Raw genomic sequence first — 72,089 nt, 5'->3', positions numbered from 1 at the left:
TTTCACAAAACATTAATTTTCTACCTTAACAAAACCAAGCCGGTTACAACTATAGCCAAAAACAAAGCCAAGGCAGAAAACTGCCTGCCTCTGTATGGTGGCGCCATGTATGTGTTAAGGTAAAGAAGGCGCCGTAGCACACTAGGTTTAGCTTGAAGACCTGGTCTTGTGATGTCATAGCAGATGTCACGAAAACACGATTTGCCAGAAGAATCAAAATTTTAACCGAAATTGAATTTCTCAGTCAATGAAGCATTGCTGCTTCCCGACAATCGCTCAAAGCAATATAGAACACCAAACATTTCGAATAAAACAAACTTGTAATGTGCATGTCCCCTTTAGATATTTTAGGGCATATTGGTAATATTAAACGAATCGAGAGGTTGTCAACGGCATTCTGGGGACACTTCTGGAAGGTCCTCGCTAAAAGAATTCGTTTTATTGATTTGTAGGCATTGCTAGGCTAACAATGGCTTGGTCAAGGATAGGTAAGAAAGCGTAAAATCGACAACATATATGATCGTTCACGCACGGGTACGGAAGTGTTCCCAAGGTGCTTGGACTCAGTTCAAAAGCCCGTTTCTTGAAAACGAACACATCGCGCTCTATACCCAACAACTTCGTCGCAACCACCGGACTAAGAAAGAAAACAAACAGAACATGACTTAGCACCAACGTCGTGATTAGAGGACACAGTCAGGAAAAAGTGAAGGGGCGTACAATAAAGAAGTTCGGGTAATACAATCCATCCCCCGTTGGCATGCCGAATATATAGGTACGTGCAGGTGTCGCTGTGAAATGTTTATTTAAATGATTGTTTACTCTTTTTTTCCAGATGTTCCAGTAACTTTGCTGTATTAGAAAGCAGTGTTTCTTTTGTATATCTTATGTGGTTCTTTTGGCAAAGAAAACTAAATTTTAGTCAAATATTTCTTGTGGACTCACTTTTTTGCGAGTAGAAATAAGCACACAAATTCAAATGGTTTCTCGATACGACCGTATTTTTTATAAAGAAGCCACACTGCATTTCTATGTACGCTCTCTACTACGATGTGGCACGCTCAGTGCATGGCAAGCAGCACAAGCCCCCATATTTAATGATAGACAGGAAGTGTTTTTAAGTATCGCTGTTTTGATCAACAGGTACCGGAGCGACAGTTTGAGGAAAATAACCGCTGAGAGAAATTTCGTAAGTGTATCACACGTTCTTGTTTCCTTTAAGTCCTAAGGAAATGTTACACCTATCTGCCTGTGTTATTTTATGTTTTGTGGATCCCTTTACTGCACCCGGTACATAAAATATGAAGGGTTTGTCTCGCTGGCAACATTCACGGAGGCAACGTTTTTTAACCATTATCATCGTCTGCCAGTCCTTTCTCCCTTTCTGATTTTTTTGAGTGTACGTTTAAAAGTATCTTATCTTGTCTGCATAAACTGTCACGCCAATACTATCGCGCACCTTGTTGGTTTCCCGCAACCGACCACTCCTACGGGGCAATCACAAGTGCACCAGTTTTGCTTCATCTTCCTCCCATATCAAGCGTCGGAAACCGCCGGCACGTAAAATACAATACGAGCACAGAGTTCCTCTTACGGTCTTATCAAGTATAAGAAGCTACCAGTTATGCGATCTGACTTCAGTTCTTCAGAAGTACGCATCGCATAGCCCTAACCGTGCGCTCCCTGTATATCCTGTCATGCGTCGAGTTTCTTTGGCGCAACTGACTACCACTCCTACGGGGCAGGCACAAGTGGGGCCGTTTTGCTTCATCATCACCCCATAGCAAGCAGCGGAAATCACCTGCACGTAAGTTACAGGACCAACATGGAGTGCCTCTTAAGGCGACATCAAGAGTAAGGAGGCACCTGTGATGGGACCTCACCGCAGCTTGGCAGCAGTGCGCATTGGATAGTCCCCAACCGTGCGTTCTTTGCATATCCTTGCACGCGTCGAGTTTCTTTCGCGCAACTGCCTACCACTCCTACGACAGATTCCACACGCGGACGCGTGTTGCTTGATCGTTGCCCTGTAGCAAGCAGCAGAAATCACCGTCACGTAACACACAGGACGAGCATGGAGTGCCTGTTACTGCGATATCAAGAACAAGATAACACCGCCGATGGTACCCAACTACAGTTCGCAGCATTGAGTTTCGCACAGACCCCAACCGTGGGCTCCCTGCATATGCTGACACGCATCGACCTTAGCGGAACTGACTACCACTCCAACGGAAGCAAGCGCAAGTGGACCCATTTTGCTTCATCATCGTCCCCTAGCAAGGAGCGGAACGAACCGCCACATAACATACAGGATGAGCATGGCGCGACTCTTATGGTGACATCAAGCATAAGAGACATCGCTACATACAGGATAAGAAGACACCGCCTATGGGACCTGATCTCGGTATGGCAGTATTTAGCATCGAACAGTCCCAACTGTGTGCTCTTCACAGGTGAGAGGCACTGCCATAAACTGTCCTATTCCCTGCTGCTGAACCTGGCAATATTGAAGTTCTGTTGTATTTTAGTGTTCTTCCATTGCGGGTTTAGTTTTTATAGATTCTATTTTACTTTGTTACCAATGGTATGAGTGAGAAGGAGGCAAAATATCTTTACAAGAGAATTGATGATTTAAAACAGGAACTAAAAATTGGACCTCCGCACACTCAAGGAGAGCGCGAAATTTTGCACCGACGCTTACGATGGTGTGAATGAGATCCGAAGAGAAATTAAGAATTTCGAAAGAAAGCTCAGAATCTGTCCAGACAACAATGTTTTACAGGCAGAAAGCGTAAACATCAATGAGAAAATAAATGAACTATACCCGTGGACAATGTGTATACAGAGAAATACAGAATGTGCCAGTGGAGGGGGACGCATATGATGTCATCACAGGAATCGGAGCCCTTGTTTTGGAGCGCATTGTGGACGCCCAAATCGACTTTGCAACCGCGTTCCCGCGTTCGCGACTTGAGAAAATTTGTCATCGTTCGTTTATTGCAGCGTTCATGAGCGTATAAAGTGCTAAATATGGAGAAAGAAACAAATCACCACAAAAGATCTCCACTATGTTGGCGATAGCACGGCTGTCTACGTAAACTTGATTCTGACCTGCACAAAGAAGATGCGTGCAACAAGGGCGCAGTTAAAAAATCACGTTCTATGTTTCTGTGATGCTCTTGTGAATGAATGTTTGCGCGAAAAGATGAAGATTGAGCGACGGTCAGAATTGTGCTCATGTGTGATGTTGACAAAATAACTCGATAGACGACTTCAGGGACTAAACCAGGAAGCTATCGGCTAAAGTGAAACTTCCAAAAGTGATTGCGGTAAGAGAACTACATAAATATCAACGGACACTTTGGAACCCGGAGAGGACTCTGTTTCACGCTTGAGTTTCACTGTTCGATGTTATAGTCAATAGCCACTTTGTATGTTTGAGGTGTTTTGTGGACCACCCAGCGGGCATTTTAAGTGCGGTAATGTTACCGTAATGAGGCCAGATATTCCTGATTTCGAGTTCATCGAACATTGTCTGATATAGGCACTAGTGCAAGGCTGCAATAATCAAAAAGTAAATCTGATACTACAACGTGTAGAAAGACTTCGAAGTCTTTGCTTAAAAACATAGTAGAGGCCTTTTTACTTATGACAGTTGTTCTTTCCAAAAAGATTTATTACTTTAAAGCGCCTGCCACACAAATGTATTTTCTTGAGGGGGAAGGGAAACAGATGTTCTATCCCAAACACAGCTGTGCTCACAGAACGCAATAAATGTGTTAGGCGCGTTATGGCAGTATATATCGAAGTAAACGGGCAGAGCAGGTTGCACAGCATACCTCGCTATTGGGGCAATCTGGCTGGTGATTCCTGCATCCTTGTAGATTCCGAGGAACATGTGCGATGGCGTTGTCTTCGGGGTTGATGTCGATATACCATCCAGTATCTGGTAGGGAAAGATTGAGAGGAACAAAAGTTTTAGCAGTACTGTGTTTATACTTTTACACATAAAATATTTGTTTTTTGGCATATGCGCTTTTATGTATGCCGAGCGAATTCCTGGGATACACTGAGCGGCACGAGGAATGTTAAGAAGTGCTTTCGGTGTTTCGTCTTTTGGATGCAACAATGACGACTGTGTTAGCTGTATGACCTCGTCGTAACCGGTTTCTTATCTTTAGTATGTCTGTTCACAGCCGGAACTTTCGTAACTGGGGAGACGGTCACCCTTGGTGTTCCCAATTACACCAATTCGTGGAAGACCTTATCTACTAATCATGATGTAGACACAAGGAAAATCTTTTGAGTGCTTAAGTAAATGTTGTGCTATAGAAGGTGACACCAGTCTTAACAATGTCCTGAACAAGTTGGGGCTTACGTGGTTACAAAGACTTTCCAAGGCTTCCACTGTCAAAAAACGTGAGTCACTTCTAGAAATGAGACATACAGGCCAGCATATAACTCTCACTTCAGCGCAGTGTTTAAATTTTTGGTATCTTTTAAAGTTAGCTTCTCTTAAAAGCCAACTGCAACGAAAATTTACCTGCCACCAATTCTGCTTCAACGTGTGGTATGCACCACTACAGTCTCTTGCGACCTATTTTTAAACTACACAAACGGAATATTTTTTTTCGTTCAAAAACACGCCACTTCAGCCGAAGCACCGCCTAGCGAATTGTCGCCACAACCTGGTGCCCCTTCGGCGAAGTTCCAGATGTGACGCGCAGTGAGGACTCCCGTGCGAGCGGCCGTCGCCTCTCCTCAGTAGCCCTTGTACGCGCGGCCTCACGCGAGTGAGCAGTGAAATTCGCTGAAAGGGGTGCTATCTTTCGTCAAGTCCGTGAGTGGCTCTGCAATGCGTGGGAAGTTTCCGACGAAGCGCCGGTAGTATGCACACAGCCCGAGAAATCTTCGCACGCCCTTCTTGTCTTTCGGCCTTGGGAAGTTCGCAATGGCTGAAGTTTTTGCTGGGTGAGCTAGGACTCCCGCGGCGTTGACGACGTGGCCCAAGAACTTGAGTTGCCCGTATGCGAAACGGCACTTTTCAGGCTTCAGCGTCAACCCCGACGTACGAATGGCATCGAGTACAGACTCCAACCTTGCAAGGTGTTCGTCGAGGTGTTCGTCGTATATGAGGCAGGTGTGCCACTAAGGCCAGCAAGCATAGTGTTCATGACTCTTTGAAACGTCACTGGTGCTGTGCACAGCCCAAACGGCATCACCTTGAACTCGTATATGCCGTCTGGGGTTTTAAATGCAGTCTTTTCTCGGTCTCTCTCGCCCACTTCAATTTTCCAGTAGCCGGTCTTCAGGTCCATCGATGTTGAGTACTTCGCGTGGCAGAGGTGGTCGAGGGCGTCGTCGATTCGGGGGAGGGGGTACACGTCCTTTTTCATGATTTTGTTCAGTCGCCGGTAGTCAACACAAAACCTTAATGTGCCGTCTCTTTTCTTTACGAGTACGACGGGCGCAGCCCAGGGGCTTTTCGATGGCTGTATAATATCGTCCCTGAGCATGTCGTCGACTTGAGTCCGGATGGCTTCCCGTTCGTGTGAAGAGACGCGGTACGGTGACTGTCTGGTAGGTCGGCCTCCGTCTTCGGTTATTATTCGGTGCTTCGCTAGAGGGGTCTGACGTAGTTTTGCGCTCGACGAAAAACATTCGCTATAGCGACGCAGCAAAGCCAATAATTTGTTCCGTTGTTCTTGCGGTAGCGCCGGATTCACGTCGAAGGGCTGCGGGAACTTCAAGGTTTCTACGGGTGTGCGTTCAAAGTCGGCGACCGCGATCACGTCACTTGCTTCTTGCGTTTCGTCGAGGAATGCGATTGCCGCGCCCTTGTTTAAATGCTGGTACTCCTCGGTGAAATTAGTAACCAAAATGTGGGATTGGTGTTCCTTGAAGCGCGCAATGCCCCTAGCGACCGACACACCACGGTTGAGAAGCACCCTTTGATCAGTGTCTACGATAGCGTCGACGTCAGGAGCAGCATCTTCACAGTAGACTGCGACCATCAAGCTTGCGCGGGGTGGCAGGGTGACATGATCATCGGCAATCCTTACAGCAGCACGTCGTTCGGGGTGCGGTTCCGGCGTCATGGAGTGATTGGGGGAAAAAGTTATTGACTTGGTCTGCAGATGGATTATTGCACAGTTGTCCATCAAAAAGTCCATTCCAAGAATTACGTCGCGGGAGCAGTTAGGCAGAATGACGAACGCCGCAGGGTACGTTGTGCCGTCTATGGTCACGCGCGATGTGCACGTTCCACTTGGCGTCACGAGGTGGCCTCCTGCTGTGCGTATGAGCGGACCATCCCATCTGGTCATAACTTTCTTAAGTTTAGACGCAAATGGTCCGCTCATTACCGAATAGTCAGCTCCTGTGTCTACGAGGGCGACTACGTCAAAGCCGTCGATGGACACCTTGACGTCAGATGCAGTCTTCCTCGAGTTCCGGGTTCGTCGGGGCGTCGTATCTCTGCTTGTACTTGTTGACGGTCGGGCACTGTGCATCGTCGTTGTCGTCGTCTTCTCAACGGACGTCTCGATCAGATCGGGTACGCGTCGAGCCGTGTAGCTGTCGTCGTGTTCAGGAGTCTCGTCAGGGCTAGGTCGGGTCGTCGGAAGGAGGGCATGTCGTGAATAACTGTCTTCGGCGCGTCCTTGTGTCGTTGGAGGGTTTCCAGTTTTTCGCCGTAGAGCAACTTCACCTCCAGAAGTTGCTGCTTTTAGTTTCCCCCGCGTGGGCTGGGGGGGGGACCTCCCACGTACGAAATCAGCATTGCTACGGCGGTTAGGCGACTGGTATGGGTAGGGCGACGGCGATCGGTGTGAGCGGGCTGGTCCTCGGTTGGTGTTGGACAGGTATTCGTCGATCTCAGTAGGACGCTGGCCGGGTCGGGGGCGTGGGGCGTCGACGGAGAAACCACGCAGTCCGAGTCTCCTGTACGGGCAGCGACGATAGATGTGATCGGCCTCTCCGCAATGGTAGCACAGCGGACGATGATCTGGCGTTCGCCAAACGTCAGTCTTCCTCGGCGTCTGGGTTTGGGCTGTGTACGGCGGTACGGTCGATGGCGGCGACAGTGGGGACGGCGGCGAGAGTGGACGGCGGTACGGTGGAGCTTCTTGTAGACGGGTTGGAGCAGGGCGGGGTCGACGAACAGCCGTGGAGTAGGTCATCGCCTGTGGCTCGCGGGGTGCCTCGGATGGCATAGAAGTGCCCAAAGCGTGTTGAACCTCTTCGCGTATGACGTCAGTCAGGGAAGCCACTTGTGGTTGCGGCGTCGTCGGAAAAAGCTTCCGAAGCTCCTCCCTGACCACTGCTCGGATGGTCTCACGCAGTGCGTCGGAGCTTGTAGCCCCGGCACCGATCGTCTCAGAAACCAGCACGTTGACCGGGCGATCGTACTGCCTCGTTCGAACTTCCAGTGTCTTTTCCATCGCGGCCGCCTCAGACGCGAATTCGGCCACCGTCTTGGGAGGATTGCGGACAAGACAAGCAAAATGCTTCTGCTTTACCCCTCGCATGAGAAACCTTCGTTTCTTTTCTTCTGTCATCTCCGGATCCGCACGTCGAAACAACCTCTTCATCTCCTCAAGAAAGATCACTACCCCTTTGTTGGGGTGCCGCGTTCGAGTTTCAAGTAAAAGCGCGGCGCGTTCTTTTCTGACCACGGTAGTGAAGGTCTTACGGAACTCGCTTTTGAACTGAGCGCAGTTTGTCAAGGAGTTCTCATGGTTCTCGAACCAAGTGCGAGCCGAATGTTTCAAGTAAAAGAAAATGAGCCGGAACGTTTCTGCGTTGTCCCACCTGTTGAATTTCCGGATGCACTCCAGTTTCTCCAACCATTCTTCTAGGTCTTCTGCGGGGGTTCCTCGGAATGATGGCGGTTCCCGTGGCTGCTCCAGAACGACAGGAGGATTGGCTTGGTTGAGCATGGTGCTGGTTGTGACGTCTTTCTTCTTCGTATTCTCCGGTAGTAGACCTTTCTCGGTTGGTAAATCTTGCAGGAGGAGGCTGGCTCTTGTTGGACTGGCTTGGCGGCTTCCAGAGGTTGTACTGGACATGAAGGGTGCGGACCCAGCACCTCCACCAGATGTCACGTAGACAAGGACGATGCAGTTGTCTTGAATGAGAAACACGTTTATTGGAGCGAACTTGTGCTCCCCTAACAACTCAAACGAATACAGAGGCGGCGAAGCAACGGTCAACAAAGTGACTTGCACAGGCAAGTGTCGTCGAATCGAATGCTCCGGCGTCCGCACTGCAGGCTTTTTATCTTTCGGCGCGCGTGCTTCTCGAAACGCCCGTTCACATCGAGAACATAGTAGATCCAAGAAGATTATTCTGGGCTGGTCACGTTAAATCGGAATGCTCTCCCTATCACAACAGATAACACACATGCGGCACAGAAATAAAGAATGGAACACGCGCTTCCCTTGGCGCAGAGATAACACAGACCGGCGCAGCCGGGCGGTAAAGGAAAACACAAATAAACAAACCCAATGTATGGTTCGTGGCAATACGTACCCAGGTAATGTTATGCGCTTACTGGCCTCTTGAACGGCTATAAAAACTGGTTTTTGGTCGAGGGTGCAGATGAATTGATGGAGAGCTGCTCATTTCTGTTTGATGCCTCTACAATTTCATTGAAGTATGGTGGTTAAGCTAGCTTGACACCGTGTCCCTGGCATCTGGGAGGGGGGAGGAGAGAACTGCATCGGTGTTACGGGCGTAAGGGAGAGCTCTTCCGCGGCCGCGAGTCACGGTTTTACTGGGGCGTTCGGTGCGAGGTGTGCTGTGGTCATAGGTGTGCTCGGGGGAAGATGTGGTCGGGTTGTGAATGGTGAGTTCATTTCGGAGGGAACATTGATCAGCCTGTAGAGATTGGAGTTCTTGTTGAAGGCTCTGATTTTCTAGGCGGATGAGTTGCATTTCTTGAGTTAAATTATTCCACTAAGCTGACTTGTGAGCCGGGAGAGCATATCATGAATTTGGGAAAGGGCCATTGATTCTGATTCTTTGTGCGGAGCAGCGGAGAAAAGGTGATGATGGCCGTGGAGGAGGTACCAATGCGTCTGACAGTGCCCGTTTGTTCGACGGAATGGACAGACAACACGAGATGCGGGGTGCTGCCGCCAAGGATCAAAAATACGCTGTACGCGGTCCGGGGAGAGGGAGAGGCGGCCGTTCAACCTGTGATAGCTTCGTCCACCGTCTGGTCAATGTGGTGCAGGATTTCGATTTTTGTGAATCTTGTGGGCACGCCACGAATCACTCGTTTGATAGAGTCGTCAGGTGGAAGCCCATACAGTTTAACTGGGTATTGCTTCTTGTTGAAGGTGAGTTGTTTACCTTGGCTGAGCAACCTTGCTGCCTCCGCTGACTGGGAGATGAGGTGATGTTTGTCAACATACTGTTTCCGGACGTTCAGGTAAGCAGACACTGAGGACACTAGGTAGTTGGGAAACATTATAGTCTGTAATTTCTCGATAAGCTTGTTATGGGGAACATGCTCGAAGGCTTTACTGAAATCTAAAATTAGCTATAGTGAGCTAGTGGGTCGCATGCCCATTCCTATTTTCCCTAGTGTGCGCTAAAAGTGGTGTCAGTATGATTATTACGAGGCAATCTTTCGAATGAACCAAACTTGCGTTTTGTCTGTATGGCCCCCTTAATTAAGAGTGGTTGGGGTATAAAAACTTGTCTTAATGAGAGGCGAGCACATGGGTGGTTATAGATTTGGACATTGCAACAATATGTTGTGCGTGCTAGAACATTGGAGCGTGAGGTGAACGGGTTTTTAAAATAAAATTACTCAAACGGCGCTGTCAAAGTGTCAGGCCCGGAAACAACTAGTTTTAAAAGTTTGACTGGAAACAAATAAAAGTAAAGTTGCCTCGTCACCACCTTGTTGTCAAATGCATGCAATACCTTCTATATTCAGACTCTTTTACGCCAGTGGTTCTAGAACGGGCGTAAAGAGATGACAGGGGTTCCGCGAACGCGTTTCCGGGGTTCGTGAAGCTCTCATCAAAATCCTCCCTCCTCATTCTTCTCTCTTGCCAGCAATATCTTGATGGCGATGAAAACAGGTGGCTTCGCTGCATGACTTCAACGTTAATTAGAGCGGAAACTCTTCTGCTCTCCATCTTTTAAGGTCACTCAGGGCGTGGCCTTGACCTTCAGCCGCCGATGCGAAGGCCTGGACTTTTAGGGGCGAAGACACTGCGGCTGGGGATGTTAGCACCTCCTGTCGCCGTCATCGTAATCGCCGTTCGTATAATGTAGTCACGAAACTAAAACACCGTGAGACTCGTTTACGCCTCGCGCTTGAGCGCGTCGCAGCGTGTACTAAAAATACACCGGGACACTAGTTTACGCCTCGCACTGGAGAGCTTCGTGCTTCAAGGACAAGAGACTTTTAAGCCAAGCTGTATACGTGTACCCCCCAACGGTTTCATCTCAGTTGGCAAAAACGCCACGGCGCCAAGAATTCACATATACACAGCATGTTTTGTCCCTCTCTAGGTCCCTCACCAGGTATTGGAGAGGTTTTAACGCTGCGCTCGCTTAGTTGGTCGCCCTGTGCCAGCTTTGTCGTCTGTGCAAGCGCTTCAGCGCAAGCGGGACGCGTGACTAAAATAGGGATTAGCTCGCTAGGCACATTTGTGATAAAGTTACAGCCAAAAGCCGAAATGCAAACAAGCAGTCACCGTACGCTCGAACAGCTTCCATTAATGGCGGACGCGCTTAGAAGGAGCCGCGCGAGGCGATTTGCAAACTAGCCAGCTAAGCGTCAGCAGAGAAACTCTGTTTTTCTTGGCCAGCTGAGCTTCAAAGAAGCCACTTTTCGTAGCTATACAGTTGAGCATAGCAGTTGCTTACCTTTTCAACGGACAGACTTTGATGAACCTCATCAGTAAGTCAGTGTGTCAGCTAATTCCTCCAGAACCGCGCGTATAAACAGCAAAACTGAAAACGCTGGAACAGCAACGCGATAACACGAGTATGGCCTTTTGTGGAAGTCAGCTAGGTTGCTTCTGTTTGTGTGTGACTCAGTGCGAGCAGCCCCCTTCGCGCCAAAAAATGAGAACGTTTCTATCTGTAAAACTATGGGTGTTAAAGGGTAACTAAAGAGGAAGCTCGAAAGGTTTTAATAGGCTCTAAAATTGCAAATGTGCTGGTGACGACGGCATAACCCTCGATCTTTTGCAGAATGGAGGAAATACTGTGCTGGAAAAGTTAGCTGTACCATTTTCGAAATGCTTGAAGACTCAAAAAGTGCCAATAGCCTGAAAAAACGCCAACATTGTTCTGATCCCTAAGAAGGGGGATCACAAGGTCTTCAAAAATCACAAACCCATCAGCCTACACTAAGTTGTTAACAAAATGCTTACCAAAGCTTTAATTAGCCGCATAGGCGTCGGCCTTTATTCCCGTCAGCCGAGAGAACAGGCTGAATTTAGGAAAAGGCCCATGGGCACACGCATGTCGTCCGCTAAGTGATAGAAAAATCCGCGGAGTGCACTAAACCCCTTTAATTGGCATTTATAGATTACGAGAAAGTGTTTGATTCCGTACTCACCGCAGCTGACTTAGAAGCACTAAAGGACCAGGGAATGAAGAAAAACAAAGTAAGACACATATAAGGGATGCCCGGGCAGGATAACCCTCGAGAAGCAAAACGATAAATTTCCGATCCGAATGGGAGTAAGACTGGGAGATACCATCTCTCCAAAACTGTTTACAGCACGTCTGGAGGGGCTAGTTATAAAGCTTGACTGGGATTAAGGAGAAGCGGATAAGGATTTGAAGTTTGCGGACGAAATAGCCTTGCTGAGAAACTGCAGAACACATGCAAACAATGCTTGAGGAACTACCTTCAGAAAGCACAGCCGTGGGGCGAAAAATAGATATGAATAAATTTCAAGTAATGAGGAATAAGAATGCCAAGAACGCCTTCTTCAGCTTAGGAAACGAAATGCTAGAAAACGTAACAGAACGTAACTACCTCGGTTAGTGCTGACCCCAACCACGAAAGAGAAATTCGGCACAGTGTTCGGCAGTCGCCGAACACTGCGAAGTGGCCGACCACAAAATTGACTTCCCCGGAACGGCCATCCTCGAAAGGGAAACGAACTGGAGGAAGCGGCTTTTCCTCGAATCGTGGCATATTCAACGCACACCTGGGAATGTTAATCGCTCGCTTGGCACTCTCCCCTCGGTGTACGCACACGGATTACGTGCCGCAGCGAGGGGCTTTGTGCGAGGCCAGCAAATGTGAGACTATAAGACGCAGCTGCAGCGTGGCCACTGTCACCCCTGAAGAAGAAGCCGAGCCGGCTTCGAAACGTCGGGTTTTTGCCTTTTTGCATTGTATTGGTTGGAGCCTAATTAAATCTCAGTTCAGTAACTTCCCAACCAGACAGAAGTCTGTCGAAATGTTCACTTTCAAGAATAGGTATAGGTTGGGGAGCACTCGGCAAGCACTCTCAAATAATAACAAACAAGTACGCTACCTCAGTCACACAAAAGAAAAAAAAAACCTACAACCAGTGCATACTGCCGGCGATGACATACTTAGCTGAAACTCGGCGCCTTACTCAACAATTACAAAGCAAACTTAATCGGCTCAACGGGCCTTAGAACGAATAATGCTAGAAATAACACTCAGAGACAAAAAACGAGCTACCTGGATCAGAGAACCAACTAGAGTTCACAATATCATAGTTCAAATAAGGAAACAAAAATGTACTTGGGACAACCAGTTGGAGATTAGGGTAATAGGGTGGATACCAAGAGATGGGTCTGGAAGAAGGAGAACGCCAGTAACGCGATGGAGGGATTGAATACGCAACTTCGGGCGTGAACTGTGGAATGGGGCAGCGCAGGGCAAGAGTGGTTGGAGGTCAATTGGAGAGGCCTTCGTCGTGCAGTGGACCTGAGTAGGCTGATGATGATCATTATAAAAAAAAGCAAACCTACCTGCGCAAAATAAAAAAAGTCTCCTAAGCATTCTTATGAGGAAATCTACTCACCATGAAACAAAAAGATGATGACATTTGTTTGTTTTCTGGCGACACAACACAATGGTTGTGTCGTTCTTGGTGCAAGATTTTAAGTAAAATAGAAATGTGGTAGGTTGCTGTGGGGTGTATAGAGCCCCTTATTTAAAAACAAACTCTGGAGTGAGCCACATGATTATGACGTTAGAGTAAAGAGTGAATGTTCAATCAAAGCTACCTCACTGAGGGGCTTTGTTATGTGGTATGAGATGCCTTTTAAAAATCCAATGTCTCCAAGGTAAGCAAATAGTTGTTTACTAGGAATGACGGGTTTGTCGCCTAAAAACAATGATGAATGAAGTGGAATCATTTGAGTGCACAGTTCCCGGAATGCTTCTTTCTCGCACTGTGGAAGTGCGGACATTGAACTAGAGCATGCATTACTGACAGAGGATGTCAGTATTGCAGTAACTTTTGCAGTAAGTAACTTTTGCATCGTGGTAATGGGGCTCAATTGAAAAGATGGAAATGAATGGCATATGTATGACCTATACGTAGTCTGCACATGTACACTTCTGTTTTAGGGGCGAAGCTCCTAAAGCCGTGGGTCTGTCCATCCCTTGTGCATCGTGGTACGTGACCGCCTAGTTCGATGACTAACTCACAGGTGGCGCTACGTGACCGCCTAGTTCGATGACTCACTCGCAGGTGGCGCTGGTGTGAGTGACGTCATGATGACGTCACTCGCACGTGACTGACACTATAAAAGGCAATCGCTGTTGACGCGCTTCCTCTTTCGCAACGAGTCACCGGATGGAGGAGGTGGTTGTTGACAAGGCTGCGGAGCGGAGGGCGCGCAGGGCGGTGGCAGTGCGTGCTCGCCGACAGGATCCCGCCGTGCGCGAAAGAGAGGCTGAAGCATCTCGTCTAGAAAGTCGCGCTTAAACCGCGCGTCGGCAGCTTCGGACTGAGCTCGCTTGATGCGTTTTGCAGCCGCCTCGCGAGCTCTCACTGCATCGCGGTTTGCCTGCCGATACGAGCGCTTGCTTGCAGCCTCACGAACCCTACAACAACAACAGCAAACGAACAAGAACAAAATAAAAGAACAAAACAAAAGTGATTTGTACAATGTACGCACACAGTCTTACGTCTTTCTTAATGATGTAATGGGCGAAATTTCACGGGAGAGTTACGGTTACCGATGATCTCCCCCTCTCGAGCTTCGCCCTACTTATTATTCATTCCGTGGATGTGGCGTGATTTTTTCTGTGATGTTTTTCTGTGTAGCAGCTGCCAATTTCGGGTTTTATAGTGTGGAGTTTGTTTCTGTCTGTATGTCCCAGCGTTGCTGCGAGCTTTTTCGTAGTGCCTTACGAATGAGCGGTTTTATGTCAAGATAAGACAGCTGAGGGACATCGATTTCACAGCGGAGTGCTGCTGCGGCGGCCCTCTGGTCAGCGAGCTCATTGCCAAGAATTCCAGTGTGCAGGCACCCAGCACACTATTATGGTATTTGTTAAAGCATACGCTGACATTAATTCTTTAATGACCTTGTTTTTTAAGCGTAACGCTGTTACAACACTTAAAGAGTCTGAATATAATGAATTGTTGTGTTTTCGTTTGTGTTATGTGTTCCAGAGTTATTAAAATAGCATGCGCCTCTGCCGTAAATATAGTTGAGTTTTAGTTTAGCGTTCTTGTGCTGGAAAAGTGGGGACCATGTGCCGCACATGCCACTGCAGTCGAAGACTTTGAGGCATCCGTATAAAAAGCAGTGTATGGGTACTTGTATTGTAAGTGTAGAAAGTGTTGCAAAATGAGTTCCTTGGGTACCTGTCTTTTGTCAATTTCCTTAAAAGACACGTCACAGATGACAGGGAGCAGATTCCAAGGTGCAATCAACTAGGTGATGTTTGTTTTGTAGGTGTCGGTCAGGGTGACACCAAGGTCCCCTGCATCTGCTCTCACTCGGAGAGAAAAAGGTAGATGGAGTGATGGCCGGCTCAAAAACAACCTTTCAGATGATGTGTTTTGAATAATAGCGTTGAAGGGATGATTCCTTATCGACGTCGCTCTCACGCAGTACAAAAGCGCCATGTATGTGCTTTGGTGCTCTAAGCACCACTGGTCAGTTTCAACTTACAGGTTTTGTATAGGGCTTGTCCGGAAAGCCCCAGACGCAAGGCGGAGCCCTAAATGCAACACTGGGTTGAGCATTTTTAGAGCTGCTTTCGAGGCAGAATCATACACCACGATGCCGTAGTCTATGCGCGATCGCACTAAACAATTGAAAAGACGGAGCAAGCATGTCTTACCTGCACCATATGATTGGTTGGACAGTGTTTTAATAATGTTCATAGTTTTAGTGCACTTAATTTTGAGTTGTTTAATGTGGGGGATAAATGTGAGCCTTTTGTCCAGCAGAATACCCAGAAACGTGTGTTCATTTTTGACGGGAATTACTACATTAATAATACGGACTTCAGTGCAGGCTGGACTCCACGCTTCCAAGAAAACAGTACGCACGTGCTCTTTTCAGGACTAATCTTAAAACCATTTTCATCGGCCCACTTTTCAAGTTTATTAGCACCAAGTGGCAACTGCCGATCGCAGACTGAGGGATTGCAAGACTTATAGCTGATTTGAATATCATCAACGTACACTGAGTAGAAAATTGCGGGTGGCAGTGCCTTTTGGAGTGAGCTCATTTTGACAATGAAAAGTGTACAACTCACTACTCCACTCTGCGGGATCCCGCTTTCTTGAATGTGTATTCCAGATACACCGTGAGCTTTGAGGTCACGCAGGATGACATAGCACCATGCAATATCGTGCGCCTTCTCCAAGTCGAAGAAAATAGACATACAGTGCTGCCTGTGGACAAAAGCATCTTTAATGTACGATTCCAATGCCACAACCTGGTCGGTCGTAGATCTTCCTGAACGAAAACCTGCCTGGCAGCTATCTAGAATACCGTGGTATTCTAAAAAGTACATGAGCCTTCTATTGACCATCTTCTCGAACTGTTTACCTAAACTGGTAAGTGATAGTTATTGGCCGATAGCTAGAAGGAGAAAAGGCATCTTTCCCTTTTTTAAGAAGTGGCACCAGAATTGTCTCTTTTCAAGCCCGTGAAAGATGTCCTGCACTCCAAATCTTGTTAAGCAAATAAAGGCGCTTTTCGAGGGTGTCTGCGTGAAGGTGTTGAATCATTTTGTATGTGATTTGGTCTGCACCTGGTGCTGATGTCTTACAAGTCGCCAAGGCAACTTTAAGCTTGTGAATAGAAAATGAACAGTTGTAAGATCTTGTGACAATTTCTTGATGTCCCTAATGGATTTGCACTCAGCAGATGTGTTATACCTCATAAATCTGTCTAATGTGAAGAGCTTGATATAAGTTCAAAGTTTTTAGCTTCTGTGTTTGCCTGGTCTTCTAATGTGTTACCAGTGGTGCTAACAAAGGGTAAGGTTGTTTTGTACTCTATGAACTTTCTTATGCGGTTCCACACCTTGCTTGTGTTGGTGTAAGAGTTAATAGAACCCACAAAACCTCTCCAGCTGTTGGTTTTGGCTTCTCGGCGAATAGGCCTTCCAACTGCCTTGGTACGCTTGAACGCAATAAGATTCTGTGCCGTTGGGTACCTTTGGAGGTTACCCAAGGTCTTGTTCTCTGCTTTGCGTGCTTTTCGACATTCATCATTCCACCAGAGCCTTCTGGGATTTTGAGGAGTACCGGAGGCTTGAGGGATTGAACTCTTGACAGCCTCTATAATGTGGGCGGTAACAATTCTACAAGCTTTATCGATATGTGTTTTATGAATGCGTAGGAGAGCTGTGACCTTTGCCTAAAAGCCACCCAGACTGCACGGGTTTCTTTAAACCTTTTATTTTTAAACCTTTTATGGTAAATGGAACTGTCAGAGAGTGTACCTAGACACTTAAGGGTGGCAGGGAAGTGGTCACTGCTATAAGGGTTGGAGTCCACATTCCACTCGAACGAAGGAAAGAGAATGAATGAACCTATTGCTAAATAAATGTGTGAGTAGGCGTTATGGGCTGTGCTGTAGTATGTTGGTTTCTTTTTAATAATAAATATACAGGCACCAGATGACAGTAAGAATATTCCAAATAAACGGCCCCGGCCATCTTCGCGTCCAGATCCCCAAAGTTTACTGAGGACATTAAAGTCGCCCACCAGTGGGAATGGGTCCGGTAGCTGGTTAATTAGAAATATAAATTCTGGACTACAAAGGCGAAAGTCAGCAGGAATATATATTGAAGCTACCCGCACGGGGCACCTTGAGTATTCATGGTGACGGTGTTGGCGACACCGCGGACCCCGAGCCACCAACATAAACTGTAACCTACCGTGGTGATGTGTTTAAAGGTGAAGGGTAGAAGCCTCAAACGGTGGCCGTCGGAGCCAGGTCAAGCTCCGGCGGATGGGCTCCCTGTCTGTTTACCAGGCAGGGAGCTCCGGGACCTCTCAGGCTATCAGGGTAAGGTTTGAGAAGAAAGTACCCCCGTCCCCTGCTTTTTTTCTATGCTGTATGGAAAATTCAAAACCCCCCTCCAAACGTGATCGGTCCCTGAAAAGGGGCCGCACCGAAGTATCTTTCCCTCCACTTCCAAGCATGAGCTTCCCAAAGCCAGAGAAATACTCTCGTTTCCTTGTTATCGAATCTCTAGACACAGCCCACCCTCTTGCTTCAAATCAGTATTTTTGATTACAAAATACCTTGATGGAATAATTGGGAAAACCTACAATGCCAAAAAACAACGCACAGGCGAAGTGCTCGTCGAGGTAAAAAACCAGCAGCAGGCAACCACACTTCTTGGTCAGATGAAAATGGTCGATTCGTCTGATCTCGTCAGAGATCACACCCCACCGCAGCCTGAATAGCTCGGAGGGTGTGATCTCTGAGGCAGATCTTCTTAACGAGACAGATGCCGACATTCTTGAAGGTCTAAAGGATCAGGGTGTCACAGCCGTGCACCGCATCACGATGCGTAGAGATGATAAGATAATCCCCACGAAGCATATTATCCTGACCTTCAACTGCTCCTCACTTCTTGACCATATCAACGCAGGGTTCATCCGATGCTCCATTCATCCTTACATTCTGAACCCGCGCTACTGCTTTAAGTGCCAGCGGTTCGAGCATGGAACCAACTCCTGCCGTGGTCGTCTGACCTGCGCAAAGTGCGCTCAGTATGATAATCCATCTGATAATTGTCCATCATCAACCCTCACCTGCGCCAACTGCCAGGGACCCCAAGCTGCCTACTCTCGAACGTGCGAGAAGTTTAAACAGGAGAAGGCGATCATTAATGTGAAGGTAACTGAGAACATCACTTTCCCAGAGGCGCGAAAGAGGTTCGCCTCTTTCCCCCTGGGGAGGTACGCCGACGCGGCTCGCCCGGGTGCGGAGCGGCGTCTGGTGTCCACAGGGACGCAGTTCAGCGAGTCTGACCTGGTCAACTCCTCCACCCCCCCTGGGGTGCCTCAGGCTGCCCAATCCGTTGCCACGCCGCTTGCTGAGGCAGCAGCGGTTGTGGTGACAACCTCTTCTGTAGGGACCGGTGCCGCTCCCGTCTCTGCCTCACCGTCCTCCAGTGCGTTGGAGGCTGCCGACCGGATGGACACCGGGGGCCCCGCATCGGCTCCCACCGCCACCGCACCTCCTGTGCCACTTTTGCTGGCCCGGATGCCCTTGGCGGTGGCGGCTCAAACGAAGGGCTCCAGAAAGGGGGCCAAGTTCGAGGGGCCTGGTCCGCCGGGCACCTTTCTGGCATCCGACGAGGAGATGGATGTCGCGCCGTTCCTGCCTGCAACGCAGCGCAAGGAACGGCTTCCGATGTCCAACCCGACAGAAAGGCCTAGAAATCCTAGAATAACAGCACCGAAAGACGACACATGAACAAAAAAACACACACACACACACTCCAGTTATTCTTAAATTTAAATAATGGGAAATGTAAACATCATCCAATAAAACTGCAGAGGCCTCCTTAAAAATCTTGACGATGTGTATGAGATGCTGCATGCCAATCAGTCAAGTATCATGTGTCTCCAAGAAACCCACCTCAATTCTAAACAAACAAATTTCTTGAATAGGTACATGGTATTCAGAAAGGACAGGGTTGGCTGCACACACTCTTCAGGAGGTGTGGCAATTGTCGCCCAGAAATCCTTAGCCTGCCAGCCTGTCACTCTGAACACTGTCCTTGAGGCTGTAGCAATCCGTACGATAATATTTAATAGGTTGATAACGGTATGCTCCATTTACATCTCTCCTGATCATGAACTTTCCAGCTCTGACTTGGAGGCAGTGGGCGACCAGCTGCCCGAACCATACATACTAACAGGCGACCTTAATGCGCACAACTCTCTTTGGGGCTCCTCCAGAACGGATGCCCGAGGTCTCTAATAGAGAAATTCCTCACATCTTCAGGAGCATGCCTTTTCAACAAAAAACAGCCGACATACTATAACTTAGGACACAATACATACTCGCATCTTGACTTGGCTATTGGCTCTGCAATTCTCTTTCCATGTCTTGAGTGGGGTGTGGGCACGGACCCATATGGTAGTGACCACTTCCCCACTTCCCTAACGTACATAGGTAAAGCCCAGTCAGTCCATCTTCCTAGAACAGGTTTATTCAATCAAAAGTAAACTGGAGTACATTCACAGAAACATCTAAACTACACCACACAACCATAAAACACCTACACGTGGAGGAAGCTGCCCAACTAGTCACGGCACACATACTCGACGCCGCCGAAAAGTCCATGCCCCAGGCCTCCAGTGCGTCCCGCAACTCAAGGAGGCCCTGGTGGAACGAGGACTGTAGGCGGGCGCGAGAGGCCCAGAACAAGGCTGGGGTGTCCTTCGCCGGTACCCCACGCCAGATATTCTCATTTCCTTTAAACGGGCAAAGGCTCTTGGGAAGTGTGTGCGTCGTGAGGCGAAACGAGAGAGTTGGCGCGCCTTCCTCACTTCCATCAACTCATACACCCACACTCACAAAGTCTGGACACGGATACGCAAGCTAAAAGGACAACAGACACACAGCCTGCCCCTGGTTAGCACAACAGGGGACACACTCGAAGACCAGGCCAACACGCTTGCACAACACTTTGAACACGTGTCCAGCTCAGCACACTGCACGAACACTTTCATGAAACACAAAACATCTGCAGAAAAAAAAGCCCTTACATGACAAAGACAAATTGAAAATTCTTGCAACTCTGAATTCGCTCTCTATGAGTTGAGGGCTGCCCTGAGCACGTGCAAACCTTCAGCTCCAGGCACAGATAAGATTACGTACACCATGATACAACACTTACACTCAGACACCCGTGAAACACTCCTACATCTATACAACAACATATGGCTTTCGGGGCACATTCCACGCTCTTGGAGGGAGGCCATAAAAGTGGCTGTCCTAAAGGAAGGGAAGGACCCTTCCTCTCCTGGAAGTTATCGTCCCGTTGACCTTACAAGCTGCGTGTGTAAGCTCTTTGAGAAGATGATAAACAGTAGTCTCATGTACTTCTTAGAGTACAATGGTCTTCTCGAGAGCTGCTAGGCAGGCTTCAGGGCGGGGCGATCTACCAACTATCAACTCGTTGCATTAGAGGCGTATATAAAAGATGCTTTCCTCCATAAGCAGTACTGTATGACAGTATTCTTTGATCTAGAAAAAGTGTACGATACCGCGTGGCGGTATGGCATCCTAAGCGACCTCAAGTCCTTCGGCATGGCAGGTAACATAATGAACACACTTGCCAGCTACTTGTCTCAAAGAACCTTTCGTGTGCGAGTTGGAACTGCACTCTCTAGGGTTCATGTGCAGGAAAATGGAGTGCCGCAATGTGGAGTTTTAAGTTGCACCCTTTTTATTGTGAAAATGAATTCCCTTAGGAAGGCGCTGCCACCGTCGATTTCCTGTTCAATCTATGTAGACGACGTTCAGCTCTCCTTTAAATCCTGTAACTTGTCTGTCTGTGAGCGCCAGGTCCAGCTTGGTGTTAACAAGCTAGCTGGTTGGGCAGATAGCAACGGTTTTAAATTTAAGCCAGGAAAGTGCACTTGTGTTCTGTTTTCTAAGAGGCGTTGCATTCGGCCGGATCCAGACATTCGACTCCACGGTTCCTCTATTCCTGTTAAAAAGTAACACAAGTTTTTAGGTATAATCTTTGACGAAAAGTTCACATTCATGCCGCACATAAAACAACTCAAACATAAATGCTTAAAAACAACGAATATTCTTTATTCTTTATCCTTTATTAAAAAAAAACCTTTCAGGCCCCAGAACAGGGCATTAGGTAAGGGGGGAAATCGGGAAAGTACAGGACAGAAAACATACAGTTTACAGGCAGGGTCAGTGCGCAATAACAAAAAATATAAATGAAATCACATATATCGTGGTACAGGGTGAGGTAAATTTGAAGATACACCATTTGCTCACTTGAACATGGCGAAAGAGGGATACATTTTCAACAAATAAGAAACAAGGAAAATATAAATCGCCTAATACGCAATGCACTCAGAATTCAGGAACATGGTCACATGGTGAAGAGAGTGAGGAGCTGACGGCGAATTGTATCGGGATTAGATATGGAGGCTACGCAATCAGGGAGGTCATGCCAAAGACGAACTGCCCAAGGCAGTGGTGATGAATTGAATGCATTAGTTCTAAACTATATGCGCATGAAGCTGAACTGATTATACAATCTGCGCGAAAAGGAGTGAGGTGTTTGAAGCTGTTGCCGCGATCGTTTATTAGAGGTAATATATTTCTGGAACAGACAGAGAAGAGCAATATCGCGGCGGTTATCTAATGACGGCAGTTGAAGGTCTAATTTAATTTGTGTTATGCTTGAGCTGATGTCGTAGTTACGTGATATGAAGCGGGCAGCTCTATTTTGAATATTTTCTGCCATTATGTTTAAGTAGTTTTGATGAGGGGACCAAATTGCTGAGGCGAATTCCAGTATTGGCAGAATAGGTAATGAAGGCTAGTTTTCGAATGTTAGTAGGAGAATTTCGCATGTTGCGGCGTAGGCAGCCCAGTGAACGTGATGCTTTGGCACAGGTAGACACGATGTGTGAGGCCCATGAAAGATTCTCTGTGAGAAGAACACCAAGGTATTTGTACGAAGAAGTGTGGGAAAGCATAGTGTTGTTCAAGTAATAGGAAAATTCAGAGTTTACGTGTTTACGGCTGAAGGACATTACCTCGCATTTTGTAAAGTTCAATTTCATCAGCCATTTGTCACACCAGTTACAAATATGATTAGGATCTGCTTGATTGATTAAGTGGTCATTACTGGAGTTTATAGAACGGTATATTATACAATCGTCGGCAAAAAGAAGCATGCAAGAAGTAATCTCGGAGGGTAAGTCATTATGTAGATTAAAAAGAGTAAGCGCCCAAGGACGCTGCCTTGCGGTACGCCCGAACTGACAGAAGAAAGAGGAGACGCGAAATTGTTAATAACAGTGAACTGTTGTCGAAAGGAAAAGAAATTACGAATCCAGGATAACGTTAAAGAGTCAAGTCGTAGAGCAGATAACTTAGAGATTAGTCGGCAGTGGGGTACACGATCGAAGGCGTTTGAAAAATCAAGAAAGATACAGTCCGTTTGAAGGTTGCTGTTCATGTTAAAGTGTAAATCGATGGTTAATACAAACAATTGTGTGTCACACGAAAATCCCTTTCTGAAACCATGCTGATTAGGAAAAAAGAAATTGTTCGACTCGAGGTGATTGTACGCGTGTGAACTGATTATGTGTGAACTGAATTTTCTGTCGAACATCTCTTTTGGTGCTGACAAACAACTTCTGTTGCGTATTTTTACCAGCCTAATAGGTTCATGACTGGACTATGGTAGCGTTGTCTATGGGTCAGCCTCTAAAACATCCCTCAGACTGCTGGACCCTGTGCTTCATCTAGGGCTCCGCTTGTCGTGTGGTGCCTTCCGAACTAGTCCAGTTGAAAGCCTGTATGTAGAGTGCAACAAATGGAACCTACAACATCAGCGAGCATACACAGACCTCCTTTATGCTTTTAAAATTTCATCCAGGCCTCACCATCCTTTTAAATCAGTTTTTCATGATGCCTCCATGACTGAACTCCTTTTAAATCGACCATCGTTCTCTGCGCCCTTCTCTTACAGAGTTAGAGAGGAAGCGTCAGAGCTTGCTGTCTCTTTTGTAGACACCATCCAAAATTCTGTAACAGATTTCATAGCACCATGGCATCTCCGCCCTGTCTCATGCGACACATCTTTCAGACATGTTGATAAAAACCGAGCTCCCACATGTGCAATTCAGCAGCACTTCTTGTATTTGCAGGAGAAGTATCATTATTCTCAATTTTATACGGATGCCTCTAAGACTTCCACCTCTGTGTCCTGCGCAGCGCATGGCCCCGGCCTTAATGTCACCAGAACTCTGAAGAATCACACTAGTATCTTAACTGCAGAGGCTTACGGTGTACTTCTTGTTGTCAATGATATACTTCAAAGCCACATCCCACAATCCATTATCTCTACAGATTCCCTCAGTGTTGTGCGGGCACTGTCGTCAAGAATGCCTTCGGAAAACTACGTTGTCAATCTGATCGTGAAGGGTATTATGTCGGTGTATGTACGCAAATTTTAACTGGTTCTTTGCTGGGTCCCTGGCCACTGTGGTATAGCCGGGAACGAAGCAGCCGACCGAATGGCTGCTGCTGCTACACTCTTGAATGCAGTAGACATAACCACATTACCTTACACCGACGTGAAACCACACATCAGACAACAACTTCGCAAAACATGGCAAACACACTGGAGTGAACAAATAGACAACAAGTTACACGTAATAAAACCACACTTGGGACCATACACCACCGACACACGTAATAGATACACTGAAGTCGCCTTGTCTAGACTACAGATAGGGCACACTCATGCAACGCACTCGCACCTTCTCACGGGGTCTCCAAGACCTCTGTGCAGCAGGTGCGGAGAGGCCCTGTCCGTGATCCACGTCCTTATACAATGTAAGGCACTTGACACAACACGGCGCAAATACTTCCCGCAACTACACACGCAACATATTCCACCACACCCGTCATACTTCTTAGGAGACGAAGCCATGTTTTCAATCAAACGCGTTTTCGAGTTTCTTACCGATGTAAAATTTTTACATGTCATTTCATATCATGCATGTTGACAACCTGGCCCTTTACACCAGTCATCTTCATTACGTTGTGTTTTACTTTGTTTATTTTTACTGAAATTTTCTACTTTTACTTTCATGCCACTTTTATGTAATCACTGTTGTTTGGCGCTCTTTGCCCTTAGTCGGCCTTGCGCCATTAAACTCCAAACATCATCATAGATTGAAGCTAATGTTACTAACCTGTCGGCGATTATTACACGTACAGCAACCACTTCGACGGTTGTAGACAAAGGAACAAATTGTCAGGGAATAGACTGTTGTATAACTATAGCTACACCACCAGAGGAGTGAGAACAGTCGTCCTTATTTTTCCCAAGCACAGAATAGCGCTTCAGAAAGTTTGTTTGGTTTGATTGCAAGTGTGTTTCCTGAAGACATAAGATGGTTGATTGGTTTTTATGAAGAATTTTATATATGTCATCGAAGTTTTTTATTAAGTTCCTGCAGTTCCATTGTGTAATGCATTGTACTACCATAACTGTTTAAAGAGAGAGTGCAGCGTGTATCTGTGTGTTGCAGACGGGTGGTGTTATCTATGTTACTGAGCCTGCGTTAGGGCCAGTTATACAGAGAGCTGGTTTTTTCTCGCGGCCAACGTTGCCACGCTGCTCGTTTGGCTGAACAGCTGACCGAGCTGGCGTGGGTGTTACATCCATCTCTTCATCCGACGGCAGAGGAGTAGATGCAGGATCTGCCTCCTTTTGCCATGGACATCGGCGAGCGCCACTCGTATTTGCCGCGCGGGTCAATGGCGGCTGTAGCGGTGTTGTGCGCGTAGATGGGGATGCAAGGCTCCCCACCTCGCTGCCCACTGTGCCCAAGGGCGACAGCGCAGCAGGAGCGAAAAGCAAGCCGTCTCCACCTACAGTGTTCGTGGCCACCTCAGCTGCAGTGGAATCCACAGGCTGTGGTACAACATTTTGGGCAGCAGAAGCCAGCCCAGTGGCGTGAGGGGGTGGGACCAGGTCAGCGTTGCTGCACTGGGTCGCCACCGAAACCTGACGCCGCCCCACCCCCCGGTGAGCAGCGTCAGCGTAACTTCCTGAAGGAAGCATCGAATGTCTTTTCCGAGCTTCTGGGTAAGACAGGTTATGGGTCACTTTGAGGTTCATTTCTTTCTCAAGTTTAAATTTTTTGCAAGAACGGGTGTAGGCGGCTTGGGGTCCTTCACAGTTAACACAGGGAAATTGTGTCGCATTACACTCATCTGTCTGGTGGTCGTGCTTCGAGCATTTTGTACATGTGTTTTGCCATCGACAGTTTTTGATACTGTGCCCGTACCTTTGACATTTGAAGCAACTTCGCGGGTTCGGGATGTACGCCCTTATGTGCCAGTGGAGAAACCCGGCTTTGACAGACTCGGAAAGCGTACTACGATCAAAAGTCATGATGATATGTTTGGTTTTGATCTCATTTCCGTCACGCCTCATTGTGATACGTCTAACATGAGTCGCTCCTTGCTCACGCAGGCCCTCGAGAATATCTGCCTCAGTTTAATTTATGAGTTCAGTTTCCGACAGCACACCTTGGCAGCTGTTGAGGATTCGGTGAGGTGTTACAGTGATCTGTAAGTCACCCATGTTTGTCTGTTTTAGGTTAGCAGATTGTTCCTTAGTTCTGACCTCAATAAGCATGTCACCAGATGCAAGTTTTTCTGCGTCATAGTTCTTTCCAACTATACCGTCAACGAACTCTGCGATCAGGAACACAGATTTCGAAGTTATTGGAGTGGCTTTGTCAGCAGTCTGCATGACAAGGAAGTGAGGAAAGTTGTCAGGGTTGTTCAAAACGAGATTGGGTAAGGGTTTAAAGATTGCTTCGGTGCGGGCCCTTTTCGGGGCGCGATCACTTGGAAGAAAGGGTTTAGATAATACCGCGCGTCATACTATAAAGCAGGGGATGAGGGTACTTTCTTCTTTGACTTTACCCTGATGGTCAAAGAGGTCCCAGAGCTCCCAGCCTGATAGACAGAGAGGGAACCCATCGGCTGGAGCTTGACCAGGGCTCCGACGGTCACCGTTCACTGCTTCTAACCCTTCACCTTTCAACTTCTCGCCACGGTAGGTAACAGTTTAAGTGCTGGGGGCTCGAGGTACGCGGTGTCGCCACTCACCGTCACCAAGATTACTCAATGTACCCTGTGCGGGGATGAAACAAAGACACAAACACCATCAATCTCCACTTGCAATGCATGTTACGACATATAGCACATTTTTTCGTAGATAAAGCGGTGTTCGTATAATTTTTCTGTATGCATAGGTACTGTAGAGGTAAAAGTCTTCTTATGGTGATTGTGTCACTCACTTGGTCAGAAAATAAGAATTGTTGCCTGATATGTTCCATTAGGTTTAATATTCAAGACATTTTTCTGATAAAATGTATGTAAACCTGCGAGTGCCACATCTTTTCCCTGTGGGTGATCCCTTAGGTGCCATTCTGTGATCTCGTATAAACTGTCAAACATGACGTCACTAAATCATTCATTTATGCGTTCTCAAGTTTCATCAAGAAATTGATTTTTACGTGCAGCATTATTTTCCGAGTACCCCCTCCCCCAGCCAGGACCGTGTAATGTCTTGCATTTCTACAAAAATGCAGATATCACGGAAGTTTCGCCTGTAATTGCTATAATGGCGTAAATAGAGATTCTCGTTGCACGAAATTTTGAAAAATAAACAAATAAAAAAAGGATTACGAAAATTGGCGAACCGTGTAACGCTTTGCATTTCCACAATATAGCAGATTTCGTGAAGGTTCTAACTGTAGTCGTTATAAAAACGTAAATGGAGATAATTGGTCGGACGAAATTTTGAAAAAATTAAAAAGTAATAAAAATATTAAAAAATAAGGAAAATGGCAAAACGTAACACACGGCATTTCTACAATAAGGCAGATTTTGCGGCAGTTTCACCTGTAATCGTTATAATACCGTAAGTGGAAATAATTAGTTGAACGAAATTTTGAAAAACTAAGAAAATAAGACAAAAATAAAATAATTGCGGAAAATGGTGAACTGTGTAACAGCCTGCATTTTCACAATAATGCATATTTCGGGAAATGCAAGGTGTAATCGTTCCAATAATGTAAAAGTAATAGTTGGTCGGGCGAAATTTTGAAGAACGAACATAAGAAAACATTAAAAAATTACGGAAAATGGGAAAACATAGCGCATGGTTAGTCCACAATAACAGATTTGGCGAAAGTTTCACTTGTAATCGTTATGATAGCGTAAATGGAGATAATTGTGGATACAAAATTTCGAAAAACTAAAAAAATAAGGAAAATATAAAAATTACAGAAAATGTCGCACCGTGTTACGCCCTGCAATTCCACAACAATGCAGATTTCGGGAAACTGCCAAATGTAATCGTTATAATCACGTAAATGGAGATTATTGGTCGGACGAAATTTTGAGAAACTAAGAAATGAAAAATATTGAAAAATTACGGAAAATAGCAAAACGTGTAACGCATGGAATTTCCACAATAATGCAGATTTCACGAAAGTTTCTCCTGTAATCGTTATAAAGGTGTAAATGGAGATAGTTGTTCGAACGAAGTTTTGAAAAACTAAATGTTTAGAAAAATATAAAAAAATTATTATATGGCGAACCGTGTAACGCTCTGCATTTCCCAATAATGCAGAGTCGAGAAAGTTCCACCTGTATTCAATATAATGGTGTAAATGGAGACAATTGGCGAAAAAACTTTTGAACAAAGAATAAATAACAAAAATATCAAAAATATGTAAAATGGCAAACCTATACGACTTGCATTTCGACAATAATGCAGATTTGGCGCAAGTTCCACCTATAGTCTTTATATTAGCATAAATTAGAAAATTGGTACAAAGAAATTTCGAAACACTATAAAATAGGAAAAATATAAAAAAATTACGGAAAATGGCTAACCGTAGAAAGCCCTTCATTTCCACAGTGCGGATTTTCGTTCCAAATTTAGTCGTTATAACAGCGTGAATGGAGATAATCGGTAGAACAAAATTTTGAAAAACTACAAAATAAGAAAAATAGTAAGGAATTAGGGAAAATAGCAATCCGTATTACGCCCTGCGTTTCTACAATAGTGGCTTTTTCGCGAAAGTTCCACTTCTAATTGTTATAATATTGCAAATGGCGATAATTGTCGGACATGATTTAGAAAAACCAAAAACTTTGTAAAAACCAACACTCAAGACAAGCGGCATCAGAATGCTATGCATTATTATGATAATTCTTTGAATTTTGGCAGAATGTTTTTGTACCAACTCCACCCAAATCACGCAATTTTTATGCTTGAGCCAACCTTTAAATCCTTTTTAAAAAGTTTGTGAGAAGCATTTTCCAAGATTTTGACATTTTGTGCTATTAAGGATTTCTTTGTAATGTGACTAATCAGGCTAGCGGAATTCTTAGTGTTCATTATGTTATCGTGAATGGGAAACGTTTTCAATAAATAATAAAAGTGATATCACGCAATTTGAGGCTGTAGGGTTTGTGGGGCACTAGAAAGGCTACTATACAATAATGTTTTCTTCGGGTAGTTGGTGCACCACTTGTGGTCTCACGAAGCTTATCAAAGGTCTTTTTGGGTCCAGCAGCCACAAAAGCAGAAATTCCGGGCATGAGACTGAGATACGCGAGCGACAGAACACAGCGAGTGTGAAAAACAAACTGAGCGAGTTTAAGGAAAAGCTCGGGTGCAAGGTTTTATATTTAACGAAAATGAAAGGAGTGCGGTTGGGCACACCAGAAATAATAATTACAAACACGTCTAAAGATGGTGATTAAGTTTTTATGGCGCAAGGCCGACTAAGGGCAGAGGGCGCCAAGAGAAAGTCGTTTTATGAGAACGAAGTTGTCATAAATGTAAAATATTTACCTAAAATACATGAGATGACATAAAATACAATGTAGATACTAGTGCAAAGGGTCAGGGTGTCAATATGCGTGGTAAGTAATGAGGTGTAAAAACTGGACATCGCTAAGAAACTTAAAAGTACACATGCGGGTAATTATGGCGTCGTCTACCAAGAAGTACGATGGGCGTAGCGGAATGTGTTGTGAGTAAGTTGTGCCAATTGTTTGTGTCGTGTTATTTCTAGTGCCTTGCATTGTATGAGGATGTGGATCACGGATAGGGCTTCTCCGCACCTGCTGCATAGAGGTCTTGGAGATCCAGTGAGAAGGTGCGAGTACGTTGCATGTGTGTGCCCTATCCGTAATCTGGCCAAGGCGACTTCTGTGTATCTATTGCGTGTGTCGGTGGTGTATGGTCCAAAGTGTGGTTTTATTACGTGTGACTTGTCTGTTTGCTCACTCCAGTGTGTTTGCCATGTTTTGCGAACTTGTTATCTGATGTGTAGCTTCACGTCGGTGTAGGGTAATGTGGTTATGTCTGCTGTATTCAAGAGTGTAGCAGCAGCAGCCATTCAATACGCGGCTTCGTTCCCGGCTATACCACAGTGGCCAGGGACCCAGCAAAGAATCAGTTCAAATTTGTGGACATATAGAGACATGATACTGTTGACGATCAGATAGACAACGTGGTTTTTGGAAGACTTTGCTGACGACAATGCCCGCACAACAGAGGGAATCTGTATAGATAATGGATTGTGTAAGCCTCTGCCATAAAGATACTAGTATTACTATTAAGGCTTTTAGTCACATTGAGACCGGGCCCATGCGCGGCGCAGGGCACAGAGCTGGCAGTTTTAGAGGCGTCCGTTTAAAATTAAGAACATTGATACTGTTGCTGCAAATACAAGAAGTGCTGCAGAATTGCACATCAGAGAGCTCGGTTTTTATCCACATGTGTGAAAGATGTGTCGCATGATACAGTGCGGAGATGCCATTGTGCTATAAAATCTGTTACAGTAGTTTGGATGGTATCTAAAAAAGGAGACAGCAAGCTCTGACACTTCCTTTCTAACTCTGTAGAAGAACGCAGAGCACGACGGTCGATTTAGCTGTAGTTCAGTCGTTGATGTATCATAAAAAACAAATTTAAAAATATGGTGAGGAATGGTTGAAAATTTAAAAGCATAAAGGAGATCGGTGTATGCTCGGTGACATTGAAGGTTCCATGTATTACACTCCACATTGACGCTTTCGACCGGGGTAGTGCGGAAGGCGCCACATGCCAGGCGGAGCCCCGGATGAAGCACTGGGTCCAGAATTTTGAGGGATATTTTACTTGATGACCCATAAACAACACTTCCAAAGTCTAATAGTGAACCTATAAGGCTAGTAAAACATGTAAAAGAACTTTGTCAGCGCCCTATGAAGTGTGGGAGAGAACCTTGAGTATTGTAATAGCGTTTAAGCATTTATGTTGAGAGTTGTTTTATATGTGGAATGAATGTGAGCTTTTCGACAAGGACTAGAGCTAAAAACTTGTGTTCATTTATGCCTGGAATTAAAACACCACTGAGTTTGATGTCTGGATCCAGCCGCATGCCATGCCTTTTCGAAAAGAAAACACAAGTACAATTTCCTGGATTAAATTTAAAAGCGTTGCTATCTGCCCACACAGCTAGCTTGTTAACACCAAGCTGGACTTGGCACTCGCAGAGACAGGTTACAAGACTCGTCTACATAGATTGAGCAGGAAATTGATGGTGGCATTTCCCTTTCTGAGTGGATTCAGTTTTACAATAGAGTGCCACTTAAAACTCCGCCTTGCGGCACGGCATTCGCCTGCACATGAACCCTAGAGAGTGCTCATTCAACTCTTACACGAAGGTTCTTTGAGACATGTAGCTGGCAAGCGTGTTTAGCATGTTAACCGGCATGCCAAAGGACTTCAGGTCTCTTAGGATGCTGTACCGCCAAGCAGTATTATACGCTTTTTCCAAATCAAAGAATACCGTCATACAATACTGCTTGTGGAGGAAAGATATGACTCTAATGCAACGAGTTGATCGTTGGTAGATCGCCACGCCCTGAAGCCTGCCTGGTAGCTCTCGAGTAGACCATTGTACTCTAAGATGTACACCAGTCTCCTGTTTATAATCTCCTCGAAGAGCTTACACAGGCTGCTTGTCAGGGCAATTAGACGATAACTGCCAGGAGAGGAGGTGTCCTTTCGTTCCTTCAGGAAAGCCACTACTGTGGCCTCCTTCCAAGAGCGTGGAATGTGCCCCTAAAGCCATATTTTATTGTGTAGGTGTAGTAGTGTTTCAAGAGTGTATGGGTGTAGGTGTTGTATCATGGTGTATGTAATCTTATCTGCACCAGGAGCTGAAGGTTTAGATGTGGTCAGAGCTGCCTTCAGCTCATGAATTGAAAATGGAGAATTGTAGGAAGTGTGCGACTTGTTGCTATCACGCAGGAACTTCTTTTCGCAAGGCATTTTTTGTTTCGTGAAACTGTTTGTGTAGTGTGCTGAATTGGATACGTGTTGGAAGGGTTGTGCAAGTGTGTTAGCCTGGTCTTCGAGTGTGTCGCCTGTTGTACTAACCAGAGGCAGGCTGTGTGTTTGTTGTCCTTTGAGTTTTTGTATGTGTGTCCAGATTTTCTGAGTGTCGGTGTATGAATTTATGAATGTGAGAAAGACGCGCCAACTCTCCCTTTTTGCCTCACAACGCACACGCTTCCCAAGTGCTTTTGCCCGTTTAAAGAGATGAGGTTATCCGACGTGGGGTACCGGCGAAGAACACCCCACGCCTTGTTCTGGGACTCTAGTGCTCGCCTGCAGTCCTCGTTCCACCAGGGCCTCCTTGGGTGGCGCGGGGCACCGGACACCTGGGGCATGGACTTTCTGGCAGCATCATGGATTTGTGCCGTTAGGAATTCGGCGGCTTCCTCAACGCGTAAGTGGGCTATGGCTGTGTGCTGTAGTTTAGATGTATCTGTGAAAGTACTCCAGTTAGCTTCTGCTTCGTTAAACTTGCTATGGGAAGATGAAATGTTGGGGCTTTTACCTATATATGTTAATGTGTTAGGAAGTGGTCGCTACCATATGGGTGTGTGCCCACGTCCCACTCGAGTGATGGAAAGAGAACTGCAGGACCGAGTGCCTAGTCAAGGTATGAATATGTGTTGTGTCCTAGATTATGGTATGTAGGCTGTTTGTTGTTAAAAAGGCATGCTGCCGATGATGTTAGAAACTTCTCAATGAGGCATCCCCGAATATGCGTGCGGGAAGAACCACAAAGGGTGTTATGAGCATTGAGGTCTCCTAATATTAGAAATGGTTCTGGTAACTGGTCTCTCAGAGCCTCAAACTCGGAGTTCGATAGCCCGTGATTAGGACGAATGTAGAGGGAGCATACTGTTATTAACCTGTTGAATATAATTTTGGGAATTGCGACAGCCTCAAGGATAGTGTTCACGTTGATAGGGTGACAGGCATAAGATTTCCGGACAATAATGGCCACACCACCTGAAGACGCAACACCACCATCTCTTTCCTTTCTAAATACCATGTCGCTGTTCGAGAAATTTGTGTGTCTAGAGTTTAAATGCGTTTCCTGAAGACACATCACACATGGTCGATTCGAACGCAATATCTCATATACGTCATCAAGATTTTTAAGGAGGCCTCTACAGTTACTTTGAATAATATTTTCTTGTCCCATTATAGAGATTTAGGACCTACTGGAGCCTGTGTGTATGCGTGTTCATGTGTCTTTCAGAGCTTGTACTTTTGGAGGGGGCTTTATGGCCTTTCTGTTGGCTTGGACGTCGGAGGCCGCTCCTTGCGGTGCGTTGCAGGCAAGAATGGCCCGACGTCCGTCTCGTCTTCAGATGTCGTTGGGGTGCCCGACGAACTTGGCCACCTGGACTTGGCACCCATTCGGGTACCCTTTGTGAGAGCCGTCACCGCCACTGGCGTCGGGAACGCCCCGGCTGGCCGAAGCGGTGGGGCGAAGATGGGAGCCGATGCGGGGGCCCCCTGACCATGTCCTCAGCAGCCTCCTGTCTACTGGAGGCTTGGGAAGGAGAAGCATGAACGGCATCAATCCCGCTGGGAGCGGTTGCCACCACAATCGCTGTGGGCTGAGCAAGCGGTGTGGTCACTGGTTGGGCTGCCTGAGGCAACCTAGGGGGGCAGCAGGGGTGGGAGCAAGTCAGACTCGCTGAACTGGGTCCCTGTGAAAACGAGACGCCGCTCCGCCCCCGGCGAGATGCGTCGGCGTACCTCCCCAAGGGGAAAGAGGCGAACCTCTTCCGTGCCTGTGAGAAGGTGATGTTTTTTGTGACCTTGGGATTATTTTCTTTTGTACTTGGAATTGGTCGCATTTCCTGGAGTAGGCCGCATGTGGGCCCCTGCAGTTTGCACATGTGAGGTTGTCAGAATCACAGTTGTCGGTGGGGTGGTCCTGCACGGCACATTTCGCACAGGTTCTTTTGCCGCGGCAAGAAATTGTACTGTGCCCCAACCACTGGCACTTGAAACAGCGGCGCGGGTTCGGAATGTAAGAACGAATGGAGCATCGAAATAACCCTGCGTTGATATGTTTAGGAAGCGAGGAGCGGTTGAAGGTCAGGATATTGGATTGGAAAAACTTTATTGATGCCTGCAGTGCGCGCTTTCGCGCCTAAACTAAGCCAACGTCGTCCTCGTGCCGGGTGTGTGGCACGGATCCCCGCTTGTCTTTGCCGGCTGGAAGGATTCCTGCCTGGCCAGCGCCTCGAGGGCCTGCTGGGCGGCCCATAGTTGTTGTTATTGGTTGTTGCTCATCGTCGCGGCGGTATGCGTCCTGTTTTAGCCTCGTCTAAATCCTTGATACAATCCCACATGTGTTCAAAGGTGGCCGTTTCCCTGCGGCATGTCTTGCACTTGTCGTTCGGGTGTGACTCCGGATACATTCTGTACAGTAGTGCCGGGCTCGGCAGCGTGCCCGTTTGTAGTTGCCTGAATATAACGGCCGGCGACCTGTTCAGCCTCGTGAAGGGCAGCGGGAGAAGTCTGCGGGTCAGACGGAAGGCCTTGGTCATCTCGTTGTAGTTTGTCATCCTGTCTCGTGTACTAAACCATAGCGGACGGTCGCCGCGGGCGCGGTCGGTTAGTGCTCCCGTCCCGTCCTAGCGTGTGCCCTTTCGTTGCGGTTTGCGTTTCTTCCCGACGCCTCGCCCGCGTGCGCCGGGAACCACTCAATGCGTACCCTTTTGTTTCCTTGCACTTCTTGTAGAATGCGGACCGCTGTCGGTGCGATTCTGCCCTTGGAAAAGTTCCTTACAGCCTGTCTGGAGTCGCTCAGAAAGGTCTGGCAATCCTGGTCTGCTGTGGCCAGAGCGATGGCTATCACCTCAGCCTCTTCGGATTGAGTGCATAACGTGGTGGATTCCATGCGGGTGTTTCCGTCGGCGTCGAACACGGCAGCGGCGAAACCGTTGCGGCCGGTATACTCTGTCGTGTCCACGTATCTGGCCTTGTTTTAGCTGGCGTGTATGTCTGTTAGCGCTTTGGCTCTCGCTCTTCTTCTGCCTTTGTTGAACTCCAGGTTTATATTCTTTGGAATAGGATCTACTCTGAGGTTTCATCGTACGTCGTCGGGAATCGAGCTTTTCGCCCCTTGTTACTCGTGGAAGCCTATGCCGAGGTGTTTCTGGATCGTTCTGCCTGCTTTGGTGGTTGACAGGCTCTCAAGCTGAGCGGTCCTTTGTGCTTCGGCAATTTCGTCCAAGGTGCTATGAACTCCTAGCGGGAGCAGGCGATTCGTGTTGGTCGTCTCGGGTAGTCCCATTGCCGTCTTGTAGGCTCTGCGTATCAGAACATCGATCTTGTTCTCGCTCTTTCTCTATTTGTGCAAGGCCACCACGTAGGCTATGTGGCAGACCACAAACGAGTGCATGAGCCTAGTCTGATTTTCTAATCTCATTCGTCCTTTCCTTGTAGAAACACGTTTGAGAAGTCTGGTGGCGTTCGTCGCCTTCCCAGTGAGTCGCGTGATCGTGTCACCGTTCCTGCCGAGTGACTCTATTGTCATCCCCAGGACTGTGATCTTGTTCACTATCGGTATCGTCGTCCTGTCGCTGGTCTTGATCTTGACCTTTACGTGTTCCCTTTGGTGTGTGATGCTGCGGTTTCTGATCCGTAGGTACAAAAAAAAGCTCCGACTTATTTTGTGAGTATTTGAGCCTGGTGCCTTTGAGGCAGTCTTCGATCGTATCGACATCTGCCTGCAGCGTAGACTCTAGGTGAGCATCGCTGCCTCCGTCTACCCACAGCGTGATGTCATCTGCGTAGATCGTGTACTTAACCTCGTTTATTCTGCTTAGACTTTCCGCTACTCCGATCATCACGAGGTTGAACAGCAGGGGTGAAATGACTGAGCCTTAAGGCATTCCTGTGCTACCTAGGCGTTTCTTTTTCGGCTTAAGATCGCCGGCCCTAAGTTCCGCTGTACTGCCCGTGAGGAAGTCCTTGATGAAGTTCTCTCACCCATGTTGAGTTGGGACACTTGCTTTAGAAAGGCGGAGTGTTTGACTTTGTCAAAAGCACTTTGCAGGTGGAGGCCGAGTATTGCCTTGGCGTCTTAGGTGTCTCCGTGTATGATTTCAAGTTTGAGTTGGAAAATGGCGTCTTGTGTGCTAAGGTGTTGTCGAAAGCCGATGATCGTCTCAGGATACAGCTCCTATCTTTCGAGGTACTCTTGCCACTTGTTTAGCAGGACGTGCTTTAGCACCTTGTCCACTAAGGACGTAAGGGATATTGGGCGGAGGTTGTCCTTGTCAGTGGTTTCCCTGGTTTGGGGATGAGTATCATCTCGACCTTCTTCCATTGTGGTGGTAGTGAGCCGGTTTTCCAGCATTTGTTGCAGTACGCCATTAGTTTCTCCATAGATCGATCTTCTAGATTCTTGAGGGCTTTGCTCGTGATGAGGTCTGGACCGGGTGCCAATCTGCAGTTGTTGAAGTCGTGCAGTGCCGTTCTGACCTCCTCTACTTTGATGTCCCTATCGAGGTGCGCGCTGCATCTGCCCTTGTACGGTCCGTGATTGTCAGTTGGTATCGATGGGAGGTATTTGTCTTGCATTCGCGTCAGGACGGTGTCCGTCCCGCGCGTCTTGACTTCATGGTGCAGGAGGTTTGCTAGTAGGTCTCTAGGTGCGATTTCGTCTTGGTCTCGTCAACGAGGTGCTTGAGTAGGTTCCAAGTTTTGCCGTTGTGTATTTGTCCGTCCGCAGCGTTGCATAGTTCATTCCATTTTTGGATGCATAGTATGCGGCAGTGCTCGTCGATCACTGTGTTGAGCTCTGCCACTTTCTTGCGCAGTTTTCGGTTGAGACGTTGTCCCTTCTATCTGTTGTGGAAGGAGTTCTTGACTTCAATCACGTTGGCGAGTCTGCTATCCATTCTTTCGGTTTCGATGTCCGTCTCGACCTCCTTGGTAGACTTGCAGACGTCTTGGGCGATTTTCTTCGTCCATTAATTGATGTCGTCGGTCTCGTCTTCTTCCGCCCGTTCTTGGTCCTGGTCTCAGGATTTTCTGAATTCCGTCCAATCGATCGAGGTGTATTTCTTCCTGTTGTCGCTCTAATTCCCCTGGGTGGGTATGTTGATCTCTACGATGGCATGGTCACTGTCCAGATCGGTACCGGTGTTGCTCCAGCTAATCGTGATCGGCTCAGTGTTTTTGAATGTCAGAGGTGGTGTCTCTGGATACAGTTTCCGATCCTGGTAGGATGGGCCGCGCCAGTGATGAGGGTGTAGTTCAGCTCAAGCGCGTCTTGTGATAGTATGTTTCGTGGGGATTATCTTCCCCACGGATGATACTTTAAACCTTCAAAAAGGTCGGCATCTGTCTCGGTAAGGTGATTTGGCTCAGTGATCACACCCGGCGAGCTATTCAGGCTGCGGTGGGGTGGGACCTTAATGTCCAGATCGACCATTTTTTCTGACCAAGAAGTGTGGTTGCCTGCTGCTGGTTTTTTACCTCAACAAGGACTTCACCTGTGCGTTGTTTTTTTGGCATTGTAGGTTTTCCCAATTATTCCGTCAAGGTATTTTGTAATCAAAAATGCTGATTGTGAAACAAGACGGCAGGGTGCGTCAAGAGATTCGATAACAAGGAAACGAGAGTAGACGTCTGGCTTTGGGAAGCTAATGCTTGGAAGTGGAGGAAACAAGACCTCGGTGCGGCCCCTGTTCAGGGACAGATCCCGTTTTGGAGGGGGGTTTGATTTTGCCATACAGCATACAAAAAAGCAGGGGAAGGGGGTGATACGAAGAGGGAAAGCCGATCTTCAGTGTTTATTGGCGCCGTGATGAGAGCGACGTGAGGCCGTGCACAGTAGCCCAAGCCCCGCGCTCCGAACCCCTGCGCGTGCCTCTCGCAGTCCCCCTGCCTGCCAACGTGCCACTTTCTTCTCGTCGCCTCTATCATCATCACCATGTTGGCGGTAAATTGCAAATCCACAACATCCTCTGCGCCCACCAAATTCTGATTCGCAAATATGCACAAAAGCAGGCATTTGAACTAGTCAAGTACATTCTCTACTGCGCACTAGCTGAACTTGTCAGGTCCTAGTGTGACCGTTCTTTATACACTTTGATTGTCCAAACATATTGCTGACTCCGTCACTGGGTAGCGCTGTGATCGCAGCAGTTTGCAGCGTGAAAAGTGAACACAATTTCCAACGTCCGAAAATTTCACGCTTTGTCGGGCTGTAGCCTCCCCGTCACTCTCGCCTATTTCAGCGGAAGCCGTGCCGACTCCACAGTGAAGAAGTCGTTTATGAGCGTTGTCAATGGAGTGGTTAGAACGGTCATCTCTGGGTTCCAGTAGCTGGCGTTTCTTTTCTTGTGAGGAGCAGTTAAGATTCCTTGCTGTTTCAAGGTGGCCCTTCGCTACTTTTCCTGCGTGGTCATCGCTCTTGCTTTGCCTCACAGACTTATCGTGGGGTCTTGTGATTTCGTTTGAAGAAAGACGTCGAGGTTACCTATAAGGTATTGAAAGGGCATTCTCCCGGTCGTCGGCCATAGAGACTGTTGTGGACTCATCGCACTTCTACGTCATGGCGCACTTTCAGCAACCTAATTGAATCTTTGAACTTGCGCGATGCATCTTCATCGGGATGCGAGTTCGGAGAGTTCTTGAGACCAGCAGCGCTAACCTCCCGAAACCGCCAAAAAGAGCACGAGAGGTCTCCATTCTCATGCGTGTCCGTGCGGAGAACACAAACCAGCCTACCGCCTTTGCTTCTATTGCCCTCTTTTAAAGATAACGGTCCATTTAAGGTCCATCCTAAGCTTGTATTGACAGCGACCAAAGCAGCATTCGTCTCTTTGAACTGTACTTGGCTCCTTTTTGGCGCGAAGTCCCAGATCTGGTCTTACCCAACGAGAAGGCTAACTCCTTGTCTGAACTTCATGCCCGGAAAAGCAATAATGTCAGCCAGTGGCTTCCCCTCGGCGACCAGGCGTTGCTGAAGCGTGTTGCCCTTCGGTGCTTCATCGACGTCTTCACAAACGAAAGGCACGACGATGGCTTCAACCTCTGCAGACATGCTGTCATGTTGACTGCGAAGGGTCGCTCTGACAACATTAAACTTCTTTGGACCTCCAGATCGGCCGAAAGCACTGATGGCCAGGTCGACTTCGCCAATTGCAGCTAACTTGAGCTTAGAGGCAACGTCTTGTCGTAATAAAGTCGGCTGGCTGCCATTATCAGAAACTCCACGTACGTAGCAGCAATGGGACGCAGTCGTCATCTATGCCCTAAACGTCTGTAGTAGGGTAGGACGTCGTTGAGGAGTCGCGCGACGGCTGATTTGCGTGTGGCGATGTGCATCGCTGCCTGTCGCGTTTTTCCAGCCGATTCCGACGAAGGTCTCTTAGCGCTGCGGTAGCTGCACATCATGGTGGCATGTCGGCACTTACATGATTGACATTGAACATTCCTTCGGCAAGTTCGTACGAGATGTCCCTTTCCGGAGCATCTGAAGCATCGGCCGTCACTTGACAGACGAGTTCGCTTGTCAGTCAAGTCAATGTCGCCAGAACATTCTTCAGTCCAGTGATCCGTAGCGGCGCAGAAGAAACAAGCACAGGTCTTTGCCTTGTTGTGGAGAACCGAAGCGGCCGAAATATACGGCTGCTTCTTAGATCCACGTTCGGCGTCATGACTTCGCGGTGGCTTGCTGATTTGACAGGTTCTTTCTCGGAACTCTACTTCCACTCGCAGAAAAGACAGCAGATGTTCAATCTCCTGTTCCGACGAATCTCGACTGCACGTAGAAGATGTGCTCGCACAAGGCTCTGTCGTTTCAAGTAGTCCACGACAATGTCTCTAGGTATGACCTTCAAAAGTACTTCACTCAGCCTGGCCGCGTATGATGACGTGCCGATTCCCAGGCTTTCTAGTCCTCTCCGGTTCACCTGCACGGCATCGTAAAGCTTCCGCAAAGCGGCCACGTTACTAGATAAATCGACAGGCCTGAGCATCCGCAGGGTTTCTAAGTGCTTTTACTCAATCAGCTTTACGTTTCCAAAACCATTTTTAGGATATCTAGGGCATCTGAGTACGAGGACTCGGTAATTTGAATGCCGGCAACGGCTTCCGCAGCAGCTCCGTCGAGAAGCGAAACTAAGTAGTGGAAGCGGTCGGTGTTGGACAGCCTGCGGTTCTCATGGACCGAATGTCTGAACATTTCCCAAAAGGGTTGCCACCACGTTATAGCTCCGTCGAAGCGCAACAGTTGGATCTTCGGGAGACGTGCTCCAAACTCACGAGTAGATGGCATGGGTTGTCCGGTAGACGTCGCAGCCCGGCGGTCTCCGTTGGCGCCTTCCAATGAAGGAGCAGTCTGGAGCGTCGAAGATGACCTCAACGCCCCCATATGATGCTCGAGTAAAACCAGTGCGCTGGTCGCTGCGTCGTCATACTCCATGACCGAAGCGTAGTCTTCCACGGCCTGTTCATCGGTCAGGTGGGCTTCGAGCTCGCGTTGAGCGCAGACAATGCTGAATTGCTTGCTCGGAGACGTCCGTGAATGAGACGAAGGGCGGAAAGGTCCGACTGCTGAGGCTGTAGCAGCTGGTCCACCTCGCTGATGATCTTCGTGTTCATAGCCCGCCTTGATGCGCGCTTGTTCTTGATCCGTTCCTTGCCGGTCGTAGCTGAAGAAAGGCGTACCCAGTTCGTCAGGAGAAGGCTCGCCGCAACGCTGGATTGCTTCCCGTGTTTTCGGAACCAATGATACGAAGAGGGAAAGCCGATCTTCAGCGTTTATTGGCGCCGTGAAGAGAGCGACGCGAGGCCGTGCACAGTAGCCCAAGCGCCGCGCTCCGAACCCCTGCGCGTGCCTCTCGCAGTCCCCCTGCCTGCCAACATGCGACTTTCTTATCGTCGCCTCTATCATCATCACCACGTTGGCGGTAAATTACAAATCCGCAATAGGGGGTACTTTCTTCGTTCGAGTTACCCTGATACCGAGAGAGGGCCCGGAACTCCCTGCCTGGTAAACAGACACGGAGCTCATCCACCGGAGCTTGACGTGGGTTCCGAAGCCCACCATTTGAGATTTCTACGCTTCGCCTTAAAACACATCACCACGCTAGGTTACCGCTTATGTTGGGGGCTTGGGGTCCGTGGTGTCGCCGATACTGTCACCAATATTACTGAAGGTTATGAACACGTCTGTAGTATGGGTTTTGTGAAAGAGCTGCAAAGAGATGATGTCATGAATCAAGGTCAATCCCCGCAATGACGCTCCAGAGGAGGAGCAAGAAGAAGAAAAAGTTAGACGGGATATCGAGCAGTCAGAATGCTAAAACGTCTGTTCAGTAAGTCCCCACCTTTTTTTCCATGTAATTAACCACTCCTTCCGTCATTCGTGGGTCCCACCTGAGTGGCGGCCGGCAAAGATTGTTCCCCTACTTAAACACAAAAAGTCGGTGTTCGCGATAGATAATATTCGGCCTATATCCCTCACTTCCAATGTGGTAAAATTGGTAGAAAGAATTCTGCTCAGTAAAATTGAAAATATCTTAGAATGCGAAAACACCTTGAGACTCAAACAGGTAGGTTTCAGGCAGGGCTGTTCTATATGGTCTGCTCATATTGATCTGGACAGCCGCATTCAGTTGGCACGCTCACGAAAAGAAGTTGCAGTGTTAGTTACCTTGGATGTCGCTGAAGCGTTGAATATAGAATTCTTTTTGACGCGCTTAAGCGTTTTTCTTTCCCAAACTACATCATATCATTAATGGGTAATTTTCTGTCAGGTAGAAAATTCTTTTGTTGTCAGCAGGCCTCTCCTCTCCAGTATACACTCAAACTCAAAGTGTTCCCAGGGCTCTGTTTTGTCCCCCGTGCTTTTTAATATTTTCATGAGCTCCATTTCTATAAGTTCCGACGTTCAGGTGTATGTTTATGCTGACGACATTGCTTTTTTCGCGACAGGCAAGGACATCCACATGATGTATGTACGCCTGTAAGCCTATCTATGCGCGTTAGAGACTTGGCTGGATGGCCTCTGCTTCACCCTAAATGCGCACAAATGTGCTCTCGTTGTCTTTCCGGCGGGGGGCCCAGTCACCTTTTCTCTCAGCTACCGCCAACAAACCGTTCCCCAGGTCGATTCTTTAAAATACCTGGGAATAATATACGAGTACAATCTGAATTGGCGCCCTCACATTGATTATATTTCTACCAAAGGAGCACGGTCTGTCTCTGTTTTGATAAGCTTAAATAATACGAGATTTGGTGTGCGCCGTGACACTCTATTAATGATCTACTGAATGTACACCCGGTCAATTAAAAATTTGGATGTGTGCTTTTTTTCAGAAGCCCTCTGTACAAACTTCGACAGCAAGTAATGCTGGAACGGCAAGCCCGAAGACTATGCCTGGGTCTCGCCCGATATGTACCGATCAAAGGCTTGTATATGGAACCCAGAATTCCCCCATTACTTTCCCGCATGCACCCCCTCACTGTTCACGCATTCATAAGAGTAATGGCGGCACCCATATCCAGACCGCAAACTGCCTTCGTAACATGGTCTTCGCTGTTTTTCACCAGTAGATGGCCCCGATTCAAACGCACGCAGGTTATAGTTGTACAGTCCTTACTAGATCCTTTACATGTGGCTCTTTCGTCTGTCCCTGTTCCTAATCATTCAGTATCATCTTTAGAGGTTGCCCTTGATGAAATTGTTCCCACGAATTGTAAATTATTCCCATTGAGTATTTTATCAGGCCTTCAGCAGGATCACCTTACCGGTTTCTCCTCCCATGTAATCATTGCAACCGACGCCTCTGGGCGGAGTGAGAAGGCAGGAGTGGGCATTTTTTCTCCCGGTTCGGATTGGACCTTTTCCCTCCGATTGCGATTGTTCTGGCCCTTAGAAAGCTGCACTCTGCTACACAACACGCAATTGTGCTTACAAATTCTCTTTCTGTTTGCACTGCCCTATCATGCTCAAAGTAATCTCCCCTGCGTCGGGCCCTTGGGTATTTACTGCCTCCGTCTTTACAAAAACATCGTTTGGTGTGGGTGCCTGGACACGCAGGCATCTGGCTCAACGAAGCGGCCGACATTCTGGCGGGCATTCAATTGGATGGCCTGGTGATGGAGGTTCTACCGCCCATAAATTTTGTCACCTCGGCACGCTTTCGAAGATTAGGCCTGCTACAAAGCCTGGCGGAATCTGCGTACGCACGTTCTGACCTCGAGCACCTCCGGCACTCATGGAAGTGCCGGAAGAGTCGGTGATGCGCTTGTGAAGTTACCCTCACCAGCTTTCGGTGTGGTGTCCCAAATTTAAATTATTACTTGTACCGCTGCAATCTGGCCCCTTCACCATTCTGTGCAGTTTGTAACGAATTTGAAACAGCTGAACATTTTTTGCTCTCCTGACGATGGTACTCCTCCATGCGAAAAAGATACTTAGGAACCAGCTTTAACCAAGTGGCCTTCCCACTGTCTGTTCCTCAAATCTTATCGTTCGGGGCGAAGGCACTGGGTTTTAGCCGCGCAGATCTCTGCTCCACCGTGCACTTATTCATCTCGGAATCTGGCCGTCTCCCGTGCTAGCCCCAGGCCATGCCGGGCTTCCCTCAAAAAGATTCCTGCGTGTATGCTCACTCCTAACAGTGACTTCCCGCCCACTGCCTCTCCTTCACCAACTTCCCTCCTTGTTTTATTTCTCTACATACTTTTTATATTTTCTTTCATTTATTTTTTTAATTTTATGTCGGTTTCAACACTTCCTGATGCTACGTCTTATGTTCTGCATTTTTTCTGTATATATTTCCCGAATATTTTATTTCATTGCTTAAATGTGTTTCTTTAATTACTTTCTAATTTCTCTCTGTGAGCCCCCCTTTCCCGTCCAATCCGCCTGAGTGGGTATGAGCCATTTCTTTTGGCACCACTACCACCAGGGGCGGAGGAAGACACCGGGCTCCCGAAGAGCGAAGCCAAAGGTGACGCCACCCGAGGTACCGACGTCGCCACATAAAACTGGGTGATAGCGGGTCGACAACGCTTCGGCTCCGGTCTCCCGACGTTCCGCCAACCCACGACTTGGCGGCTCCACTGGCGAGGGGCGCGCCTCTTCAGTCAGCGGCCCCGACAACGGCAATGCTCACGTCCTCCGGAATCCCAGCCGGGGCTACACTGGTCGTACAACATCGAGACGAGAGCATCTGGGTACCAGCTCTTCGCGGCCACGCTTCGATTTCCTTACGTCAACACCTGGGAAGTACATAAACCTCAGCGCTGGTGTAACTTCCTTCTAAGACATTCTTAAGCTTTTAAGGCAGGGGTATGTCAGGACATTGTGTATTTCATTGTCGAAAGTTCGATAGCTTTTTCGTGTGTGGTTTTAACTCGGGTGTGTTTGCTTCGAGCTTTGCTGTGTCATAAAGGTCTATTGTTAAGCCTTCCCTTGTTTCCCGTTTCCTTCTTCTCTGCCGACCGAGACGCGTGACAGATGCTCAACTAAATACAGGAGTACGGAGTCGACCAGATTTAGGGGAATCTCCAAGGTGAAGTACGTTTCTGGGAGAGGGAATTTGTAGCCTTACGGCTGCATTGAAGCGCACGTCAAATTTTTCTTCGCAGAAAGGCGCAGGTTTCTACCGTAGGGCTTCTTAGTAAGTATACTAGAGAGGAAGCTGCACCTGGCTATTCATGCCGTAGTGAGAGGTTATGGGAAGACCCCAGCTTGTGGCTTGGCATTGGCATGACAATTGTATTTTTAAGCGGTTTTTGAGATCAGATTTATGAGCTATGCACAACACGTCTACGAGCTACGAGGTAGCCGAAATCATTCCAGTTCTGTAGTAGCCGTGAGCCGTGGCAACTGCGTGTTCGGTGAAAAACCAGACGGTGCGTGATCGTACCTGCCGTTGTTCATGCCGGAGTCGAAGGAAGTATGACTGAGATGGTAATATGCTGCTGCGAGAGCTGTAGCTGACGAAAAAAACGAAACCAAACTTACGTTGGCGAAGGCAAGATACGACAGAAATGGGCGCCTGTATCAGTCCTATCTTGTATTCATCAACGCCACGTTTTCAAGTGTGAACTAACTCGCTCAGAAACAAGTTTTGTTAAACTGCAGCTGACGGTCAGTGCACCATGCACCACGAAAGCGACGCTTTCATAGGCACGCTCTCAAGCATTTCCAAGCCCTTCAAATATCTTAATATTTCAAATAATGGTAAAATAACAAAATGCAGTCCATCAAGAGTTTACCCTAAATATTAACATTGTTGTTACCTACCACATTGGCCTCAGAATAGCCACAACCACGCTTGTCTATCACGAGTTTGCCCCAAAATATTAACATTGTTGTTAACTACCACATTGGCCTCAGAATAGCCACAACCACGCTTCACCACACTGTACAATTTACACTGATTCGTCGGCAGCTGTTCGAGAGAGGAACTTTTGCTAGAAATCCAGGACATAATGGACACTTATCCATGTCGTGTTTGCGTGTCATGGCGCCAACGGAACAGCCACCCCGCAATGCAGGCTGCAGATGCTGGAACACACCCCGTGCGTGTGCAGTATCCAGCTCCTCTTGCACCTTCGTCAAACGGTGTTCGCTTTGCCAGTGCAAAAGAACGTCTACGACGCACCGCGTGCGCTCTCATACCCCCGCGCGCTACGGATCTCCCTGGCGAGTTGTCTCGCCAAGATCAGGTCCTGCTGAGACGTCTTCGCCTGGGAGTCGCCCTCACGCCAGCTGTGACGAGGTTCTGGCCACCTCAATACCATGCGCCGTTCAAATCCACCTGCCACGTTTGCCCCGCTCCAGTTGACCAGGCTACAGCAGAGCACCTGGTGTGGAGATGCCCTGCTCTGCGAAGCCGACGCGCTGTGCACATCGCCACCTGCGGCCCGCGCCCCGGACGTCCGCCAGATTTCATGGCGTCGATACAAGAGCCACGTCATGGCCCCCAGCACCGATTCCTTCGGGAATTTGGGGTGTATCTGTACATTTAATTTCCCCTTATGCTGCATAGAAAACTTCAGCAATAAAAAATATACAGCCACTAAAACGTTTCAATCTAAGCCAATGACGAAACTAAGCCGAGCTCACGGTATAATGGCGGCTCATGATGACACAAACAGCCTTGATATGAGCCGCATTAACGCTAGCGCCAGATTCCTCTCTAGTGTATACAGTGAGAAACTCTATGGTTTCTATGAACGACTAGTTCGATGCCGTCAAAATAGCACCCGCCAAAACCGCTATTGAAGTTGCGGTCGTGCGAAAAAATTATTGATGGTGACGATGATGTACACGATGGTGCTGTTGTTGCGTGTAGGGAGAACATATCACACGAATCATGGAATTTGAACGTTTATTTACATGAGATGAAGTATTTACAGGCGGCCACAACGGAGCCAGTGCTGGCTGTCCCCGACACAGCTTTTGTCAAGTGATAGTAGAGAAGACAGCGGTTCGCCCTGCTACACCCTTCTTCCTCTTGCCGTAACATGGCCCGCTCATCGTCGGCGACTGTGCGGGTTGAAGGCACTACTGAGGAACAGTACCCAAGGTAATGGCTCTGCTATGGACGTTCTTATAATCCTTGTTTTCCATTAACTCATGATGATGATTGCTCCCAAGGCACATAGTCTTTTTTTTCCCACAGCATATTCCCTCCCGCGACAATGAGGCCGACGCAAAAACGCAGAGAATTCTTGTGGAAGAAACAGTTCAAAGAAATATAATAAGGATTCTTTCCGCAGTCTGGCTTAATTACGGTATGCCGGTCAGTCAGAGATTGTCAACCGTTTTCTTCTCCAACGCTGCTTCGAGTGCCGATGTCGCGTCCTTGAGCACCGGTGATGAAGGTACAACACTCTGTTGTGTTACATGGGAGAAATATCGAACTGTCGTGCATCTGGCTAGTTTCTGATGACGTAGTTGTAATTGGGCTTGCGACTGAATTTTTTATATGTGAACGAACTAGCTCCCTTTCGCCAGACGAAATAAGTTGGTAGTTTACGGGAATGTTCAACTGTGCTGATATCAATGTGTATTTTTGGCAGTCTCCCTTTTTTACTTGGCTTGCGTTGAAGTCCTGGTCTCTCGCATCGGTTCACGCGCATTGTTACGGAGTCACTGTTCATAATCAAAGGCATTGAAACACCTATGTTGTGATGATTGGGTACGGGCGCACGACGTTGTGCTGAGGGTTCTTCACTCTTTTTTGCGGCTGTGCACAATCAAACCGTGGCAATAGCATGACCCCTGTGGCAGCGCTGAAGTCGCGTGCCAACAGTGGGGTGGTTTCTGCAACTGTCTTTGATATGCGTGGTGCGTACTTGAATCCGGATACCTCAATAATACAAGTTTTAAAGGCAATCTTCGGGTTCCACGATGCTTGGTCACGTGTGACTTGGAGAGCGGTTTCAGAAGGTCTCCATATAAGATTGTACTTGGCGACTTTCTGTGTGATGATATCTGTTGCTGTCACGCTCATCTTCGAAATCTTCCCACTGAGCACCGACTTAGCGCAAAAGATCATGCATAAGTATTCGTCTGACTTTTCGTAGTCTTTTTCAAAGTCGTCGTAGTTCAGGAGATATTTATATACGTCAACCGTATTCATGTCGCTAAGTACTGTGGTAGGATATTCAAGCAGGATTTCTAGGGTACCTATTCTTCAAGTTGGTGAATTTACAGTGCATTCTGCCGTTTTCGCGAGTTTCGATACTTCTGCTCGGAGAGTGTTCCTGAGCGCTTTCACATGTCCGACGACCTCGCTGTTCTCGGTAGGCTCAATGTTGACAGGGAGGGTGGTCTGGCCACAGTGCTGCTGCTAGACATCTCCGGTTTCAAGGCAGTCGGTGCGACGTGTCGAGCAGAAAGGAATGGCGGGAGGTATTTGAGAGCAAGGCCTCCATTATCAGGATATTCAAGAAATTTCCAGGCCTATCCTGCTTCGAAGTCGTTCTGCGCCGTCATAACGAGTTCACTTGGTTTCACGGCACCAGTATATTGAGGAACAAGACAAGAGGACGTGGCTGTTCTAGAAACGCTCTTTTATTCCTATTCCTCCACTAACTCGTGATGGTGATTCCCCCGGGCACACCGTCTTTTTTCCTTTTCCGCAACAGCGACAATATATGTTCGGGTGCAATGAGGACGCGAATGGGAGGAGGGAAGACTGGGGAAGTTCTTGCCGCCACGGCGGACCCTGTAGAGCTAAGTAACCAGCGGTCGCAGAACAGCGATGGCGCCGATGCAGCGATACAGCATCCAGTTATAGTCACACCGAATTAAGGCCAGTGTAAGCCCGGAGAACTGTGCACAGGATCGGTATTGTCGTCGCATTGGGTTGCTGTTGGTAACGTTGGAAGGTCCTAGCTGGTCGTCGACTGAGGAAAGAAGACTGTCACGCCCATGGCTCAAATGTGCCGACGTGAACCAAGAGGCATCGAACGATCGCTTCAGGAGTTGGGACCAGTCCAGGATAGAGGAGTAACCAGCACCTCCCCCCCAAACTGTTACGTAGCAGAATTAGAGAGGGCACAAACCATGTAGCGATGAAGCGATCTATGTATATTATGAGACGAACTATCTTCAAGTGGCCAAAAAGAGCCTGTGCTTTCTGCCGCCGAACACAGCTTACTACACATCGATCATCGAGACCCCACCGGTATGCGGTACTGCCTTTTTTTAAATGCAGAGCATTTCTTTAACTCACGATGTCACCCGGCGTTGTCGGCGTTGGCGTGTCTCTGCGTCCGCAACAGCCGTTACAGGTGCGCTCTCTCCCCCACTCCTCCTCTCCCGCATCACGCTACCCTCCTCGCTCTGAACAACAGGTCCGCACCCCTCCCCCTACTCTATATAAAAAAATACTTACCGGCGCCTGGTTTCGATCCCACGACCCTGCGGGCAGAACGCAAGGTACATGGTGCTCTACCCACTGCGCCACAAAGCCGACACAGAATGGAAGGCTACGAACGCGCCTTATATCCTTGACTCCTTCAAACTACGTCAAGAAGCTGCTGATACAACGCATTCACTACCACCAACTCCCCAAACACTAAACGTTAACGAAATACACCCAACCCTATGCGACGCATTTACTCGAGTCCCCCTCGCGGGGAGATGGGCCCTTTTTCGTCCTGCCGTGAAAAGAATACGATAATAAAAGGTCAAATCTAGCAGTCGTCTGTGAAGGAAAGTTTGACATCCACCTAAATGCAGCCATACGGCTACAAAGGAAAGCTATACAGCTTTCTCAGAAACTTCGCAGTTGAAGAAAAATTTGTCCTGGTCCAGGATAGAATTTTTCTTCAACTGCTAAGTTTCCGAGAAAGCTGTATAGCTTTCCTTTGTAGCCGTATGGATGCATTTAGGTGGATGTCAAACTTTCCTTCACAAAAAACGTACTCCACCTTGGGGAGTTCCCCTAAATCTGGTCGATTAACTCTAGCAGTCGTATACGCACATCACTCGCGAAACGACCGTAAACCAACAGGACTATTCGTGGCGATAGGGCTTCATAACGCAACACATTGGAGTATAGGAACAAGCCTGCCATGTCAAAAAGCTGCGACGACAAAACAAAACTACGAAAGCAAGGGTGCTTATGAAAAATATTGCTAATTTGATGCACAATTAGCGCCCGGTGCAAAATATGTGTTAAGGGGAGGGGGGAGAGAGAGAGAGAGAAAGACTTTATTTATGGCCAGCAGGGAGAGGGAGGTCGGGATGCGGAGAGCCTCCACATCCCACCCACGTTCACGACGTCTTCGGGACTAGGCCCCGCCGGCGTCGGCGTGAGCGGTGCGCGAAGGGTACTCAGGAGTTCGTCCCTTTCCCCCCGTCTGCGACTCGCTCCGCTTCTGCCTGGCGATAGCAGCCTCGAGCTGCTGGACGGCTAGAGTTTGTGCGGCCAGGTCCGTCGAATATACGGCACTGGTTATGGTGTCCGGCAGCCGGACGTAGAGGTTGGCAGCTTCCACCGGGTGCACTGCACAGTCCCACAGGATGTGGGGCAGAGTTGCGCGATGTTGCCCGCACACACTACAGACGTCACTGGCGTACACGTCCGGGCACACGTGACGCGCGAGCTCCGGCGTGATCACTGACTGTGTTTGTAGTTGGCGTAGTAGCACTGCCTGCTGTCGTGTTAGTTCCGGATGGGGCGCCGGAGCGGTGCGCCGGCTGAGCCGGTACAACTCCAGCATCTCCCCGTACGTGAGGAGCGGCTCCGGGTCCCACTCCACGTCGTCGTTGTCGTCTTCGTCGTCGTTGTCTGCGTGTTGGCCTCGCTCTGTCGCGGAGCTCGGCAGTGGGGAAGAGACCGCCGCCGTGCGGTTGGTCAGTCCTCGCGCGGCTGCGTCCGCCGTCTCGCTGCGGTTGGGGAGACCGTCGCCCACGTTGCCTCTGATGTTGGTGTGCGCCGGGAACCACCGAAGGTGGGTGGCCGGCACCACTCCACTGATCACCGCACTGCACTTCACCGCGCGAACGGCACTTTCACATACGTTGTTCTTGGCGTAGTTCGCGATGGCCGACCGGGAGTCACTAAGCACTGTGGCGCACTGCGGATCCGTCAGCGCCAGCGCGATCGCCGTCTCCTCCGCCTGGCTGGCGGACGGCACGCGGACTCTGCAGGCGCTGTATATTTCTCCCGTGGTAGCGCGGACTGCCACCGCTACGTAGGCGTCGGGTCGGTCGGTGTACCGGGCGGCGTCCACGTACAGGGCGCCCGTGTCGTTGGCGTGCGTTGCGGCGAGAGCGCGGGCCCTCGCCTCTCTGCAGCCACGGTTGCGGTCGGGGTGGACGTTGCGGGGCAGCGGGAGGATCCGGAGTCGCCCCATCACCTCCGGCTGGAGCTGCTGCCGCTGCTGTTGCTGCGCTGTCTCGTTCTGCGGCGACGACGTGCCCGCCATCCCGAGGCGTTCCAGGATACGCCTGCCCGAGCTCGTGGTGGCAAAGCGTTCGAGTCGCGCCGTTCGTTGGGCCTCGCTGATCTCCTCGAGGGTGTTGTGCACCCCTAGCTCGAGCAGCCGGGCCGTGCTGGTGCTATTTAGCAAGCCCAGGGCAGTCCTGTACACCTTGCGGATGCCCGCGTTGATGCGGTCCCTCTCCTGGCGCAGCCAGAAGTGGAACGCCCCGACGTAGGCGACGTGGCTCATCGCGAAGGACTGGAGCAGGCGGAGGAGGCTAGCCTCCTTCATTTCGTTGTGCCGCGTCGATCGACACCCTCCGAATGAGTCGGGCCGCCGCGCCGATCTTGGTGACGAGGCCGTCCACCGCGGTGTTGTTGCTTCTGCTGGCCTCGATGTGCATGCCGAGGACCCGGAGAGTGGTAACCCTGGGGATGACTGTGCCGTCCCTCGTTCGTATGTGGATGTTTGCCGATTCTTCTGCCTCTTTCTTGCGGTACCTGCCCGGCGGTGGGACGATCAACAGCTCCGACATCTGCGGCGAGCACCGCAGTCCCGTGCCGATCAGCTGGTCTTCGATGGCGTTCACCGCTGTCTGCAACGCGTCCTCGATGTGGCCGTTGCTGCCCCCGGGGACCCACAGCGTGATGTCATCCGCGTAGATGGTGTGGCGGACCTGCGGGATCTCCGAGAGCCTGCGCGCCACGCCTATCAGGACTAGGTTGAAGAGCAGTGGTGATATCACCGAGCCCTTGGGGGTTCCCGTGCTCCCTAGCTTCTTGGGCGGCAGCTGCAGGTCGCCCGCGTGTATTGTGATGGTTCGTTCTGAAAGAAAGTCCCGAATATATTCATAGGACCTTCTGCCCATGCCGAGGCTGCTGACCTGCGCGAGGATGGCGGAGTGCTTGACTTTGTCACACGCACTCTGCAGGTCCAGCCCCAGCACGGCCCTGTTGTCGTGGGTGCGTACGGACGCGTCCAGAATGTCGTGTTGTAACTGAATCATTGCGTCTTCTGTGCTCAGTCTCTCCCGGAAGCCGAGCATGGTGTCCGGGTAGAGTCTCTCCGATTCTAGGTATCGTTGCCACCTGTCGTTCAGTATGTGTTCTAAGATCTTCCCCACGCATGACGTTAGGGAGATTGGGCGCAGGTTTTCTATGCTCGGCGGTTTGCCCGGCGTCGGAATGAGTACCGTCTTTGACGTCTTCCACTGCTTCGGTAGCGTTCCAGAACGCCAACAGCGGTTGAAGTATGTGGTCAAGGACGCGATGGCTCCGTCTCCGAGGTTTCGTAGGGCCTTGTTCGTTATCCCGTCCGGTCCAGCCGCCGACTTGCAATTGATGATCTGGAGCACAGCCCGGACCCCCCACTCCTCGATGTAGCGGTCGAGAGCGGGGTTGTCCACGCCCGCGTATTCGCCGTGTCGTTCAACGGGGGTGCTTGGGAGGTACTTGGTATCTATGCGGTTTTTCGTCTCTTCTTCTCCCAGCGCTTTGGTTGCCGCTTGTATGACCTGCGCGAGGCGGTGTTGCTGGTAGCCCTTGGTGCCGGTCTCGTCCAGGAGGTGGCGGAGTAACTTCCACGTTCTCCCCTTGTGGAGTTGGCCGTCCGCTTCGTTGCACACCGCGTGCCAGCGTTGGTGCAGAGCTCCCTGCTGTACTTCTCGATTTCACGGCCGAGCGCCGCTATTCTCTTGCAGAGGCGGTGGTTGTTGCGCCTTCCCCGCCACCTCTGCTGCATCGACCGGCGGGCTTCCAGCTTGTGCGCCAGGCGGTTATCCATGCCGGGGCAGTCCTCGTCTACGTCGTGTTCCGTCGTCGCGTCCTTCGCTAGGTGAACGACGTCGCTGGTCCAGTTCTCAATGTCTGTGATGTCTCGTGCGGGCCCTTCTTCGACTCGCGCGCGGAAGAGATTCCAATCCGTAATCTTTTGTCGGCGGCGATCGCGCTCGTCTCGGTGTCGTGCGGACGTCGGCAGCTCGATCTCTATCACGAAGTGGTCGCTGCCCAGGTTCTGGCCCGTGTTTCGCCACTTTACGCCTCCTTTGGTTGTGTTGGCCGCGCGGACGAACGTGAGGTCCGGGTTCGTGTCCCTGGTCACCGACGTGCCGATTCGGGTGGGAGCCGAGGGGTCCGTGTGTAAGGTGAACCCTGCGTCGGCCGCCTCGTCTAGTAGTTCCCTGCCCTTGAGCGTTGTGGGGGTGTATCCGAGCTCCTTGTGAGGAGCGTTAAATGCTGCGCAGATCGCTATCGTGTCTCTCGGTGCCGCCGCCAGCGTCTTGTGTAGCATGGTGCGGAACTTTTGCTGCTGGTGCTCGGGATTGCTGTATACGTTCATCAGGAGGATGGATTCCTTCTTCTTCTTTCCCAGCACCACCTCGCGCCTCGTCAAATACTGCTTTCACAAGTATTGGGGAATTCATGACAGATTTTTTTTCGGATTTACCAATTGCCTTCCGAGCACTACGGGATGTTGCTACACCATTGGTGACAATGACAAATTACATGCTTCTTTCGCTGCTCTTATCGCCACTTGGACAAATTAGTCGGACAAGCGTGCTGCTGACCCTTTCAGAATTTTTGCAAAGTAAAAAGATAAATTCTAGCGCTAGTGTGCATTTGGAGCCTAACGTGGCGTGGCTTTATAGCGATAATATTTTGATTTCAGTTGTTACTTTCCTCTGAGTGTTGTTCTTACTCTTGCTCTGTCCATAGAAGGGTTTCTCAGCCAATCTTTGAGTGAATTTACCTGCAGAAGACAACTGCAGCGCTGCTGGCTAATACCGCGAAAACTTGCAAAAACGAACCAATGGTAACAGGAAGAGATATGCGAAATGGCCGAAAGTCATTGGTCAGTTCAAAATTGGGAAACCGAACATTCGCAAAGCAATACTTTTCCCACCTGTGCACGAGTGGCATACCCGAGGCGACAATGTGCAGTTGTATACTCGGGCCGCATTATTGAAAAGCTGATCTATGTGGAAAACGTGCACACCAACAACCCTGTAAAGGCGCCTGGAAAGCTGTAAACGCCATCTACAAAGATCACCCATGCGACGTCACTTGAATTCACCCACGTGACTAAAAGGAGTGACACCAGAGAAAAGTGAAATGCACTTAACCACAGCGTTTATTATTTCAAAGAGATAATCTTTGCTCAGGTTAATCAATCCATGATTCATAAACGGTGGTTGGTTAAGTTGTATTGGTGAAGCCACGGCCGCTCGATGGACCTAGTTTCCATCGAGCGGCCGTGGTGAAGCACATGAGTGAAAACTTTATTTATAAAATTAGGGGTAAGTCTAACGCGGTGTTAGACGATCTCACTTTTCCTCTGTCTCTGCCGCTGCCGACGCTGGAGACGAAATAGGCGGAAGAGATAGAGAAGTGAGATGCCATGCGTTGTTGCGACCTTAAATTTTTATAACTAGTAGCGCATCCGCAAGGCGCTCCCACGGCCGCTACATGTGTCTCGGGCGTAGCGCGCAGTGGCGCAATAGGTCGCGTTAAGCTATCACGCTGCATGCGGCGAAAACGCAAGGCGTCAACCCGCAGATGTCCTCGATGAGTGCACCGGCTGTCTCCCCGTCTCCGCGTGGCCTCGAAGCAGGATTAGTAAGACAACGGCTCGCTCCGTGTTTTTATTCGTTCCAGGTTCGATTAGTAACTATTTGTTCATGGGAGTTTTCTGTTGACACAAACGCTTGCGACAGGACCATTAGGAGGTGAAGGCACAAAGCTTCGCTTAAAAAACTGGAATGCAGCATTCTACTTCGATGCGCTGTGTAGCATGAAATAAGCCAGACATGCTGGGCCGTTTTGAGAAAAAACCTAACTCTTATTGTTTGTGCAACAACAATTTCTGTGATTTAAATAGCAATTTCTCACTAAGTCAATTCAAAAACATGCCGTGAAGATCAACTCTATATTTCAATAACTTCCAATTTAACCCTCTAGTTCTTTCACTAACACTGATGCGGAGAATGTTTTAGACTAAAATTGTCCGAGCAATCTTTTTATGCGATACAGTTTGTGCAGTCAATCTCATTGAATCCTTGGGGACACTCTTCTGCAACATTGCTGTTCCGGGCCACTTCACATTGTTTTGAAAGTTTAGACAGCAGTGAAAACCCACTGATTTCACTGGATCTTCATACAAGTATCGAAAAACGTTGCATCATGGGGGTAGTTGCTTGTGATGAATTCGTTCAGCTTTCTGAGGTACGTGACCCGATCGAAGTTGCCTTTAAGATATTCTTCACAGGATGAAGGGCCCGCGTCGTAGTTGACATCGTAGATCGCCACGGTACATTTAGCCTCCTTGAAAGTGTACGTGGTATTGCACACCTGAAAAAGTATAAGCAAGCATCATTTAGCAGCTGAAGCAGTTTTTTAAAACGCGTCCGCGTTCCCTCGTCTAAAAAATGAGCAGTGGCTGAGCTCGGGTATTCCAGGATATACGTAGCGTGAGGTAAGACTCAGCTGGTTATTCTTAGCTTTCCTGGTTATTTAGGATTAGCTTGATTATCATGCTTACTTCTGCTTCAATGACACACACACGGTATACGCGTTATGTGACACATTTATATTTATCAAGTGGCTCCGGTGCAGCTTCACCAATCGCTCCAGAGCTAAGCCTCTTCCACAGGTGCACGCAGGTTTTTCTGCGACGCACGAGCCATCGGTTCCACATTCGGCAACCCTTCGGATGATCTTCAAGTGGACCGGGCCGCCACTTGCGGAACGCAGGTCCGCGAAGACGCTGGGCGCGTGGGGTGTGTGAAAGACGCTGGGAAGCGAGCAACGTTCTGCGCACCGTGTGACGTCACTGCTCCTCGCACATGCGCAGGACGGCTCTCCAGGACCCACTCGAAACTGCACAACCTCGGCCAGTGTAGCTCACGCTACAACCGAATGAACGGAATTATAAGCATAGCGGGGCAGTCCCATTCGTCTCAATCTTACCGAATGTGAAAACACGAATCGGTGCATATGGGGTATATGAAAAGATCTACAAAAAACTGGCGGACCGATCTCTAGTGGAACAGACGAAAATTATCTGACGCCAAGCTACAGAAATGTGCGTGTAGAAAAAAAAGACGGTGCAGTTTTAGAAAAAGTCGCTGAAAAACTTGTAAACTAACATTTTTACAAAGTGGAAAGAGATTTATACTTCGTGTTTTAAACGCCGAAGCTTCACCTGAGTTCAGAGCATACTGTATTGAATGGCTCCGGCTGAATTTTAACCCTAGGGATCTTCAACGCGTGCCAAAATATCGAAATGTCGGTTTCCGCCTTCACAAGGGCAGCGGCCGCCGCGTCCTCGAATAAAGCTGGCGTCCTTGGGCTGAGCAGTACAACGCCTTAGACACTGAACCACGGCCGCGGGTAAAAACTGGAACAAACCGTTCGCTTAAAAGTTGGTTTCTACAACTGACAGATTCATTTCTTTAAATGCAGAGCATTTCAGTAACTTACGATGTCACCCGCGTTGTCCCGTCGTAGTCCGCACCGTCGTTGTCCACACCTCTCCCCCTACACTATATAAAAGAAAATACTATCCGGCGCCTGGTTTCGATCCCTCGACCCTGCGGGCGGAACGCAATGTACATGGTGCTCTACCCACTGCGCCACAAAGCGAACACAGAATGGGACGCTACGAACGCGTCTTATATCGTTGACTCATTCAAATTACTGCTGACGAGCGCTCTCTCGTCAGCAGCTGCCACAAGTGCAACAACATTAACGTAACGCAAACTACTTAACGTCGTGCGCCCCCGGAAATGCTCTGCATTTGATCATGCCCCTCGCGAGGGGGATGTTTCACTGTGTCGCCCTGCGAACAGTTTGCCACGCTTTCTTATTGCTTTTTATTACACTGGGGATGAAAATGCGTCGCGCAAACGATATGCGCACTGAAAGAGCACGGTCGCTGAGCGAGCGGCGGCCGCGAAGTGGCGCAGGCTGGCGCTGGTAGCTCGAGCGATAGATTGTTATCGCTTCCCAATGCGCAAACAAAGCGGCACTACAAGAAAAGTGGTAACGATGTGATGGAAAATTGCATTAAAAATCTCCATCTGCACCGCTTGCGAGAGCGGCGGTCGAATATTCGCCGGCCGGCTGCTCCCAGTATGCGGCCGCCGCAGCCACTGCCTCGCGCGTCGCGCGCTGTTCTCTTTCCGCGGCAGGGCCTGCATCACGTCCGTGGATACTTTTTTTGTATTTAGCCAGGTATTATGAGTTTCATACACTCCCGCAGCACTGAGCATCGTTTTTACATACCTGGAGGCAAACACTTCCTTGGGAATAGCCAACTCCAGTACTGGTGTTCACATGCACCGAGTGGTCTCCTGTATATTGGTGCATTCACAGGCCATCGCAGCAACATGCGCCTACGGCTTGGGCGAAAAATACCTTGTTTTCTTTTGCTTTTTGGAAAAAGAAAAGCCTCGTCTGTGCCTGCTGCTTAGGAAAGACATGCGTCGTTCCTACAGTCAGCCTCCCACATTATTCCTATTGCATTTCTTTATTCCTCATAACTGTATAACCATTCGACTGCGCATTGGTGTCACGTGAACCGATGGTGGGGTGGTCTTTACCAGCTCAGAGAGATGGACACAGGGAAGCCGTTGACGTGTTTGACATAACACACATTTATTGTACACTTGAAAAATCCTAACGCAAAGCACTCAATAATTAAACTACACACAAACGATAAACACTCACACCTCTAATAACAATCCCAACATACCAGTCAACTCTCTACCCAAAAGGCTCTGCAATAAAGTTCTATGCAATTCGTCCGAATCAACTCATTCTATCACCATCTAGGTGATCTCACTAAACCACAACTTCCTAGTTGTGTCCTATGATTGCGTCCCTATTGGACTGGCCTACCCCGGTCGTCGGCGCTGACGTGTCGCACCCTTGCGTGGCCGCGACTCGGTGGTAGCCGTCGTCTCGCGTCGTCGGTGTCGGCGTTCGATGCGCGCGGTCACTCCTTGGACGGCGTGGGCTCCGCGCGTCCTCACTTCTTTTCTCTGTGGCTACACCCTGGTAGCCGCTCTCACTGGAGGTCCTTGATGCCGGCGTTCAACGCGCGCGGTCATCCCTTCGGCGGCGCGCTTCCTCGCTGGCTACCCCCTGGTAGCCGCTGCCGCTGGAGGTTCCAGGTAGGCTCGGCAGCAGCGCATGGCCTCGACACAAGACGAGCCACGCGCCACAGAACATCATGGCCTCCGGGCTGCTCGGCCGCACTCCATGGGCGCTCCCTGGATTCTCGGCCCATGTTGTCGTCCCCACGCAACTCTAAATAAATGTAGGCCCTGCCGCACCGCCTCATCGGCCGCCTACATAATTGGTGACCCGGACGTCGGCAGTATGGAGCCCCAGTTCGCTTGTCCTCTGCCGCCCTACCGGGCCATCGAGCGACCCCACCCCCGAGCCTGGTTTGTAAAAATGGAAGCGCAGTTCTTCATCCGCGGCATCGACTCACAGACCGAGCGCTACCGCATCACCACTTACCTGCTTCCGGCCGACCTACGCTGTGAGCCGCTAAAACACTGTGCGCGGCCCTATGACACGCTACAGGCCAACGTGATGGCGCGCCTCGGCTCGAGTCCATCCCGCCCCAGTGACTGTGCATCGCCTCCTGCCACTTTTTCCTCGCACGCCGTGACTCACGATGGAATGGGAGCCTCGCTGCCCGGCTTGCAGCCTCCCTCGCGCCCTGAAGACGACTCTCCGACCCAAGCGCGAAGAGGCGTTCTACCACCACCGCGCTTCGCTGAACGTCATTCCACGGGCCACTCCAAGCCGACTGCGCCCAGTCACTCCACTAAAAGTGCTTCCACCACGCCACTCAATACAACGGCCTTGCCACCTCGCCCACCTTTCTACCTCAAGAACCCCGAGGTGTGGCTTATGCAGATGGAATGCTTTTTCGACCTGTACCACGTCACAGCCCAGGAGGACCGTTACTCACTGATGTATGAGCTCCTACCATCAAGCTTGGTCTCCACATTGCCGGAGCCTGGAGCCCAGCCCTACGACGAGCTCAGGGCAGTCCTCCTGACGCGCTACGGTCGGTACCTCAAGCCACCCATGCCAGCCGCCCGGCCTTGCACCAACCCGGTCGGGGGCCTCGTTCCTAGCACCAGCAAGCTGGCGTCGGCGGCACCGCCCCGTGACGAGACTACTACTACGACCACGCTATGCCCAGCGGACGGCAGCTCAGCAGCAACGATGAACGACTGCGCCTCACACGCCAGCAGTCTGCTGCCCACTGTGTCTACGCGGCCTGCCTGCTTTACGCAACCACCGGGCTGGCGCCTGAACTCATCGCCGTTACCACCCTTCGAACAGGAGGTACCCGTGGACTTAAGCGCAATTAATGCACCCACCACGCCGTGTTCATCTTCACAACAGGAGACGCTAGTACAAGACGCTGCTTCACGACGCACGTCGACCGTTTGTGCTGGGGCTGACTCGTCTACGTGCTCGTCTACTACGGTTCCCCTGCCGTCGCCGCATATCATGCACAAGATGGACACTGTTGTACTTGTTCCCAACGTTGAGGAAAGCCCGTCCTCCAAAGGCCTGACCACCATGGCTGAATGGACGCAGAGTCTGGGAGCTAAAAGTCCCGCACGTCCCAAAAATCAGCCCTCTCCTGATTGAAGCAACCCCCCAATTAGTCATTTTCGCCGTGGAGCTTAAACGCCGCCGTCGGCGTCGCAAGCGCCGACCACGAAGGCGGTCATCTGGGCTGGCACGGCAGCATGATCTCCGCGTTAGCCGCCTGTTCCGGCACTGCGAACGTCCGAGGCGAACGCGCTGGATCCGTCGTGTTTTTGGCGTTCACCATCTCCGGTTTTCGGTTACTTCTGCACCACGAAAGTGCCGCGGTCATCAACGGCGTCGTCTTCCGATTACAAGCAAATCATACGCCTCGATGCTGCGCCCGACTGTACCCTCTCCACCTCAACTTCGACAGATCAGGCGTACTGCTACTACACGGGCCCGCTCACGTCGTGGGACGATACCGTTACTGCGCCCGCCCCTCCAGACCCGTCCCATCACCTGCATTAATGTGGACATGCGCGGCGGCCTGACAGCGGACCAGCCGATTTGTGCTGAAGTTCGGCCGCTACTCCACTCCCAGCCCAAGCCACCGGAAGCAACAATCCGCCCCCGAAGCCCCTAAGATTACGACTTGGACTGTAACCGGAAAATCTTACGAAAGTGACCACTTGAATGTACTACATACTTTTGCCTTTGACGTGGGCTGTTTAAGGACCTTGTATAAACATACTTAAGTACACTGCCTCATGTTCGTCACACCCTGTACATAGTTTCCCTAGCTAGTTTGTTGCTCATATTCTTGTTTTCTTTTGTCGCGCTCCGCGCTAGGGGGGAGCCCTGTAGCGGCCACTTCATCATCAACAGCAAGCGCCCACCATCATCATCATTGCTCCGCTGCCTCCATCGTCAGCAGCGCGTGGCCTCGACACAAGACGAGCCGAGCGCCACAGAACATCATGGCCTCCGCGCTGCTCGGCCGCACTCCACGGGCGCTCCCTGGATTCTCTCCCATTTTGTCGTCCCCACGCAACTCTAAATAAATTTAGGCCCTGCCACACCACCTCATCGGCCGCCTACAACTTGTTTTTAGTTCACTCCCGTTCACAGAACCCACACGTAGTGTTCAGACTTGTCTGTAGTCCATTTGTGTCCCGAACACACACACTTGGTTCAAACAACGTTCCGGTTATATCACCAATACATCACTTTCTCTAACACCGAAATACTCAACCTCTTCTCTAAAACATCATAAAAACCAAATACATCAATGTTCTCTTATTCAACAACCATTTTTCTCAATCCACATCAAAAACGTCTTTCCTCCTCCTGCTCCTCAATCGCACTCTTTTATATCTACACTTCATGCGCATACACAACTCTACTCATACAATCTGCTCGATCACATCACCAAATCAAAGCCATCAATTTTCTAATATTCAACATCCCTATTTCTCATTCGGAACTTTGTCACTCACTCAATCATATCTCTTATATACGTCTACACCCACCTTGTCTTTTCGCTATACTACAGCATTAAAGCTCTACCCCAACACACAATCATTCGTCACCGTAATGGGTCCTATTCCTTTCCGAGTCAGCTTTGTGTTTTCCATCAGGTTCACTGACCTATTGCTTCATCTTAACCTTCTTTCGCTTCAACCGTTCAGCACCTTGCACTGCACAGTCGGCCCGGTTATGACAACCGACTTTAGTCCCACCACTTGTGTGCAGGTAGCACGTAGCCTGTCTGAATGGTTTTGCTGGCAAGCAACGCCTTACCATTTCACCTGCCACTCGGCGCTTGCGCGCTGCCACTACTAGTTTGGAAGCTGCTTAGCGCGTCGCGTCCACGTCGTGAGCTACCCTTCTTCCTGTACTCACACTGGGACTTCCAGCTAGCCTGTCTCGTCTTGGCCCATCGTCTGCTCATCTTTCTGGTTCCGGCTGTCAGGTGCGTCACTTTTCTGCTCAGCCTACCTCTGTCAGCAGGGCTACGCTCCCGCACTCTAACCTTCCTAAGCATCAAACTCTTTCCCCTCGTTCGCTTCGGATGCTTTGGAAAAAGTGCGCCGTTTTCCTCGCGCCACTGAGTTTGAGCTACCTTACTCGGTGCTGCCAACTGTCTTTCGCATTGGATTGTCTTGGATTGCCAACTGTCTTTCGAATTGGGGCCCCTGTCCTGAATCCCAGTCACACTGCTCTAATTCTGGCTCTTCATCGGCAGCCCCGAGTTAGGACTGAGGGCACTGTACTAGTTGGTCTGAAATCTCGGCACTCGGCTGCGCCCCAGTGACCGTGTTGCCAATCTCAAGCGCTGAGCTTCCCGCTTCACTGGCTAACAGCTTCGCAGTGGCCTTTTCGAGGATTAAGGTACTCTCACTAGCCATAGGCGTTTTAAAATTACTTCACCCCTCTTGCCGGCCTCCATTCGTTCCCGCGCACGGAGCGGCAGGGGCCTGAGTCTCAACTAATTTTCTTTCGGAAACCATAAAACCGACTGAATCAGCAACGCTACAAGGCGGCAGCAAGCTGCCCTCGCCTCGCGTGTTCTCGGTGCGCCCATCGACAAGCGCCTGGCCTGCGGTTGAGCCACGCCCAGCCAGTACACTGTCTCGCACTTCGAACGCGCATTCCTCCTCAGCGAGCTGTCCACACAAACCATTGTTTTCTTTGTCTTCCTTTTTACTTGCCGCTTCGTGGTTGTCTGCGACCAGCGTTCTTCCTAACTCACGTGCCTCATCGTGTTTTGTCTCGCTTGACTCATCGCGGTCTGCGATCCGCGTGCCTTCGGGCTCACGTGCGGCGCGTTCACCGCTCTCTTGGCGTCTTTTCTCCTGGGGGCTCTGTCGCGAGAGCCCCTTTTCTTTTTCTATTATTTTGCTTTTAGCATCAAAGCTGGGTGCTAGGCGCGTGCCCTGACTTTCACGTGCGGCGGGTTCAACGCTCCCTACCGTATTCGTAGAAACTATTTCCCCGGAACTGCCGCCTCGATTCTTTTAGGTCTACCTTCTTTCGCAGTTCTTCTATCTCTGCATCCAATTTCTCATGCACTTTGCGGCTTTCTTCATCTAACAATTAAAAAAATTGCTTTTTTTTTTCAAACCTCGCGATCGAACTAGCGTCAACAACCTTTCCAAATCCATTCTCGCAGCTGGTAAGACACGTGACTGGGCCCGATGGAAATATCCTTGGTGAGGACAAATCTATCCTGGCAGGCTCGCCAATTATTTGTCACGTGAACCGATGGTGGGGTGGTCTTTACCAGCTCATAGAGAAGGACACAGGGAAGCCGTTGACGTGTATGACATAACACACATTTAATGTACATTTGAAAAATCCCAACGCAAAGCACTCAATAATTAAACTACACACAAACGATAAACACTCACACCTCTACTAACAATCCCAACATACCAGTCAACTCTCAACCCAAAAGGCTCTACAATAAAGTTCTATGCAATTCGTCCGAATCAATTCATTCTATCACCCTCTAGGTGATCTCACTAAACCACAACTTCCTAGTTGTGTCCTATGATTGCGTCCCTATTGGACTGGCCTACCCCGGTCGTCGGCGCTGACGTGTCGCACCCTTGCGTGGCCGCGACTCGGTGGTAGCCGTCGTCTCGCTTCGTCGGTGCCGGCGTTCGATGCGCGCGGTCACTCCTTGGACGGCGTGGGCTCCGCGCGTCCTCACGTCCTTTCTCTGTGGCTACACCCTGGTAGCCGCTCTCGCTGGAGGTCCTTCATGCCGGCGTTCGACGCGCGTGGTCATCCCTTCGGCGGCGTGCTTCCTCGCTGGCTACCCCCTGGTAGCCGCTGCCGCTGGAGGTTCCAGGTAGGCTCCGCCCGAACGTAGCATTTCAGGGCCGTCGAGACGAACGTCGACGGAGCGTGGACGCTGGCCGCTGGTGCCCGACCGATGCCGCTGGGGCCACGAAGACACAAGTTCGTGGTACACCTAGGATGACGGTGCCGATGCGAAGTCGGCCCGCTCCCGCCCAGGCTCGGAAGGCGTGGTCGCTGGCCTGGCCGCGTCCCCCTGGCTCGTTCCGTGAAGCTCACGTGCTCCGGCCGCCTCCTGGTTTCTTCGGTTTCTTGATTCCCCTTCTCTTTGTGCGCCCCGCTTTTATACCCTCTGGGCTCTCCCGCGGCGCACTCCCATTGGCTTCTTGCTTCCTCCCTGTCCTTATATGGCCATCTCACCACTTGTCCCATGCGTGGCCTTCCCTGATTGGCCGACCAGTGTGCTGCCACCTTCGCCCATGATTCCTCGGTGCGTCGGCGCTGGCGCTTGCTGATTGGTGCTCTCCTGGCGCGCGCTTCAAAATTCTCGTTCCTTTGTTCTTTTCTTCTATTGTTCGGGATTTTCATGCATCCCCTATCGGGGGGGGGGGTGCCCTGACACATGACAGTTTGGGAGATTCTTTACTAAACAAGCAACATAGTACATGTCGTAACCGACCAGTGGCTGTTGCCATAAAGACACGCCACAAATCAAAGTCTCACTTGTATTGGGGTTTGTCGCTATTACAATATGTGCGAAGTACTCCATATCATCGACCACCAGCTTACGTCACAGTCCAAAAAATTGTACGATTGAAAAGTAGAATTTACTGCCCTACGTGTACAATATTTATTCTAGGCAATGTGGTTTCTATTCCTTAAAATTCAGTTCTTAAGGGGCGCGCATTATTGGTCCAGAAACGCGTACACCTTGTATGACACCATGTCAGAGTATCTGTTCGCGGCAGTCTATTAAAACACTATGAAAACTTAAACCCGTAATTACCTCGCATAGTTTTCGGAATTCTTTTATGTTATACAAATATTTATTATCATGACACGCAATATTTTTGCTCGTTGTTATGCTCTTGGCACAAAAAAGTCTGAAACATGCCATTGAGGATCCGCGGGCTCTCGGCGCAGACAGCCTCGGCATCCGTACTGGGGCGAGAATTGCCGTACGTTCACGGTAGGAATTTTATTATCAATTTTCAGAGCTGTTTTCGGACAGAGGAGGGAACACTGCTGAAGAAAGTGGACAATTTAGCAATCTTCGTTGTAAGTTGCTCAGATGCTCAGCACAGCGGGAGGGCGGGTGTACTTATCTGCTGAATAAAAAAAGGGTCGCGAATATGGGCAGAAGATATGCTTGGAGTGTTCACCGTGATATTGAACTGCATTGCCTTCAGAATACGATCAGAATACTGCATACTATCCAGAATGCAGTTTTTTGTCACGTTCAAGTACCGTTACGCCGCTCTTCCATCCATCATTTCTTGCTTACAAATATAACTGACCCCATTTAGTCGGGGCTTCCGCCACCAGTTTGGAACCTAAATTTACAGGTTGCGAGTTTGTAGCACAAACCGACGCCGGGCTACGTAAAGTGGAAGCGGAGTGATCTCAAGGTGTTACAGTGTCCCCGGTGAGGTACTTTTATGTGGTTGATGGGGGTCTGTAAATGGACGCGCTGAATATCCAACAACGGGCATACTTTGTGGTACTTTTGGTCTTGCACGGAGGCGCCTTATTTACCTAGGTGGTACCCTAGAGGAGGTGCAGCTTGGGATTGACATCATTAAAGTCTCGTCTCTGGGAATAGCGCTGTAGTTGCGTGTGCAGGTTTACGTGCTGTGTACTGGTTTGAATTATGTAGGAAGTTGTGACAGTTTGCATTCTTCACTCGATTGCACTGCTCTTATCATTTAGGCGTAGAACAACAGGACGATGCTGAAAAGGTGGTAGGTATTTAGACGTCGCAATGTTTATGGTCGCGATTACGACGTCCAACTTCGCCTGTTTGGTCCACCCAAGAACTGAACGAGATGTTTAGAAAAACAGCTCCGCAATGCTGAAAATCTCGCTTAAAAGGAGATGGTCTATCCGGGTAAGAAGCGTTGCTGCAGGGGCAGGAGGCTGGAATATAAACACTAGCGCTGCCCGCAGCAAGTCTTGGGCTGCGTGGGAGTCGGCATATATGGAGCACCGTTGACTTCAAAGGCGGCGGCAAAGTCGGCGGCGCTCGCCTGCGAAACCGAATAGTGCCGCCATGCATAAAATCGGGAAACACGTAATCGCACGATATTCCCGATACGGAGTTTCCTGTAATCTGACGATTACAGCGGCCCAGAATGTCACCGAAAAATCTCCGATGCAAATTATCGTCACCAAAATCTATTATTGCATTGAGAAGACGCCAGTCAACGGATCCTCCTTGAGCATTACTTAAAGTTTCTCACTTACATTTTACAAACTCAGAACTATACCAGAATATTGTTCATGCATTCTCAGACGTTAGGAGAAAGCATGCTTGCACCTGTAGCGTTCGTGTAAAAAGCATAATGTTGGATGTCACCATATTACACGCTTTACAGGTAGACGTTATACGCTGCATCAACGCGTGCAAGGTATGTAATATTCTGTCATTATTTTTATTTGTATGGTTTGGACCACTCACATTTTTACCCTTTCCTCACACCGACCAATTATTGATGGAGAAAGAAATATATTTCTATTGCCACAACAACAAAATAGTAGAATTATCAGGTCACAGAGCATATGCTAAGTCAAAGGGAGAAAACTAGTATTGCTCAAACACCTCTGGGCCATCACGTCTTGATTTTCTGGAACAAGATGCCTCAAAAGCTGTCGGAGCAAGTATTTCAACTCCAACTTCGTGACCTAGCTGAACTTTCTGCACGCGGAATAATCTCGCAGAAACATTACCATACCAAAATAAATGCTGGCACTGTTCAGAGACACCGAAAAATTACAAATTGTCTTCTTGAGAGCTTGTAACAGAAGGTAATCATTACTTGCCCTAAAACTGTAATGGTTACGCTTTAAAAAACGAATCAGGAGAGGTTATTGCCGCAATTCGTGAGAACATATGTAACTCTACTAACATATATAGTTGGTCGTTTTTCTGCTATTGTGTGTTTTGGTTGTTTCATTTATCTGTTTATTTGTTTTTAAAGTATTTCCTGAAGGGGTAGACCACACTTACGTGTGGGTATATGTGTACATCATACGAAGGAAGTGTTAAGTTCTGAAAAATAGCAGTCAGCAGTAACTTCATGCTCACAATGCTTTGAAGACTTGTGTTGTTGTTGAAGAAAAAGCTGTATCCCAGGTTCTTGTCATACGTCTGATGGAATTCATAGTCGTTATAGGAAATTTTTTTGGGGTATTCCGAGTCCTGGTCTTCACACATCTGTAAAGAAGCACGTTGGAAAGAAAGGATCGAGAAGGAATGTTGGCTTCTCTCCTCAATCCATTTTGTAGTTCCGCCTTGGACGTTTTATACGGCCATTTTGAAAAAAAAAGTGGCTCGGACAAGAATGCAGCCAATTCATTTCAAAGGTCTCAGAGTAGTAACAAACATTCATAATGAATTGCTACTCAGTATTGCTCGTAAATAATTATTTTCTTTAAGAGTGCTGACTGTTTGAGGTCACCCAGTATTGATTTTTAAACAACGACGCATTATTGTCACCCTTAGAGGAATTAAATACGTAGGTAGAAGCAAAGAACCCGTTCCAGGGGCTGTCAGCCTTCTTGACGGCTGTCTCCGTTAGCAATGTAGAGAGTGTGTCGGGTGTAGAAATGACAACACAGCATTCTGTATCGCACCAAGGCAATAAAATGTATTGTTGTGTTAACTCTGCGCACAACACAAACGATAGCGTGTGTGAGGCTAGAGTACAATAAATGGAAGGAAGGATAAAAAGTTCAAACTTTCTGTATGTGCTGCGCATACAACAGGTGTATCGTGTACTATTAGGAACTACTGCACCACAAACCAATAGCAAGATTTGTTCTAGCTTGTTCGGAGCACTGGATTGCTGAAGTCGAGGAAAATTACAAGCCGAAGTGCATACACTGCTTAATTTTCCTTCCGATAGTTGGCTCAAAGGCAGACAACGGCGTGTAAACCAGGCTGAATTCTCGGATGGAGGTGGTGTCGGCTTGTTGCGGGGCTAGCTTCCTCCTGAGGCAGCTTCATAATTCACCCCTCCATGTAACCTTCTACGACCTTCAAACCAGACTACCCAGGCAGTTCCTGTGTCTGTGTTTTCCATGCCCCCTTCATGTTAAACATGCAGCGGTCAGTTTGGAACACCGGTGGTCGCACGAGCTGCGGCTGGGTCTTCGATTTATTGTGGTCTGTCAAGCCTATTTTCAGGAAGTACGTACTGCCCCCAACCACAGGGTCACGTCTGGGAGCAGCCGTATAATTAGGCAGCCATCCTTTACTGCCGGCGATCAATCGACGACAACCGATAATCTCCTTTGCCCTGTTGCAGTTTTCTTGTCAGCATGTAATATACAGCGTCCAACAGCCTTGTACATCCCGCCACATAGTCCCGACCACACTACAGTAACAGCCAAGACCGCTTCTTTTAACGTCTATTGCCATTTATATCACATAAAGCTTACAAAAACTGGTTGGACACTTCGCAAAGGCTAGTGCAGGTTTCAATAAGAACAGTGCTGCACACAGACAGTAAGCATCGGTTCAAGGTAGTACATTGTAATTAACACAACATGTGCGTTTACAGAGCAGAGAAGTTTTTTTTTGTACAAACGGGTCGCACATATAAAAAAAATTCCCCCGCACTTCCCCGAGGGGGAGAGTGTGTAAGTGCGAATGCACGGTTGTTGATTGCGCCAGAGTCCTTCAATGCTTTTCTGGTCACGAAACTTCTCCGTAACGCTATCGGAGAGCTTCATATGGGGACCAAAGCTCCCGCGCGGTGGCGCTACGAGTCCGGTGAAGGCGGCTTGGACGGCGGCGGCCGCATTTGCAGTGCGTTGGAGCGCGAGCTTGGTGGTGTTTGTTGTGTGATGTAGCTTTCCACACTCATCACGAAGGGCAAACTATGTTAACTACCATGCCTCTGACGTGCTGTGTACCTGGTTGCCGCTCTGGCTATCGGAGTACAACGGAAAAGGCTTCGCTGTTCTGCCTCCCAAGCGACCGCGAACAACGCGACAGGTGGAAGACAGGAGACGGACGCTTTCAGGTTCGAGTGGAAGGCCGTTCATGAGTGCGAGAAACATTTCGACCCTACGGGCATTATTTGAGCCGATGAGTTCAAAATAAGGGGGCAATCTGTGCTTCTGCAGCGCGAGAACCTGAAGCTCCGCGTCGATGCCATACCCCGGATATTTGAAAACCTCCCGGCGTATTTTACGAAGACCAAGCCACGGTCGCCCTCACGAGAAAATCCGTCTGCAAAATGTTGTCGCGTTTAGGCGGTGAACAACGATGGGACTGCAGCTACTGTGATTTTGGTTATCCAATCAGATATTTTGAATTTGGAAAGCGGAGCATGGCTATCTTTGCCTGCATATATTTTATTTTGAACTTGACCGCCGCGCTTGCCCAGGGGCTAAGGCGTTGTGCTGATAAGCCCAAGGACACGGGTTCCCAGCCGCTTTTCTGGTGGAGGCGATAAGAGAAAACAATGTGTGTTCGAGATTTCGGCGCAAGTTTAAGATACCTGAGTGGTTAAAATTAATCCGGAGCGCTACACTACGGCGCGCGCCCCATTGCCGGTGTAGCGTCGGCACGTTAAACTTCATAATCAATCAATCAATGTTTTTTAACTTGTTTGGGTGGGAGGGGTGTGACAGGCACTGAGCGGGTGAGTTTTTATCTGTCGACAACCTATGCCTATGAGGACAGCCGAGAAAGTTGCTCAAGGCTGTAGCATTTACTCCCACCCTGGCCCCTCCGCGCGCCCATTATGCGGCTTCCATTTTGGGAGCGTTTTTTTTTTCCTGCTGTCCACGCTCACTTTCCGAATCTCGAACATTTTTTTACATTATTAGCGCGCTATAAAATAGCGCAAACACAGCGCTAACCCAACGTGCTGTATGTTTGCACACCTATTTGCTCAGCGCAGCATGTCGCCCAGGGCTGAATACACATTTAATTCTGGCGCTAGGTAACTCAAATCATGCAGGCGGCTGCAAAGGCTAGTCAAAAATTGAAAACGTCAGATGTCCGCCATCTCAAAGCGAGATGGTAGCGGTGCCTGCCGCAACGAACGAACACTGCAACATATACGCCTGAGTAACACCCGTGGTCTTGCCTCAATTTCACAGCTGAGCTACGCAACAACTGACTCAAAAACATGCACACTTCGCTCGCGTTTTTAGAGATAAAATGAAGAGCAGATGAAAGTAGGCGCGTTGCCGACGGAGAAACCGCCGGCCCGCAAGCGTCGTCGCCCGCCGGCGAAGCCTTTACGTTAACAGGGGCGATCCTAGCGGCAGCTTTTGTCCCTGAATGAAACTTCGGCCGGAGTTTCGTGACCAGAAAAGCATTGAAGGACTCTGATTGCGCGATTACGGTGGATATCGTGATCTTGGAGTGGAGAGGAGGCGCCCAACACCCGCAGTCACTGAGCGGAGAGAGGAGGAGGAGAGTAGCGCCCGCCGTTACGGCGAGGGCTACATGAGCGCCCTCACGCGTCGGAATGCGGAGCGCCCGCTACGCGAGCGAGAGCTCTCTCGCCCGAAGTGGAGAGGAGGCACCCAACACCCGCAGTCACTGAGCGGAGAGAGGAGGAGGAGAGTAGCGCGCGCCCATCTCCCCCCGTTGCTAGGGAAGACGAGGAGGAAGACGAGGAGCGCGCGCACCCGCAGCTGTGGCTATGCGGACGACGGCAGCGGACGATTCAGGCTCGCTTAAGAAGTGCATTCGCACTTAAAAACTGCAGTATATGTGCGCACAGAATCTGACAGTTCTAACAACGCACTCTACGGAAAACACCCAGAAATGTGAGAGGGAAAGCACAGCAGACGCGTTATCAATCAGGGGTTCACTGAAACATTTAGGAGGAACTTCCAAGAGACAAATTTTGGAGGAGTTAGTAATTTAATGCATTGGCGGGAAACACGAATAAACAAGATAAGAAAACAACAACAAAGACGTGACGGAGCGCTACCATCAACTGAAATTTTATTTTGAAACAACACCGCTTATATACAATGAGATGGTGTCACTTAAACACAAGGCAGATATCAGGGAGCCTAAACGATATGCTTAAACACTATACATTGTCACCTGTAACACTAAGCCATTTTACAACAGTTCGTCATGGGCCGATAGATATTGCAGTTCTTTGGTGACAGTGAAACGGACGGAACGCTGAACAATTGTCACTCAATCTAAGAATTTCCGCGGCTTCTATAATTTCTCGGGTAGAGTGCTGTCTTTGTCGGACTATTACCGTGAATTGTTCAAACAGCCGCCTGCAGCCACACCGGAGGCAATGCGAGCCCAGATGGCCACTAGCAGTATTTGATACGCTGCTGGTTGTTTGCTTGCTCGTTCGATGTGCAGGACTTGTACTACTCTTTGCCACATGTTATGATCGCTGCGTGTGTTGAGGAGGCAGTGGATGAGTAGGCTGCAGTGCGTTTTCAAAATGAGTCTGCTTTAAGTGTGCAAGGATTCTTTGAAATCCTGAACATGTACCTGAACTTCACGTACACTTCTTTTGAAAAAAAAAAGTGTACCGCCAGAAAACCGGGGTTTGCATGGGATCGTGCTTTGCGCGGATGGTCAGTGACTTAGTTTAACAAAAATTGACAGAGTTTCAGATCATAAAATGCAAGGCGGGCACATTGCCAAAACAGTTTTTGATACGTGGATGACTGCCTTGTGATTCTGGAGGCAAGACAAGATGCTTTGGAAAGGGTACAAGCCGTTGTGTTTGACCTGTTTACAGCGTGCACGACGCCGCTGCGTGCTACAAGTGAAGCACCAGTTCAAGGCCAAATTAGGTTCCTGGATATCAAGCTTTGATGTTCCCCAGAACACAGGTGTTGGACGTATGAGCCGAGGGGCAACAAACCTTTATTACATTTTGATTGTGCTCACTCTAAACTGACAAAGAGAGCTGTTATTAAGGCTTGCTACGGCAACGCCCTCCGACCGCGAGGTTCGGGAATCTCATCTCATTTATACGTTTGGGTCAGCCACACTTGGAATTAATGAAAGTTACGGAAAACTAACGTGCTTATACCTCGAATAAAATTAGCGGCTTCATAATTTTTATAACTATGTTCATTATTCCTACCCTCGAGTTTGCCATCAGAATTCGCAGAAACTCTCCTAATACAGCAGCTTTATTAGACTAATGCAGCTCAACAATGCCATTTGTCCTGAGGAAGGAGGCCTCGTTCCCACCACCACTTAAGAATGTTTAACTCTTCGTGATCTATTCATGTTTAACCTTTTGTGACCCTACCTATTTCCTGTTCAATTGCTAGCTTCTGTGAAATGCTCTTTTGTGCCCCCTATCTATTCTCTTCATCCGCGTAGGGCACACCCATCTTCGCTTCCTCCCGAACCAGTCTCCCCAGCCACTGAATACCTGTCTGTATACTCTTCCCTTTCGTTTCAAACTGCCGTTGTCCAGTTTCCCCCATTGTCTGAACTTGCAGCCCACGCGGCATACGTTGACCCGTCATGGTGCAACCTTGAACTCTGCATTGTTAACACGACCCCTTTTTCTCTCTCTCGCTCCCCCCCCCTTTTTTTTGTTTGTTTGTTCATGTTGTAACATAGGCGTAGCCGGACTGTATGCGCACTCTCCATTTCCGAAACATTTTCCGCTCGTTCTCACAGTTTTATGCAAACCTATATAAGAAATGTGTTCAAAATGTTTGCGACAGCAAAATCATGTAACTTTACTCTGGTGAAGGCAAGTCCAGTTGCCGCTACGTAAGTAAACATTGCTTGTTATTGTTCTTGCTGTGTATCCGACTCTTTACTTATACTATTTCTGCGCGCTTTGTGAGTTTATCTTTCTCTAAATTTATATATATATATATATATATATATATATATCAAGGTTGGGAATCAAGAATGCCTCACAACGCTAAGTGGAGAATGTGGTAGGTCATGGGAACGA

General features: G+C 48.9%; 1 protein-coding gene across 1 annotated transcript; it reads right to left on the bottom strand.

Annotated features, from left to right (window-relative positions):
• Positions 1–32,993: 32,993 nt before the first annotated feature.
• Positions 32,994–52,861, bottom strand: LOC144139996 (uncharacterized). The gene is made up of 4 exons (XM_077672213.1): positions 52,246–52,861; positions 51,249–52,183; positions 50,678–50,773; positions 32,994–33,182 (listed from the first exon to the last, which is right to left on the bottom strand). The coding sequence occupies exons 1-4, from the start codon at positions 52,859–52,861 to the stop codon at positions 32,994–32,996; spliced, it is 1,836 nt and encodes a 611-aa protein (XP_077528339.1).
• Between the last annotated feature and the right edge of the window lie 19,228 nt (positions 52,862–72,089).

Source organism: Haemaphysalis longicornis, unplaced genomic scaffold, assembly GCF_048455015.1.
Source record: "Haemaphysalis longicornis isolate Haplotype H1 unplaced genomic scaffold, Haemaphysalis longicornis Haplotype H1 scaffold_5, whole genome shotgun sequence".
Taxonomy (NCBI): Eukaryota; Metazoa; Arthropoda; class Arachnida; order Ixodida; family Ixodidae; genus Haemaphysalis; species Haemaphysalis longicornis.
Note: the sequence above shows the minus strand (reverse complement) of the source record. Positions and strands in the feature narration are given on the sequence as shown.

What these genes read in the sequence shown, in the direction of transcription:
- LOC144139996 (XM_077672213.1), bottom strand. Translation starts at nt 52,861, where the DNA reads ATGCTACACAAGACGCTGGCGGCGGCACCGAGAGACACGATAGCGATC. An exon ending in GAGAATAGCGGCGCTCGGCC is followed by an intron (nt 52,184 to 52,245) that starts GTGAAATCGAGA and finishes TGTGCAACGAAG; the next exon opens with CGGACGGCCAACTCCACAAG. An exon ending in CCCGGCTGCTCGAGCTAGGG is followed by an intron (nt 33,183 to 50,677) that starts GTGCACAACACC and finishes CTCCTTCCCAAG; the next exon opens with CCTCCAGTAGACAGGAGGCT.